Source organism: Mesoplodon mirus (assembly GCF_964341445.2).
Source record: "Mesoplodon mirus genome assembly, chromosome: 11".
In the NCBI taxonomy this organism is placed as follows: Eukaryota; Metazoa; Chordata; class Mammalia; order Artiodactyla; family Ziphiidae; genus Mesoplodon; species Mesoplodon mirus.
This window is the reverse complement of record NC_138987.1, coordinates 59993885-60065973: the sequence shown is the minus strand read 5'-3', so window position 1 is coordinate 60065973 and position 72089 is coordinate 59993885. Positions and strand designations below refer to the sequence as shown.

General features: G+C 41.5%; 1 protein-coding gene across 3 annotated transcripts; it reads left to right on the top strand.

Moving 5' to 3' along the window:
- Positions 1-35214: 35214 nt before the first annotated feature.
- TESPA1 (thymocyte expressed, positive selection associated 1) lies at positions 35215-68694 on the top strand (the record flags this gene model as incomplete). 3 transcript variants are annotated; one of them, XM_082636438.1, is made up of 10 exons in its annotated part: positions 35215-35377; positions 36291-36333; positions 42863-42912; positions 43713-43766; positions 44514-44550; positions 44824-44922; positions 49443-49651; positions 51444-52240; positions 53361-53454; positions 67833-68694. In XM_082636438.1, the coding sequence occupies 10 exons, from the start codon at positions 35215-35217 to the stop codon at positions 68036-68038; spliced, it is 1752 nt and encodes a 583-aa protein (XP_082492564.1). In that variant the 3' UTR covers positions 68039-68694. The 3 variants fall into 3 exon arrangements, with proteins under 3 accessions (XP_082492564.1, XP_082492565.1, XP_082492566.1); XM_082636439.1 differs by having other exon boundaries at positions 51444-52255; XM_082636440.1 differs by having other exon boundaries at positions 44809-44922; positions 51444-52255.
- Positions 68695-72089: the final 3395 nt, after the last annotated feature.

Below are 72089 nucleotides of genomic sequence, written 5' to 3'. Positions count from 1 at the left end.
TCCACTAGGCCAGTGCTCCAATCATGTCACCTCTCCTAAGCATCCATCAATTGAGTGGGTAGAAGTCAACGAGAAGAAACTAATTACTAACTGTAGTAATTATAGCTAGTCCCTATGGAACATTTAGCATGTGTTAGAGGCTAAGTGCTTTACATGTATTATTTTTATCATCACAACAGCTTTATGAGGTATTATTATTATTACTATTATCTCTGTTTTATAAATAAACTGATCAAATACATGAAGGTTAAATCACTTGCCCAAGGCCACACCGGAAGTGATGGCGTACTAAATGATAGTACTGGGATTTGGATACAAACAGTCCACTACACCATATTACCTTCCTGAAGCAGATAACTGATAGTTTACTGTACATCCAGAATCTATCCCCTGGATGCTCCAGGAGGGACACAAAGTAAAATGATTAACAGTGGCCTCTCTGCTGTCTCAGACTGAAGCACCTGGCAGAAAGACATTCTCATCTTGTTCCCCATTGTTCAGGACATGTTCAGAAGAATCATGTTTTGCCCACAATACACTTGCCTGAGATTCAGTTTCAGGAGAGACGTTTTAGCGCTACAGCTGATAATGCAATATGAGGAGATGGTCGCATCTTAGTCCCTAGAAGCTCCTACAATAGAAGGGATACTCCTCACTCATCTGGCCTTCTCTGAGCCCACTCTGTCCCAGATCTCCTGCTCTCAGACAGTATTTTATGAATTCAGAACAGAGAGAATAACCTGTCTTATGAAAATAAAACATAAAACCTTTGAGCCAACCAGAGTGTTGAAAGAAGACCATTGTGGAAGCTAGCTGTAGAAGCAGGCTGTATACTCACCAGCCAGGAACTCATCTTCCAGGTGGAATTTTCTCTTTCTCCCACTAATTTTAAGGGAAAATACCAAAAGAACACAGGAAACAGCCACATAGCCCAGTTCCCAAACTCTGGCATTCTGCTTCTACAGTAAATGGTTTTCAACCACAAAAGTCTGTCTGAACTTCTCAGACATTTTTCCCTTCCTCCTGCTCTCCTATTCTCTCCTCTAAAATGACCTTTATTTCTTGACACTTCAATTCCTGGTATGAGCTAGGAAGGCAGGGAATCAGGTAACACAGAGAATACATAACTACAGAAGCCCTTTGGGGGTTCAAAGATGAGTATTTTAATATATCAGAATTATAGTGTGGGGAAAGGGCAGGAATAAAGGAGGAAACACATTTGCAAAGTGTCTGCACCATACCGTTGTTGCATCAGTAGTCTGCATATATTATCTCCTTTAGAAATACTTATAGCCAGCATTTTCTGAATGTTCACCTTGAATTGAGAGTTTTACCTACATTACTTCATTTAATTGCCACAACTCTTTGGCATGGGAGCTATTGTTATCACTTTTTTTTAACAGATGAGGAAAATGAGATCCCTTAATTCATGCCTTCAATAAGTATTTGACTGCTACTTACATGCAACAGACACTGGGGATATATCAGCGAACAAAACAGAAAGGACAAGTAGCTTGCCCAAGATCACACAGCCAGGAAATGAATGCTGTACTTTGAAAGTCTGCTTATTGCTATGTCCCTTTTGTTTATTTTTATTATGATTTTATCCTTTTAATCCTTAAACACCAGGAGCATGATTTGAATGAAAATGGAATAAGTTAACACTCCACCTCCTCCAAGGAGTCATTTTGGTTAGATAAAGGGAAGTAACAGTCCTAGGTAGTTACCACAAAAGAGGGATTCTTTGTGACAAGTTGAACAGTTTCTACATCCCACCCTTGCCCTCCCCTCAGACACATACATGTGCACACACACACTCACACAGAGGCAAAACACAACTATAGGGTTACATGCCAATTTATTCCTATCCAGGGTGACCATAAATTCTAGTTTGCTAGTACAGTCGCCATTTGCACCTGATGAAGAACAATTAATACCAGTTAATTATTTTTAGCACTCTTTTCACATTTAAAAATATCCCAGCTTTAATGTACACTGTTTGGTCACCCTACACACACTCTACATTGAAGCTCCGAACTTGCTCATTCCTGGACTTGAGGACCTTAATTCTCCCTGTTCATTTTAGTTTATTCCACCATCAAAGAGGTAAAGACTCCCACACCTTCCCCAGGCTCAAAAGGATCATGATGAGGGGAGTTGGAGGGGTGTGGAGATATTGGCGGGTGGGGGCTTCATAAATAAAAGATGATGAAAATGAGAATTGAGAAAGGTGAGGTGAGAGAGGAGAGGTTAAAAAGCAGACAAAGACGAAACCTCTCTCTACCCCATCCAGTGACCCCATGAAAAAATATCCCCAGGCTCAGCCACTTGATAGCCAGTCCCAACTCCTCCCACCTTCACCCAGATGAATCTAGGAGTTAGAAGCCCAAATCCAGCTTTAAGGGTGGGAGCTGTTTATTCCCCTAGGCTAGAAGGGATTTAACATCTTTAAAGGCTAAATTAAGACTCTGAATACTTTCTGTGGGTACCAGCTGAGGCCAGGCTAAAACCAACCACTGTGCTATCCTCTAGGAACCTCCCACAATAATTCATGGGGAGAGTTGCCACCTATTATTTAGGATGCTGATGGAGTCTTTCTCTAGATATTGCTTCCCCTCCCCCCCCACCCCAGTTACCCATTGGTGGTCTTGAAAATTTAGTCTTACGTAAATTTGAGAATAATTGAAATGCCCATCCGAGTTCTCTGAGGTCTTGGGATAGTCTGGCTGTATGACCCTCCCTGTCCATATCTTACCCCTTATTCCCCAACTGTTCCAGATAAACAGTGGCCTCCCAAGACTTGGCTTCCTTTTCCTTTTTCTCTCCCTAACCAGCTCTGCTCCCTCTTCTTCAGGCTCTGAGAGGGTCTCCATTTCACTCTCTCAGCCCCCCTCTCTACTGTGTGCCCTCTTCCCCCTCCCATCTTTCCCCTTCTTTAGTGCACATGTTCCTCAATTTGATTTACTTCTGTACATTGTGTAGCTTTGCAACGGTTGGTCCTTAGAGAGCCCTCAAAGGGAGCACTCCATCTGTCAGCCTTTCACCATCCTCTCCCTGGCTTCCAGCCATCACCCCCCTCCCCTCCCCCCTCCCCTTCCCAGGGGCAATTTCTAAGGGAGCTGTGGAAGATTTAGGCAAACTTCCCTTACCCCACCTCTTCCCATCTCAGGCCTCACTTGAGGGTTTTCTTTTCCCTGCTTTCCCCCAGCCTCACTCAACCTGATTCCCATCATCCCCTCAAGGAAAGCCTTTGAAGTCACAGAAATCAGTGAGAAAGTATGGTCCAGTGAAGTTGCTTTGGGCCCTCTCTCCTGTTGGGAGGCCTGATGCTAATATAATTAAGGCTTGCTGATCTAACACTATCTTGGGTTATCTGTAAATTCAGGATTAGGAACATTGACAGTAGGGAACAATGGTGTGGAAAATTCCAAACTGCAGATAATCCAAAATTATATCCCATTCAACAAATATCTCTTTGTTCAAGTCCTATAAGGTGCTGGAGACACAAACGTGAACGAAATAGGGACACTCCAGGGACTCCAGGGATTCATAGTCTAACGGAGGCTCTTCACACATATGGGTAACTTTAATCAAGGAAAAAGATGTTGAGTGCAAAATGGGCTCTAGGCCTCTAGATGGTGTCTTGTGGCTCAGGGGAATGCTTCCAGTAGGAGGTGGAAGTGGAGCTGTGCCTTTAGGCGGACAGACAGACATGGCTTTCATTTGTGTTCGCATTAACACAGCACCAAATGGGAACTGGGCATTTATGTGCATTTTTCTCTAAAGCGCCACATAAACTATTTTATATACTGTGTATAAGTAAACGCACAGGGGTTTATTTGTTAAGTGAAACCCTAAGATGTTTTGTTTTGTTTTGTTTTGTTTGTGATTGCTGAGGAAAATCAGCAGATTTACTTATTTTACCCTTTTTTTTTTTTTTTTTGCGGTACGCGGGCCTCTCACTGTTGTGGCCTCTCCTGCTGCGGAGCACAGGCTCTGGACGCGCAGGCCCAGCGGCGGTGGCTCACGGGCCCAGCCGCTCCGCGGCATGTGGAATCTTCCCGGACCGGGGCACGAACCCGTGTCCCCTGCATGGGCAGGCAGACTCTCAACCACTGCGCCACCAGGGAAGCCCCTATTTTACCATTTTTGATGAGGGTTGATAATTCAATAACTTGTTCCTGGTAAATGTGTTGCATGATGGTACTAGCTTTTAAAATTCTGATGGTTTGGAGCCATAGGGAATAAAGAGCAAGCTCATATATACAGAGAGCTCTAAATATCTGCCTTATTTTTTTTCTCCCTTGGCAGAAAATCTAAACTATTTTGTGCATGGGGAAAAAAAGAGATAAAATACCCATAAGGGAGAGTGAACTTGAATGAGGTTGCCCACTGAGATGGCTTGACCGACGTGACTGGAGCTTATCTGGAAAGAACCACAACAAAATCAAAAAGCCACATTCGTGTTAAGATGCGACTACAATTCTTTGATCCCATAATTTTACCTCAAATGATCTATCTAAAGGAAACAATCTCAAATCAGAAATATCTCTGTGTATAAGTAAATTCATCCCTGTGCTATTTATATAAGTTAAAACAGGAAATAACTCAGTTGGGCTCAGCAGAATAACTAATTCAATTTAGGTAAATTTGTGAAATAAAACTTCACAGCTTTTACCCGGTGTTTACAGCAGATTTTGAAGACATAGAAAAATGGCAGAAAGTAAATAAAAAGAACATAATATACAAAATTTTCTACACAATGTGATCTCAGTTACCTGCAACGTATGCTAAGAACTGAAGACTTTCTACACCCATATGGCTTACTGTAAACATTAACCTGACTTCCCTGTTCAGGAAGCTCTTGCCCAGGAGGGAAACAGTTTCAAATACTTTACTGTTTATTTCAGGAATTCTGCTCAAAAAAAGAAAAAACTTTTAAATGTACATTGAATGATAGTATCAAATGACTGTTTACCATCCAAGACTTCAAAATTCTCACTTCATAATCCTTGCCTTGCTTTCTTTCTCAATCCTAAACTATTATATCATTCTTCATCTAATCATCTGCACACCTCACACTGAAACTTCCTTCTTAAACTACATCTCCACATTATATGTCGACACCCACGCCCGTCCCTCTATAAAAACAAAACAAAACAAAAAAACTTTCTTAAGACTCTGACAAGATAGTGATCTCCCTTGCCACGGAAAGCAAAAAATTAAGCTTTGCCTTATAAACAGGCTATTTTGATAGAATTTTGGTGGAATCCAGCATTTTCACATATTCTAAGAAAAAAAGTCAGGAAAGAATTACAACAGATTTTGGTTATCCCTTAGGCAGTAAGCTGTGTTTGATTTTTATTTTCTTTATTTTTTGTAGTAAAAATGTTATGTTTTACCAGTTTAAGATAAGTTATTAGTCAATTGTATAATTTTAATAAAGTCCCTTCAGGTTTCTTGAGATACATTCCACATTATTAGGGCACAGAGAACACGTAATCATTTTGAAAGCAATCCAACATTGTGGTTCAAAACACAGACTTTGAAATCCCAATGGTTTGTAACTTCCATCTATAATTTACTTTTCTGAGTCTATACTAACTCAACTGATACTAATGTCCTGCATCTAACTCTATATGATTATACTCTAAAGCCATCTTTGCAATAAGTGATGATGCCCAAGTATGTACCTTCAGCCTAGACCACCCCCTGGATGCCAGACCCATATATCCGACTGCCAGCTTGATATCACCAAGAGATGACTCAGACATCTCAAGCTTAACTTGTCTGAAGCTGAATGCTTATCTCTCCCTAAATCTTCTCCTCCAGGCTTCCACATCTCAGTTGCCACTGGAAAAAAAAAAAAAAACAAAACCCCTCCCTCTGGGGACTCTGGCCAAAGAACTTAAAGTCATTCCTGTGTAGTCTCTTTCTCTTACTTTTCCAATTAATCAACAAGGTTTTGTTGGTCCAACCTTCCAAGTGTATTCAGAATCCCACCAGTTCTTTAAATTGGTAAAATTGGAAAACTTTTTGGCAGAATTTACTAAAGTCAAACCCTCTGACTGAGCAATTCCTCATTTAGGTAAAAACCCAACAGAAATGCCAACGTAGTGTGCACTAAAGGACAGGTATACAAATGTTCACAGCAGCATTATTCATAATATCTCCATGGTAAAGCAACCCAAATGTCTACCTACGACAGAGTAAAATAAAATGAATAAATGAAGTACTAAACAGTACTGCTACATGTAAAACATGGATGCTTGTCACAAGTATAATGAATGAAAGATTCCAGACACACAAGCGTGTATACTGTGTGATTCTGTTCATATGAAGTTCAAATAGAGTCAAATTCATCTCATGAAAGAAGTCAGTAGTAGTTACTTTTGGGGAGATAATACTTGGGAAGGGGCACAGAGAGATGCTTCCGAGGTGCTGGTAATGTTTTATATCTTGATCTGGGTGGGTACTACACAAGTAAGTTCACTTTGTTAAAAAAATCATTAAGTTCTACATTTAACTATGTGTGCATTTTTCTGTATATATGATACACCACCAATAAAAAGCCTTACAAAAAAAAAACAACAAGAATCCCACCAGTTCTGCTGCTACTCTGGTCTGAGTCATCATCATCTCTTTCTGGGTTATTGTCATAGTCTCCTGACTGGTCCCCCTGTTCACATCCCTGATCCCTGATAGTCTGTTCTCAGCATAGCAGTGAAGTGAGAATTATCTCCAGTATTTGCGCAAAAGCGTCTAACAGCTTCACACTTTCCTCATAAAGTCCTTCCAGTGACTTACACATCCTTCCCTCCTCCCTGTCCTATTACCTCTCTGACCTGACCTTGGATCCTCTTTACCTTGCACACTCTCCTCCAGGATCCCTGGCTTCTTTGCTTTTCCTCAAATACCCTGATCTTCCCATGCTCCCTCCTTCATCTCCTACAACCCTTATTCATATCGAAATTATATTCAGATTAGATTATTCTGCCTCCCAACAAATAATTTTCACTCTCTGTTAAAAACCCATTCATTTTTCTAGTGCATGCCACCTCCTTAATGATTTTCTTTCCAAGACTGAATCAGCCTGTCCTTCCAGTAAGTGAGAGAAGCCTTTTTTTTTTAATCTCTATCGTAGCACTATTGTCATATGCTGCATTATCGCAATCCATGCTGTTTGTTCATTTCTCCTGCACAATGTGTGTTCTTCTCATGTTGACACTTATCTTACTTTCAATATCTTCTCTGTAGCACAAAACGTAGTACATTTATTACATGTGTTGGGCAGAACTATGAGCGTTTATCTCAAGAATCCCGCATTATTGGCAGGATGACCTGACATCATTTCATAAACTTTCACTAAGCACCTAGGATGGTCAGACACTGTTGCAGGCGCTAAGGATCTAGTGGAGAATTGGACTGACAAGTTTCTTTCCAATTACATGTTATTATTATTATTTATTTATTTATTTATTTTTTTGCGGTACGAGGGCCTCTCACTGCTGTGGCCTCTCCCGTTGCGGAGCACAGGCTCCGGACGCGCAGGCTCAGCGGCCATGGCTCACGGGCCCAGCCGCTCCGCGGCATGTGGGATCTTCCCGGACTGGGGCACGAACCCGTGTCCCCTGCATCGGCAGGCGGACTCTCAACCACTGCGCCACCAGGGAAGCCCCCAATTACATGATATTATTGTTTACATAAAAATGAGAAAATTGTTTAAAAATTAGAAAATTTAATTTCACAAGTGTTCTCAGGAATAATCTCCTGAAGTTTAAAGTCAGGATGTTCTACCTTGGTTTCAACCTGTCCTAGATTCCTCCTGCTATGACAGAAACCCTATTTTTCTCTTCCAGTGAGAGGTTCTTGTTGAAGATTCTTTACTCAAAACAAATATCTTTGTTCCAGGCCTCAAGGAGCTTATGCCTTTAAAATGCTTATAACACTGTACAAGCAATTGAATTAAATATGTTGTAAAGTGTATATGTTCATGGCAAGGGGAAAGAGTGAAGTGAGGTGTTAAAGAATGCACCCAGGGAGTTCGTTTAGAATGCAAAAAGGGGAAAGAAGAATGGCTCAAAATAGGGAAAAAGAGGTGGTGAAGTTAGTCCTTCCCTCTCTGTCTTTATCCAGAACCACTCTATCTAGTCCCCCTTGCTTATCTGGGGTGTTTTCCTCTCTTCTGAACCAAATTAGTCTAAGATGTAGGTATCTTTCTGGTGCCCAAGGTGTGTTCCACAGCAGGTGTGTGCGTGTGTGTGTATGTGTAAGAGACAGACAGGGACAGAGACAGAAAGAGACAGAGAGAGATAGAAGGACTTTGGTCTGAAAGAGCTCCTATCACTGTTCCCTGGGGTTATGGTGACTGGGAACAGAAGCTCCTTGAAGGGCAGGAACACCTTAGATAAATTTATAAAAGAAAAACAGAAACAGTATTCAGTAAAATAAAACTCATTCACCAGTATGCATCATGCTTAATTGTTAGCAATACCTCCTTTTCATTCTCAAAAGTGTCTCAATTTGGACTATACACATATGATTGTCCTACTTTTTGTAGAACATTAGAGGAATAACAGAAAAAGAACAGAGAGAGGCAATATTTGCTTTCAGAGGGGTCCCAAACAAACATAGGCAAAACATGTCAACGAAGTTTAATTAAGAAAAAAAACACTGGCTGGAAGCCAAAGGACTTGGGTTTCAGTTCTGAATTTGTCAATAACTCACCCCGTGACCTCTAGCAAATCACAGCACCTTTCTGGGCCTCATCTGTGAGTGAAGGGCTATGAACTTTATGATCACTCTTCTTCCATTTCTGATTTAACTTGCTAAGATCACATTGAAAGGACACTGAATAAAGACAAATATCATATGATATCACTTATATGTGGAATCTAAAAATATGATACACACGAACTTATTTACAAAACAGAAATAGACTCACAGACATAGAAAACAAACTTATGGTTACCAAAGGGGAAAGGGGGGCAGGGATAAATTAGGAGTTTGGGATTAAAATATACATACTACTATATATAAAATAGATAAACAACAAGGACCTACTGTATAGCACAGGGAACTATGTTCAATATCTTATAATAACCTATAATGGAAAGAAATCTGAAAAAGAATATATATATGTATATATATATTTCTTCAGTTATATATATATAACGGAATCACTTTGCTGTATACCTGAAACATTGTAAATCAACCGTACTTCAATTAAAAAAAATATGAGCTGCATTATGAAGCCAGGCTTCCTAAAAGAGGTGATGTGGCAGGTTTAATAGCCAGGACTGAGATTAACCTCCTTCTAGACTCTCTCCTCCTCCACACATCTTGCTGTTGGATAACTCATCCTTTGGCTGGGGGATATGTGGCGGGGGGAAGTGGCTGAGAAGATCAGTGGAGAGATAAAAAGGGCCCTGACAAAGCTGCTGGTCTAGTAAACTGCAGAGGCCTGCAGCATTTTCAGTTAGGAAGAAACTAATTATGTGTTCCTCTCCCATATTCTGAAGGCAGTGCCAGTTTATTGAACACTTACCAATTTGTACTGTTTTGCGGTTTCTCGTGTTGTTGTGCTGTAATATTCATTAGCACTTTGTAAGATAGTCTCTTGTGGAAATGTATCTGAATTGCTTTTAGTTCATTTGTAAGCAAACTGTGGGTGTCTGCTCTGATGCAGATTCTGGGAAAATGGTTGCAAAGAACTCTTGTGAATCATCTATGCTCTTCAGGAAATGAGAAAGAAAATCATCATGTCCCTAGCCTTTCACGCCATTTTCTAATTTAATGTTTGTGACGATACATTTTATGTGTCAACTTGACTGGGTTAAGGGATGCCCAGATAACCTGTAAAACATTTCTGGGCGTGTCTGTGAGGGTGTTTCTGGGAGATATTAGCATTTGGATCAGTAGACCGAGTAAAGAAGATCGTCCTCACGAATGCAGGTGGACGTCATCCTATGTGCTGAGCACCTGAATAGAACAAAAAGGTGCAGGATGGGCCACTTTGCTCTCTCTGCCTGAGCTGAGACATCCATCTTCTCCTGCCCTCAGTTATCGGTGCTCCTGGTTCCTGGGCCTTTAGACTGGGACTCAGATTCATACCATCAGCCTCCTGGTCCTCAGGCCTTCAGACTTGGACTGAATTATACTATCTTCCTTCTTGGTCTCCAGTGTGCAGTCAGTAGATCATGGGACTTCTCAGCCTCCAAAATCAAGTGAGCCAATCCCTGTAATAAATAAATATATATAATTGGTTTTGTTTCTCCAGAGAACCTTGACTGATACGATATTTCCCCAAAAAAGTGGAAAGAAACATGATTTCGTCTTTTGCAGATGAGGACTGAGCAGTTAAGAAGAAAGTGAATAACTAAACAATGTACACGTCTGTAAAGTGCCACGGAGGGACTCTTACCCACACTTACCTGACTGCAAGGTTCATAATCTTTTGATCACCCAGTGTGGTTGGGGAGATAGATAAGGCCCATGTGTGAGGAAAAGTATGAAAGGCAGTCTATAAAATATGCATAAGCCCGTACAAGTCACATGCTGAGGAAATGGCAGGATCCTCAAGGGCCACGGAATTTCTGACACAGACCATCTCATTCTGATACAGTCAATTGCTTATTCTGAAGAAGAGTCTTAAACATAAGTGTCTGGCAGTCCAACCGTTGCCTTGGCCCAAGGTGGACATGCAACTCGCTGACAGCTCAGACTTGTCCTTTGACAAACACTACAAGTACCAGTATGTCACATTACCCAGAGAACCTTCCAAACAAATACCCACTACCCACCTGATGTCTGAAGTGGAGAAGAGTGGAGGAGACTTGGTATCCGAAGAGTTCAGGCTGGGGTCATTACATGACTCATGAGGGAGGACCACCTGTTCTCCTCTTCAGACCACCCCTCCACAAGATCAACAGAAAAGAAGTATATCTAGGGATCGGCAGATAAATCTTTCTCAAATTAATGTACATGTGTATATAAGATAGTCTTCAGTGAATGCTTGAAAGATGTACAAATTATTCATCCATACCTGTGTGTGAGCTATATTCTTCACAGCAACAGGGCTCAGTTAAATGCAAGTAGGTTGCTGTAAGGTGTTTAAGATAAATTTTCTTCTAGTCAGTTTTTCTCTTCACATAAGTTTGACTTGATATAAAGCCTGTTTGACTTTACCTGTTACTTTTGTTAAATAAAGTTTTTACATTGCATTTATTTAAGGGTCTTCTTGGCCCACTGTCCCTTTTTGATGATGGTGGTTCATTCCCCCTAAAGTTATAATTAAGGCTTTATCTAAAAACTATGGCTCAACAGTGGAGTTGATTGCACCAATGGCCAGAGGAGACCTTGTATAGATTATGTATGAAGGACATCAGTCCCCTCTAAAGGGCCTGGGGCACAACCCCAGTGGGGGACTTCCCTGGTGGCACAGTGGTTAAGAATCCGCCTGCCAATGCAGGGGACACGGGTTCGAGCTCTGGTCCGGGAAGATCCCACATGCCGCAGAACCACTAAGCCCATGCGCCACAACTATGAGCCTGCGCTCTAGAGCCCGTGAGCCACAACTACTGGGCCCTCGTGCCACAACTACCGAAGCCCGTGCGCCTAGAGCCCGTGCTCTGCAACAAGAGAAGCCACCGCAATGAGAAGCCCGCGCACCACAACGAAGAGTAGCCCCCACTCGCCACAACTAGAGAAAGCCTGCGTGCAGCAACAAAGACTCAACGCAGCCAAAAAAAAAAGAAACACAAAAAACAAAAACCAAAACCCAGTGGGAAGCTTCATTTCAGATGTTGGTGAAGAGACCTAATCAGATCCTTTCTTGGGAAATGCAGACTTAGGGACACGCAGACAGTGAGTTAGGAGAGCTCAACTTGTTTCCTTAATTATCCCTTTCTCCCTCTCTGGGCATCACAGTCCTGGCATTCCTGGACTCAGAATAATTGAGCTGCTGCTACCATGTGCTCTCCTGCTGCTTTACTTCCCCACATAGCCTTAGAGTAAACCTGGACTACTAAAGGAGATTTCTGTGAGTCTTCCCTTATTACCTGCCAAGGACCAGTAAATGGCATGAGTCTAGGTATATTACATGGCCAACAGGGCCTGCTCAAAGTCTTCATGCCCTAAACATACCTTACTATCTATCCATTCACTCAGCCCATCTAAGTTCAGCATGCACTGTGTTGCACCAGCTGTTGTGCAGAGAACTGGGAACATAGAGATGACTAAGACAGAGTCTGTTTCCTTTGGGATTTGTATCTCATTGGGAAGTCCAGAGATGATACCCATGCCCACTCTACTGAAGGAGGGCCATAGGAGTCCTTTTCAGCCACAGAGAAAGAGCCATCTGCCACTTTCCTTTTCCTGTATCACACTAACAGCCAAGGGCCCCATTTTTCTGTGGTCAGAGCGGTAAGTCACAAGTCCTTAAGTAAAACACAGCATCTCATTGACACTAGGAAAAAGTCTACACATCTTAGTGCCTGTCACTATCTGATGCAAGCACTTCCCATGTCCATAATTACTACTTTATTTCTGAATATTCTATTCTATAGCTGCAGGAAACTCTTCACACTTCCCTGGTCTGTTCATGCCCCTTCTATACTTTTATGCCCCTTCTAACGTTATTTCCTCTGTAAGAACATCTTCCCCTAAATCACCCTTTTGGCTCACTCTTACTTGATTTTCTGGAATCAAAACTTAGTTCAATCACACCTCTAGGAAACTTCGTGATATACCTAGGAAGAGTTGGGTACCTGATGCAAGTTGAATTGTATTCCCTCCAGAAAAGATGTGTTGACATCTTAACCCCTAGTACCTTAGAATGCTATCTTATTAGGAAATTAGGGTCACTGAAGATGTAATTGGTTAAGTTAAAATGAAGTCATACTGGAGGAGGGTGGGACCCCATCCTGTATGACTGGTGTCCTTATAAGAAGACAGCCATGTGAAGACAGAGATACACAGGGAGTATGCCATGTGAACACAGAGGATTGGAGTGATGCATATACTGGCTCAGGAATGCCAAAGATTGCTAGCAACGCACCAGAAGGTAGGAGGAGAAAAAGAAGGATTTCCCGCCACTGGCTTCAAGGGAGCATGGCTTGGCTAACACCTTGATTCTGGACTTCTAGCCTCCAGAACTGTGAGACAATAAATTTCTGCTGTGTTAAGTGGCCCAGCTTTCAGTACTTGGCCGCAGCAGCCCTAGGAAATGAATACGGTGTTCTTCCTCTGTGCTCTCACCACACTCTCCTTTTAAGTATCTGTGTGTCAGTCTATCTTCCTCTAGACTAAATTTCTCAAGGGGAAGTGCTGTCTTATTCACTGATGCTGGATCATTTCTAGAATAGTGCTTGATATAGAAAAGAGCCTGGGAAAATGAGTGCTAAATGAACAAATGAAGGAAGGAAGAGGTACAGGAGATTGGTGACTATATGGGAAAGTATCCACGAGCCAGTCGGAGGTTTTTGTTTTGTTTTTTTCTGGTTTTATTTTATTTTTAACAAATCTACCGCCAGAATTTTTGCCTTCAGTTCTTTGGAAGTCATAGCTTCCTTCTTAAATGTGCCTCCAAAGGAGATAGTCCTGTATAAGAATAGGACATTTTTTGGTAGGAGGTATTATTACAAGCAAACTTGAAGAGGAAAGTTGATAACAAAGGAAGGGACCCTAACCGAGGGAGCTCAGGTCTTGGAGAGGCAGAGTTGTTCTCCCTGAGCTAAGAAGACATGAATTAGGGGCCCCCAAAGATCTAGAAATAAAACATTATTATACTTCTCAAGACTCATCCTTCTGGCTAATTTTCTTGTCTTATTCCTTATGCTTCTAGATCATGAATCTCTGTGCCTTTCTTGCCTCTATATCTCTGATCTCTTCTCTCAGAATTCCTGTCCTAACTGTAATGGTTTTCTTTTTTTTTTTTTTTAATAGATTTATTTATTTTTATTTATTTATTTTTGGCTGCGTTGGGTCTTCGTTGCTGTGCACAGGCTTTCTCTAGTTGCAGTGAGCGGGGGCTACTCTTCGTTGCGGTGTGCATACTTCTCATTGTAGTGCCTTCTCTTGTTGCAGAGCACAGGCTCTAGGCATGCGGGCTTCAGAAGTTGTGGTACGTGGGCTTCAGTAGCTGTGGCGCATGGGCTTGCTCCAGGGCATGTGGGATTGTCCTGGACCAGGCCTCGAACCCATGTCCCCTGCATTGGCAGGCGGATTCTTAACCACTGCGCCACCAGAGAAGTCCTTTAATGGTTTTCTGAACAACTTTTCAGAACTTCACGCAAGGGTCACCTCTTCAGTAATGCCTTTGCTGATCCCTATCCCAAGCCTCTGTGCCAGCACTGCATGAGGCACAGATTTCTCAAAGGATCTATCTACCTGCACATCTATACCTAGTTAGACCAATCATGAGTCCCTGCTCTTCTTCAAAGCAGGAGTTACGCCTTTCCATACTTTCACATCCATCTCATTATGGGGCGTATACTAAGTGCACAACAAATGTTAATGGAATGAAGAAATGAAGGGCTGGCAAATCTTGTCTCCAGGCAATTTGGAATACTTATTATGTTCCAACCACGAAGACAAAAGTTGGTGGATAAGCTGTAAAACAGTATTCTGTTAAGGAAAGTAGCCTTCTTTTCCACTTGAGACAGAGGTAGAAGAAGTCAGCAACAATCATTGCAGGATAAGTGGCAATGAATATTTGGAGAAGAGACTTCGGAGTTCGGAAGAGGGGAAGGACTCATAAAGGCAGGAGTAGAATCTCATTCTTGAGAAATAGTTCTGTGCCATTCTTTCATCGTTGGCCTGATGTTGGTGGCCAGGCACAGCTGAGCTAGCCGGCAGGAGGATGGATGGGATTTAGGAAGGTCCTTTGAGTAAAACTCTCTTCTCTCTTTCTCATCTAATCTAATTCCAGGGGCCCAGATTGGATGGGGAAGACAAAACCACCCAGGCAAGAAGAGTCAAATATCCTCAGCAAATATTGGCAGCGCTCATTTACCCCTCATTGGCTCCATACCCTAAAGGTGGGGGAAGAGAATTCCGGACTGAAAATATAATTAGTCAGCCTGCTGGTTTGGGCTCTAATTTAATCTGGGCAGCTGTGCCAGGAGCCTGTATTAGCATGACACTGGGAGGCGGAGAATATAATTACTGAGCAATAGAGTAGGGGAGGAGAAGTGAGATGGTGTCCAGTTTGTGCCTGTGTTAGAGGATGGGGGGTGCAGGGTGATGTCAGTGGAAAGTGAGGATTCCCCTGGGAGAAGGAACGAGGAAAGAGACTTCTGTCCGTGGATGGACGGTGACTTTAATTTGGCTTTTGAGAAATTATGTGTGGGGAGCGCAGAATGTGTGCACGTGTGTTGGTGTGTTTTTTTGGGGGGGGGTGGTGAGCTTGGTAGCTAGCAGCTCGTCCACTCTGCATGACAAAGGTGAGCTTGAGAGTTGATGGATGGGCCTTGTTAGCTAGTGTGGAGGGGAAGGGGACAGGGGACGGGAGTGTTGGAGCAGGTTGTGGTTGAATTCTGGACTGATATTCTCAGATACCTTTTCAGTGGGTCTGTCTAAATGGGGAAAGCAGAAGGATTTTAAATTTGTACACTCATTATCTCCTCCTTGTCTTAGGCAAAAGAAATGTGATTGAAAAAAATACTTCGTAGGCAATTTCATTTAGACCAAAAAGCTACCAGCTACTCATTTTACTTTGAGGATGCCTACTTTGTGCAGAGCTCTGGGTTAAGCAGCTTATACTTTAATGTCTTAAATTGTCCTTTGAAAGCTCAACAAGGTATTTGGTGTTATAATTCCCACAACAATGGAGGAAACTGAGGCTCAGAGATGTTAATTACAATACTCACAGTCAGACAGCTAATAAGTGTTAAAGGTACAATTTAAATCCAGGCCTGTCTGACTCAAAACACTATGCTATTAACCAGCAACCCAAAATAGGTGTTATCCTCTCCATATATATTTGGGGAAACTGAGGCTCGGAGTAGTGACATAATTTGCATTAGCTCAAAACGTGAGTTAGTATCACAACTGGAAACAGATCTTGGATCTCACACTATGCAGCCTTTTTGCATAAAGGGCATATAAAAGAAAGAAGATATTATTTACCAGGAAAAGAACTGGATATCTTGAAAGATGTAGAAATAAAGGAATGGTTTTCCTCACCCTCAGCCCAACGTTCTTTTCATCATAAGTAAAAAGTGTGATAACAAACAGCTAAATTCTTTGCTCACTTACTATGTACTGGGTGATATACTAAGCTTTATATACCCTCTCATTTCACTCCCACTGCACCAGAGATGTGCACTATTATTGTCCCATGTTACATGAGAAGACTAAGGCCTCAAGGCTATGCAGCTCATCCAAACTCACATCGCTGGTTAATGATGGCAGGGCAGGGATTCAAATCCTGACAGCCCACCACTCGCTTCATCACTGTCTTCCTGTGGAACACACTCTTCCTTCCAGCATCACCCCACCCTTCCCTTGTGTCCAAGCTGGATCTGACAGGTTTATCTACCCCCATAAAGTGACATAAAACTTCAAAACTCCACAGAAATCTTCCTTTATTTCAATCCTAAGCCAGTTCCCACTCACATTTCAGCCTGTTATTTGGAGGAGTGGGAAGACATATAGATATTTATTGGGGATCTTTTTCTTTACTCTCAGAGTTAACTTTTCCTGTGGCTTTTAACTTTTCCCCTCCCCTGCAACGTCCTGCACATTTGTCCTCTGTTCTATATCCTAGGGGCCTCTTGTCTTTTAAGCAAAAAACAGAGGAGAAACCTGGTTCTTCCTTTGCTGTTTTACTTCGAGGTTCCATCACTCCTTGGCTCTCTTGTTCCCAGGCAAAGATCTCCCCTGGGGGCCTTGAGAGCGACTGGGAGTAAGCAGGGAGAGAAGTCAGCTCTTGCCTCCCGAGGGAGGGAAGGAGGGAGGGAGGGAGGGAGGAAGGACAGAGGGAAGCTATGCTCCAGGGACTCTGGACAACCGATTAGCTGGAGGAGATGGCCCTGCCTGCCTGCCCAGTCCTGCTTGCTCAGCTGCTCAGCATCGGCCCTGCCCCCGAGAGAAGAGTGGTTCTTCTCTAGGGTCCCTGCCAATCTCGTGGGCTCTGGCAAAGGAGCCAAGAAGGGCTCAGATGTGTCCTGCATCCCAAAGCCCACAGGCACCACTGGGCAGCTTCACAGCCCATGTCCAGGAAGCCAGAAGAGGCATCTTGATTTCACAGGTCTCCCTACCCCTGAAATCCTCCATCCCTACAGCTTTTACGCCCTATGTTTTCCCCCCTCAGCCACCCATATCCTCTCCCCCCTCCTCAGAAGAAGGAGGGACAAGCTATAATTAGAAGAATCTTCTGACTGAAAGTCAAAAAGGTTAATTTTGTCACTAGCTGTGTGGGCAATATCTTCCTCTATAAAATAAGACAAATGGCATCTGCTCTTTATTGCCCACCATGCTGGGAGGAAAATGCATATTAAGAAGCTGGTTATATCAGTTACTGAGACAATGACAAGGGTTGCTCTTAGTATGGCCATGGCAATGAGTGGAGCAGAAGTGATACAGGTTTCATAATCAGAGCAGGGGTGAAATCCTGGCCTTATACGGAGACTGCTGGAACTCATTTTCTTCATCTGTACGTTAGGAATAATAATGCCAGCCTTGAAGGGTTGCTGTGAGATTTAAGTGAGTGGATGCGTAGTGAAACATCTAGAAGAGAGGTAGGTGGATAGCGAGAGCTTAAGAAATGTTTGTCCTCTCCCAGATTCGAATGGCCCCCAGATCCAACCCAGAGCTGTAGGCTCCTGCAGTTATCACTGTGCTGGTCGTGCCTTGCACAGGGGTGTCTGCCCAAGCGAGCAAATACAGCCAAGGTGGGGGCTCTGAGATCGGGCAGCGTTGACCTGGAAGAAGGGTATTTTTCCCCCTCTAATCTATCAGGGTTGTCATGTGCTAGACTCAAGGTTAAAAGATTTCTTGAAGCAGGTTAGAACTCCAATACCAGAGTTCTAGGCAGAAGAAGGTCAATATACAGGAGTTAAAGATAGTAAAATCACTCTCTCTCTCTCTCTCTCACACACACACACACACACACACACACGCACACACACCACACACAAACACATAATGCACAGCTTCCAGAATGATATTTCTAAACATGGTTCTAATTATATCCTACCCTACTCCATATATTTTTGATACATTTTTGACTCTCCACCATTAAGAAAATATAATACTAAAACTAGTAAGTGAAAGTTGAAAGTTTGATAAGGAATAGGATGTTTACTTACTTTCAAAATATTTAAAAGCACTTATTAATTAAATAGAAAAATTATAACTTTACAATAAAAGACAAAACAAAAGGAGAATACTGCCTCGTGTTACCAATAATGGGAAAATGTATGCCATGTGCTTCCCGATGGGATGCACTGAGAAGGATGTTACATCACTTACCTCATCCTGACCCATGAAAGCTGTCTAACCCAAAGTTAATCACATGCAACTGCAAAAAAACCAACTTGGGGGTCGCTCTACAGGGTAGAAGGACTATACTCTTCCCAAATGTCAAGGTCATGAGAGACAAATGGAAGTTGAAGAGCAGTTCCAAACAAAAGGAGATGAAAGAGACGTGAAATCTATGTGCCGTGTGTGATTCTGCACATTATGGGGGAAGAAATGAAATTTGAATAAGATCTATATTAGATAATAGTATTGTATCACTGTCAAATTTCCTGATTTTGATCATTGTAGTAGACGTGTAAAAATCAGTAGCTTTGGGCTTCCATGGTGGCGCAGTGGTTGAGAGTCCACCTGCTGATGCGGGGGACACAGGTTTGTGCCCCGGTCTGGGAGGATCCCACATGCTGCAGAGCGGCTGGGCCCATGAGCCGTGGCCGCTGAGCCTGTGCGTCTGGAGCCTGTGCTCCACAACAGGAGAGGCCACAACAGCGAGAGGCCTGCGTACCACAAAAAAAAATCAGTAGCTTTGTTTTTAGGTAAAGGGTAAAGGGGCATAACATCTGAAAATTATTCTCACATGGTTCAGAAAAAACAAAAGAGACTGTGTGATAAAGAAAAATATATCAGTCAGGGTGACAGATGTCCTGGAGTTCTCTTTATTCTTCTTACAATTCTTCCATACGTTCGAAATTATTACAAAAGAAAAATTTACAAAATAAAACAAAGTTCAAACCCTGAACCATGACATCCAAGGATTTCTTAGATCTAGCCTCAAACTGTCTTAACAATCTTATGTTCCTCTCGTTCTTCGTCATACAACTCACCTTGCGCTACTTGAGTTTTACCAAACATAACCTGTATTTTCCACCTTGGTACTTAATGCTCACTCAGGTTTGCCAGCATAACCTTCATTTATTTCCTCAACCTTTTGAAATCCTATTGAACTTTGACCCAAATAAAAATTTACCCAATCTGAAGAAGAGGCCCTCATTTACCCACTTTAGCCCCTAAATCCATCCAGTCTCCTGGGTTAATTCAGCATTTTGGCTTAGGTCAACCTCCTGAGCTGTGGGCTAGTTGCTGATGCCACCTAGTAACCACAACCGGAACTCAGAGAATTGGTATAGGCTGCCACCTGGTGGTCTTTAGGGAAAAAATTATTTGAAGAATTCATCTGTGAGTACAGAGATTTGCGGGATGGGAAACTTGAGGACACACAGATTCTGCTTAAAGTCTCATTTAATTCATCTGTGGGTTATCAGATCCACTCTACAGAAGTGGATTTTGAAGACTAGAGTTAATATACATTCACTGTTTTTCCCAGAGTATTTACTCAACAAATGGTAACTAGTATTATTAGAAACAGAAACTATTATACTGGAAAGAACCTTAAAGACCATCTATTTGTATCTGATCATTTTGTAGTGAAGAATCCTGAAATCCAGGAGAGATGCAGAGCAAAACCTAAAGGACAGGCTTTTGGACTCCTCACTCTTTTACCAAATGTAGGTCAAAAGAAACAAGTTCATCCTGAGCGCAGCAAAAATGATAGTATGTGTTGTAGAACACTTGGGTTTAAATCTCATTCACACTCACCCTCTCGTTTACTCCTACCTTCTAAGGTGGGCCTGGCCAGCTGCTAGGTCCAAGCTGGTAAGGGCAGGAGGGGCTCCAGAGGAGGGAACTGCTCCTCCAGGGAAGGAGGTGGGCACTTGTGACAAGGGACCAGGTGCCTGCGAGAAAGATGAGATGTTTCCTCCAAGAGGTCGGTTAGAGCAACTCGCCTTTCAAAACTGGGGTGGTTACGCTCCAGTTTTACTTTCTCTTGTGTGTGAATCACTTCCTTTCAGATTCTCTCTCTGTGCTTCTCCCTGATTCGGCCTCTCTTCTTTCTTCTCCTCACTTCTTCCTCTTTCTTTCTCTCTAACCCTAACAAAGAGAACTCTGCTTGGAGCCGAGACTTCTGCCCAGACCAAGGGCTGGGCTGGATGCTACACGATCTCCCTCTCTGCAGCTCTCCCTCTGATCAGAGGCTGACGGTTATTCCACTTCCTCTGATTAACTGACACACGCGGATGAAGCATTCTGACATCTTTGCAGTAATCCTGGTGTGTTGTTCTACCCCCATCACTGGTGCTGCCCCACACCCTCCCGTGCCTGCCTGTCCACTCCGCCCACCGGGTCTCTGGCCCACTGTGTCTGGGAAGAGCAGTCTCGCTTTGGGGAAATGGCCTCAGGGCTTCAGAGCTTCCCTTCCGTAGAGATGAGCAAAGGACCTAGGCTTAGAAAAGAGTCCCCCACTTCCTCCAATCTGCTTAACTCTTGCCCCGTTCTCACCGGAACCCAAGTTCTTGTGTTCTGCCTCTAAACCCTAACCCCACACTCCAACCCTACATTTTTTCCCTTATACTAAATCTACAGCAGCCTCCAAATTCTACCTGCTGCTGTGGCTTTTCATCCCTATCCTTTTAAGGTTTTGGAGTGTTGGGCCTAAAGACCCCAGCTTAAAATGTTTCCCAAATCCGTGAGGTCACTAGCCTGCTGGCAATTGCTCCATAGTTTCTTGAAGGTTCAACCCACCTTAAAGGCTCTTTCACCCAAATATTTTGATTGCATTTCAGTCATCCCCCTCGTTCTTTTTCCTACCACCAGTTTTACCATTAGCTATGAGTGTTGACTTTGTACCAGGTTCCTTGTAGAGAGGAACCCTCCTAGAAGCCCTCTTTTCTTCTAGGTAGGGAGACCAAACTGAAAATTATTCCACATTTCTCATTTCTTTCTTTTTTTTTTTTTTTGCGGTACGTGGGCTTCTCACTGCTGCGGCCTCTCCCGTTGCGGAGCACAGGCTCCGGATGCTCAGGCTCAGCGGCCATGGCTCACGGGCCCAGCCGCTCCGCGGCACATGGGATCCTCCCAGACCGGGGCACGAACCCGTATCCCCCGCATCGGCAGGAGGACTCTCAACCACTGCGCCACCAGGGAGGCCCCACATTTCTCATTTCTTAAGTCCACAGGGTTGTCCTGGCCCCCAAAGTCCTCTGACTCCCATCCTGTGAAATCCCCAGATCACTTCTCCTCCACTGCACTTACACTCACATCTGCGGACCCCAGGCTCTGTCCTCCTCAAAGGGGTTATAAAACACTGAACTCACTACGTGAATCACACTTGAGACCCCAATGAGGCCTTTAAATTAAACAACGTGCTTCTAAATTAAACAGGCTTGATCAGATGAAAGCTAGGACATAGGCTTACCAGATAGTCAAACAATCTGTGTTCGCATCATCTGAGTATGACAAAAGACAGGAACGTCATTATTTAATCTAAGGAAGGCAGAACTGAAATGGATGTAGTGGAGGACAACTTCCCCATAAGTAATTTTCTTAGGATGCTCCTCCAAAAAAACAAAAAGACTAAGACATTTGGGAAACAGAAACTCCTAAGAGAGTCACAATTCATATCATCTTATTAAAAGCTTCGAGAAGTTGTACCTTAAAGAATCAAGTTTTTCTTTTGTTAACCATGTATTTTCCCAAATTATTTGATCACACAAGAGAGTAAGCCCTCTAGGAGATAGCATTTCATATTGTCTCTCTTTGTATCCCCCTGGATCTAGCTTATCTCTGGAACTTAGAAGGTATCCAATTAAATACAATTTAAATAGAATTATCATTTCAGATCTCTACAGGAATACCTTCTGCAGAGGCCTGTGACATATTGCTCTTTAGTTCTGCTGGACTTACAACTAGGGAAGAGATAGCAAAACAGAACTAAGAACTTTCCTGCAATTAAGTTGAGTGATTCAGGGGAACGGGTGCGATAGAAAAGTTAGCAAATCCCATTTCTTGGAATCCTGTACTCACAGAGCACAGAAGCAGAGAAAAGGACAAGATGATCTCGGAGGACATTTTCTGGTGTGGAGAAAGTTCAGAAAACTTTCAACTCCTTTACGAGTTGAACCCTCACCTTCTCCCCTAGGGTTCCATCTACGCCCTCTCCCCACTTTTGAGCCTTTGGCACAGGAAGGAGACAAACTCACTCAAACTCCCACGTTGGTAGTTTGAAGAGACAGATTCAGTAGAAAATGGCTGTTTGCAAACCCGAGGGTGTGAAAAAGAGAAAGCTGAGAACTGAAATGGAAGCATGTCGCTTGCATCTGGGCCTGGGCAGAGAGGCCCACCTGTTCGGCCCAGAGCAGCGGCTGTGAACAGCAGCTTCTCCATCCTGGGACAGCCTCGCCAGGCAGCTGTCCTGGCTCTGCCCCAGGTCTGGCTGGGCAGCCTGCCAACTGGCTGTCAATTCTATAGCTTCAGAACTCATGCCCAGCCCCAGCTCATCTGTTTGATGACACCTCAGTGCTCAGAAACTGTTCTTACTTGTCAGTGTTATCAGGTTACATGTCTGGAGGATAATATCATTCAAAAGCAATTTTTACTTAGCTTTGCAAAGGCCAACAGGTTTTTTTTTCCCCTAACGCATTCTCTTTTATCTTCCTAGTGATTTCTTACCAAAGATCCGTCACTTAATATTTTCGTTTTCTGTAATAAACCACACGTGTACATGAAAGAAGAGAAAAACAGTGTATGTACGTATTATAGGTTTCTAGAGCCAAGAGAATCTTAGAAAATATTCCTCTATTTGTCAGAAGAGGAAACTGATAGCCAGGGAAGTTAAGTAATTGTCATATAGCTAGTGTTAAAGCCAGATGGCTTTTTTACTCCCAGTTCAGTGTTTTTACTAAATTTCATAAAGCACGGAGGGAGGCCACCCTAAAATGACAATCTGGCCATGTGATAAAGTGTTGAACTGACGAATCGCATGGGCAGCAGAGAGCTAACTCAACATCTCAGATGGTTTAAGGGTTTTTATTTTTAACCAGGAAAAAAAAATGAACAAAATCTCCTAAAACCTCCTGAAATCCTGAACTGCATCTACAATTCAGGACAAAAAGGACAATTGGTCAAGGTTTCAGGAAGCCTGTGGAATATATGATCAGAGGACTTTACAGTGTCAACTGAGGCTCTTAACATTTTTAAAGGACAGAGGAAGAGTAGCTGAGAGAGAAATACTGTACAACTGAGGAAGAAGACAAACATAGAAGAATATTCTGGCCTTCTTTGTCCTCCTGGGAATCATATAGCCTTCATCCTAATCTTTCAGCAACAGCTTATAAAGAAGCAAACATTTCTTTAACAAACAAAATCTCTAGAAACTTCCTTGTGAAATGGCTTCTTTAATCAGTAAGGTCACTTTGATGGATACAGGGATATAGCATTTCAATTTATAGATAAATTGAAAACGTCGTATTAAAGAGCCTTAAGCAAATAGCTGCAATTTGTTGAGCATTTGCCATGAGTTAAGCCCTGGACTATATACTCTACATTCCCTTTTTCCTATAGCTTTGCAACCAGTCCTTTAAGATTATCTTCATTTTGCAGATAGGAAGTTGAGGCCTGGAGGTGTTAATTAATGTGTCCAGGACTACAGAGTCACCTAGCACCAGGGTGTGACTCCAGAGCCAGATCTTCTAACCATGAAACCACCCATGTTTATCAAAATGTTGGCATTATGGCCAGGACAGTCATTCCTGTTGCTGAACATTCCTGTGCCTTCAGAGGTGTTCATCATCTTTGGTCCTCAGGCACTAAATACCAGGAGCAGCTTCCTATCACTCTAAAAATTAAAATGCGCTATAGAGGTGGTACTTTCCCTGTCCCCAGCATGTTGAAAATTACTGTTAAGGAAATTAATGAATTTCAGAAACTTAAGGTTAAAAATAATTTTAAGAGTTCCATTAGTTAGTTTTTGTAGTTAATTTGTACAGTAAGAAATAATGTTAAAGAGACCAAGGGAGTGCTAGCATTGGCTTTTTTACTTGTTGATTTTGAGTTAATTCTCAGAAAAGCATATGTTTAGCACCTACTATGTACTGGGAAAATATGTTAGACATTTTTATCCCTACATATAAATGAATGTATTGTGTGTGTCTCTGTGTATTAGGGAGAGAGAGACATCAAGAATTATTATTTTAATACTACTTATCTTTGAAGAAAATAATGTTTAGAGAACTTAATTTGCTGAGCAGAAATTTTATTTAGACTTCTCCACGATACTATAACTATATTGTGAATATCCAGTGAAGTTGTCCTATTGGCAGTTGGAAATGGAATTGGGAACATGGTAAAAAGAGATCCAGCTGTAGTTATAGCCATAAATTTTTTGGGAAAAAAAGAATGAATATGCTAAAGTCAGTCACTTTTAGCACATCAGAGGTGTGTCTTGTACAATAAATATTATGATAAATATTTATAAGTAAATGACACAGGGAAGGAAACAGAATTAGGACCAGGAAAGAAAGATGGGAAATAACTTGAATGGTGCAACATCAAAGAAGAAAAAATATTAGGAAATATTGGAGAGATAAGGAGCGGTATTGTCAAGGATGCTGAATGCTGGTCAGAGATGAAAGTGATAAAGGAATGGGAAAAAATTCTAGAGTCTAGTAAGTCTTCTTGGAACTGAAAGCCAATAAATTGAAGACATCTCCAGCATGTGACAGATTTTGGAAAACCTTCGGAAGACAATCATTTATTTAAAAGAAGAAATACTTTGAATTGGTTTGAGCATGAAAACAAAACATTAAGAAGTCAACACAGAGAAACAGTTGCTTACAATGGTGCAGTATTTGAAAACAAGCTTCTGGGGAATTTACCAGAGTGTGAAAGAGTTACGAAAACAGATCCACTCTGGCTTAGAGCCCTCTCAAGTGTGTGATGGGGCTGTGAGCATCTTCTCTGAGATAAATGTGAGATAATTTTTGGGAGAGAGCCTTACCACTTTTAGACACCTCTCCTCCTGGAGACAGAAGCTTTATGTGCGGCAGTGGGGTTATTTGAGGCAGTTATATGGTTAGAAGACTTTCCTACACACACATCCTTAAATGAGCTGTACCTTCCTCGGAACAGGAAAAGATCTCCTGTTGTCTTGCAAAGACCACAGCAACTCTGTGATGGAACAGGCTCCCTAGTGGTGAGCTCCGGGGACCGCAGATATTTTCTTCTACAGTCAGTCTGCCGAGCTAAAGAGTAGAGGATGTGGCCAGGATAGGAGGAGGGGACTGTACATATGTGAGTGTATGTGTGTGTGTGTTTTCTCATTTCCGCTTCCCCTTTCAAGCTGGCAACAGCATTTTAATGAAGACAAAGATACAATATGCAATATGATACCTTCTCCCTGTCCTCACCTCCATCCCAGCTGGGAAGGGCTGTGCCCAGCTCTGAGAACTGCTTTGCCTCAAACTCAGCTCTTTACCAGCGAACAGGTGAGTACAACTTCCACCTCAATTTTAAGACTGTACTGATTTAGGATGGTGCCGGGAGATAGGAGGAAACAAGTCAGAGAAAAAATCAGGCTGCGAAGAAAATGGAAATGTCAGGAGAAAAGCTCCCACATCCCTGACTTCAACCTTAAAAAGTACATCACTGTGCCTCTTGGAACAAGGTTTCTTTTTTTTTTTTTTCCTTCCTATTATCAGAGAGGTACTCTTGCTAGGGTCACAGAACATGGGCTCCTTTGACGGCCTGAATTAATATTTAGGAATTTTTCATCTTTCTCACCTGAGAAGTTCCTCTCTGTGTCTTGCTGTCCTCACTTTTGCTTCGTTTCAATCTGATTCTAACTTGGAAAAGTTCTCAAGGAGAAAAGTTTCTTAGCTTCATCTGGGTCCCATTCCAGCATCCATAACTCTGACTCTCGGGAATACCTAGCCAGAATTAATTTTGCTTTTTGTGGGTATGACCACTTTCTTCAAAAGCTGTAGAAGAAAGTTGCTGAGGAGATAACTATAGCAACATATACTAGGGTGAAAGGGGAGGGAGAATTTATACAACTGGACGACATCGAGCCAAATTTACTGGAAGGCTTAAGATCAATAACAACCTGTCAGGTTTGGTGTTCAAGCGTACATCTCAGAGATGGATCGATGAATATATTGACCACTCAATGACCTATGTAATCCTGAGGAGGGATGGGGTCTGCTCCTCCAACACACCTGGTCTCAGTGGTAGCCAGGCTGAGCATGTCACCACCTGCATGAGTTTGGGGGAGGGTAGAGGAGTGGAAAGATCCTCTATGCTGGGGTTTTCCCATGCCCTGCTTGCTACTGAACCCACCAGTGGGTGGAGGAGCAGAGGTGTGTCCCCAGTGTAGAACAAGGACAAGATGAAAGAGCCCCCCAGAACTGATAAGACCCCAAGTGTTTGGAAGAGATCCCCAGTGACTCTGTCTACCACAAATAGCCCTAAATAGAGAGGCAAGGGAACTTTCTAGACAGTACACAGCAGTGCCCAGGATAGGAGGTTGGAGGTTGCAGACTTTCGACCTGTGTGTCAAATCTTCAGTTATTAGACTTGAGTGATTAGAGCTAAAGATCTGGTCTAATTTTCATGTAACTTGAAACATTATTAGGAATAAGGTAAGACAGGTTTATTATCTATCTCTACTGAGAATATCAGAGATAACAAGCTAAAGCTATCACAAGAGAGATAGAAAGAGATCTTACAAATGATTTTTTCTTCACGTGCATCCCAAGGAGTTTAGGAACTCTTTACCACCATACAAAAGACACTTTCTCATAACTCCTTTGCTCTACTGAAACTTAGATGGAGTCCTGTGATTAAGCATAATGTAGTAGCCATGGAGACCTAATACCATCATTTGGTTAATGATTCATATTCTGTTAGAAAATGGAGAAGAAGTTTGGTCCCAGCCGAGGTCATGATTCACACAGTAAGAGGAAATGATCAGACATCTATCTCCACTTGATAACTGCCAACTGTTCTGTTTACAGCCTAAAGGACAAGACAAAGGTGGGTATTCCAGTACCCACAGTACTGTGTGCCTGGCCCACACACGGACCTACTGCAAAAAGGCTTAAACACAGATTCTGAGAAGAAGAAAAGAGGGTGTAGATATTGTGATAGAAAAAGAGGGAAGAATAAACATAAGTATCTGAGGGACAGAGCTTCATTACCAAGGAAATGAGACTGAAGAATTAAAGATAGGAATTCACAGAACTAAATCAATGATCGAGAAGTCTGCTTATTCTCACTCCTGTTTCTAGACTGAACTACCTGTAAACCAGTCCAGGCAAACTGATGTCTCTTATTCTTGATGCCTTGATGATAGCCCATCCAGATGAAAGAATCTAGTGTCTCCCAACACGGACAGCACGTGATCCCTTTTTTCCAAATATACAACTTTAATATTTCCTGTAGGACTTTACAAGGCTCCCATAAAACTCATCCACATCATGGAGGTAGAAGTAAGTAAGAAAGAGGAGAGAAAAAGAGGCTGTAGATGGTCTTTTTTCAGGATTTATTCAGCTAAACTTATTTGTGGGAGAGAGGGGATGAAAAGAGAGAGGAAACGAGTTACAAAAGTGAATGGGCATTTTTCTTGGTATTATTTATCAAATAGCATCCCTCTTTTCTCCTCAAATCAGTTGAACTGCTCCCTTAGACCACAGGAAGTCTCAGGATGCAAAAATGCTGCACTCAGGGTAATTTTTGTTCTGATGATCTTCCAAATGGCAGTGACATGGGAGAGGGTTAGAGATTAGCAAGACATTGCCTATCTGTGAAAGAGTGTGAGAGCCTGTTGCAGGGGTTGGGGGTATGGAGAATGGGGGGCAGTCAACCTGGCCTGAGGTGGAGTTTGTCCTGGTTGAAAACCGAGAAATTGGCTGTCCTGGGATTTCCCACAACCCCTTGCAAGAGTGGTGATGTCTATCTTGGCTGTGACTGCAGAAAAGATGCATAAGTTGTGGAAGGTCTTACAGGCCCCATCATGGAAACTCCGTTTCCTTTTTCTCTCCTCCCACTCTTGTTTTCACTCGCAGTCCCAATTCACAGGCACTGCTGGGGTGTAGGCACAGTACAGCCAGAAGAGAAGAGAGGTCTGTCTGATACACGTCCCGGGAGGAGGCCCAGCGTGCTCAAGAGAAACCTAAGGCTGGGTCTTGGAAACCAGGAGTGAGGAGGAAGGCTGTGTGATATAAAGGAAGAAAGCACACACCTGGGACTCAGAACTTGTGTGTGTCCTGTTGATAACAGTTAATATTCTGTGTGACTTCAGATAAACCTCTCTCTCTCTTTCTGTTTCTCTGTCTCTCTCTGTGTGTCAGTTTCCTTCACTGCAAAATGAGTAATCAGGATTAGATGATCTCTCTGATCACTTTGGGCATTAAGTAAGAACAGAGGACTTATTTACTGCTTAGCTTTTATCTCTTCTTAACAGCATCATCCTTCTTTCACCGTCTGGATTTGACGCACACTTCTGTACCCTGCTGCCCACTCCTTCTCCTTCCTTTTTTCCTTATTCCTGAAAATGTTCCAACTTTAGTGAATGGCTTAGACTGAGGGGAAATTAATAACAATAATAACTATATTTATTAAGCACCTCCTTTATACATCAGGGACTTAGTATGCATTATCTGATTTTTGATTTTTAAACCCCAATAACCCAACAAGTTTGGTACACTATCTGTTTTACATATGAAGAAACTCAGGTTTAGAGGGGATAAGGAATTTCACGGAGGACACATATGCAGTAAGTAGACAGAACTGTGATTTCAGACAAGCTTTACTCTGATTGCACAGCCCCACACTCTTTCTACAGTTTTCCTCCTCAAGAGTTGGCCATCCTTCCTAGACTCCTTCAAAATATCCCCATGGTAAGACATCTGTAACTAGGGCTGATATTTGGCAGGTACAGATTGGTAGGCCCATATGGTTGCTAAGATATTAAAATATGTTCATATCAAATTATGATAAATATTCATCATTCCAAGACCACTGAGTGCCCATCACTAACCCAGCTACCCCAGCTCTTCCCACAAGCCTCCCCAGATGGCACCAAAAACTCAGTGCCAAGCTAGCCACGCACTTGTAGGACCCAGTCACAGGACTGTGACTGGTATCACCTCTGAGTTGCCTGTGCTGCTCCATAACCATTGATAAATGTTCTGAATGCCACAACAGTCTAAAAGTAATGTGAAATTCCAGGAAGACTGTCTCCTCTGAGCTAGAACCTAGTTGGGCCCTGGCTGCTAAACCACTCTAAGCCTGATGAAGGCAAAACTGCTTCATAACCATCTAGTTGGAGTCAAGAAGGAAAACTACACTAATAACCAAACAAAGCAACTCTTCCTTTACTAAGATTGTCACAAAGTCAAACATAAATCACTTTTGGTTTATCTGCCTCTTCTATACTAGACTATAAAATGGAGAGTTCATCTAGCATGTGAAATAGAGAATCCACTAACATAGTTTCTCCTTCCTTTATCCTAAAATACATTTATCAGTGACACCTGCATGGTGATCTTAGGTTATTCTCTTACTTTATTATTAGTGGAAAGATGATACAACTAGAGTCAGACTAATGTGAGTTTAAATCTCAGCACCACAAGATCCTAAATATATGACCTTGGACTAGTCACATATCTCTCTGAGCTTCAGATAACAATAATTAGCTCCAAGGAGATTGTTGGGATTAAGTGAAGTAGTTTATGGGACAGTTTTATGGATAAATATAAGGAACTCTGTACATCTCAGTTATTACGAGTACCTATTGCTTTGACTTGCCCATGTTTATATAAAGTGAATCTCTGACTACATTCCTTAGAAAAGAGACTGGAAGTAAGTGATGTTCTCAGTGTAGTAATAATCACATACCCATAAAGGTTTTCTTTGCTAGTAAAGTTACTGCTTCTGCTGATGATTTTAGTTGGAAGATATTCCTTTCAAAGCTCTGGAACAACTCCCTGGTCTTTTTTTTTTAATAAATTTATTTTATTTACTTATTTTTGGCTGCCTTGGGTCTTTGTTGCTGTGTGCGGACTTTCTCTAGTTGCAGCGAGCAGGGGCTACTCTTCTTTACAGTGCGCGGGCTTCTCATTGCGGTGGCTTCTCTTGTTACAGAGCACGGGCTGCAGGCGCTCGGGCTTCAGTAGTTGTGGCTCGCAGGCTCAGTAGTTGTGGCTTGTGGACTCTAGAGTGCAGGCTCCATACTTGTGGCGCACGGGTTTAGTTGCTCCGCGGCATGTGGGATCTTCCCTGACCAGGGCTCAAACGTGTGTACCTTTCATTGGCAGGCGGATTCTTAACCACCACGCCACCAGGGAAGTCCCCAGCTCCCTAGTCTTAAACCATTAATGGTGGTTCCTCTTGTCTAACTTCAATCATGGCTGCTGCAATTTCTGCTTTGAACTATAACATCCTCAGAAAAAGAGACTTCTCTCCTACTGTACTTGGTTGTAGTCAGATTCCAGAGCACTCAACAGATTGTGGAGAAATATTTTGGGAGTAAATCCCTAGAAAAATGTAGGAAAGAAGAAAAGACAGAGGACTGAAAATGATAGCAGAGGGGGAAAGGAGGCCTTGGGGTGGTCCAGGCAAGTAGAAACAGAACCAGCGTGGCATTCGTGTTGTTGTTTCTTTGGGGGTAGGGGGGTGCTTAGTGGGAATGTCAGAGAAAATATATCAGCAGGCATCAGACTTTCATCCCCACAGAAGATAGACTAAATATAATATTATAATCTAAACCAGCATCAAGAAAAATGGTACTCAGATTCCAGAAGGAACTTTTGACCAGGGAATAAAAACTTACAATGAAAAATTCTTTTTTTTTTTTTTTTTTTTTTGCGGTACGCAGGCCTCTCACTGCTGTGGCCTCTCGCATTGCGGAGCACAGGCTCCAGACGCACAGGCTCAGCGGCCATGGCTCACGGGCCCAGCCGCTCCGCAGCATGTGGGATCTTCCCGGACCGGGGCACGAACCCGCGTCCCCTGCATCGGCAGGCGTACTCTCAACCACTGCGCCACCAGGGAAGCCCCTGGAAAATATTTTTTTTAGGATAAGAGAAGTTGATAGTTTCAGCTTATAAGTTCAGCCAGATTTGTGTGGCCCTATGTTCTATCAACAAAGGGGTGGCGTGACTATGCCCCAAACCTTTTTCCTCTTCATTAGAAGGCATCCAAAATATATACATTAAATTTGAGACCATGTGGAAAGTCGGGAGCCCCTGGCCTATGATACACACTAGAGGGGGATAATATTTCAGCAGCAGCGTGACTCTTGGTCCTCTGCAGGTACAGTATCTACTGAGCCCCTTCTGTTGCAATGTACCATGCACTGCCCTGAGGTAGGATTTAGGGGTCAGGTTACAAGCAATGGTGAATAACGGCCAGAAAGGTAAGCCACTTACGTCTTGTTGAATGTGGTCTAGGCGCATGTGCTGGGTGCTAGTGGTGGGCAAGAGAAAGGAGATGACTTGAGGAGCCCTTCAAAATGTAGATAGAATGTGTTTGGGCAGAGAGGAAGGTGGCTGAAACTGGGTAAGCTAAAGCAAAGAAGCAGAAAAGTTCAAGAAGTGCTGGGGGTCCTTGAGCTCTCCTGACTGAATCACACTCCTCGGGCTCCTTCTCAGCCCCCCTCATCCAGGCTCACCACTTTCCTGGGTCACTGAATGTTTTAAGTCCAAGAACCTCATAAGTCAGTGTTAATTTGAAAGAGAATTTGTTAAATGGCAAGTAACTCCAGAGGCCACTGGACCGTTTCCTAATTCTTACAGGAAAAACTACACAAATGCATCTTTTGTACAGGTATTATTCCTACAAATATCTCAGTCTCAATTGGAATAAATTCATAAACATTGGTATTAGAGGCGAACTTTTACAACACTGAGTCCCACCAATTCATTTTCTAGAGGATGAAGTCAATGCCCAAATAGAAAACCTAACTGACGTGCCAGAAGTCAGTTAATTGGACAGAAAATCCAGAAGAACGCCCAAGACTCCTGACTCCCATCAGTGCTCTTTTCACTGCACCAAACTCCATTGTACATCCAGGTGTGTGTTTTTGTATGACTTGTTTGGAGGAAATATCTCCATGCCCTCTCTCTATCACAAGGACCCTCCATGCTTTCAAAGGTGCCATCTTGACAGCTGTGTGCATCCATCCTTCAATTCTTTCTAACGCTCTCATTGCCGATGTGCTTGTCTGATAATCATGTGCCACTTCCTCCGGATTTCCACAAAGAATACCCAGTTTCTCATCTCCAAGCAGCACAGCTTCCCTCTGTTAACACTAACCAGACAATTCTATTTCTCCCAGCCTCCAAATACTGCTGTACTTACGGTGTTCCCACATACTGCCCTGTGAACAGGTCTCTATAACCCACGTGTGGCAGAGATTGGGGAAAGTCAGTTAGGTTCTCTTTTAGGCAGCAGGGACATAGCAGTGAACAACCCAGACAAAAATCTCTGTCCTTGTGGAGCTTCTATTTTAATCAGAAGAATAAACAATAAATTGGATTAACAAATAAAACATAAAGTATGTTAGTGATAAGAACAATGAAGAAGAAAATCAAGCAGGGAAGGAGCTCAGTGGAAGTGCCTATCATCTGGAGGCTGTGGAAACCAGGCCTGGCTTCACGGAGAAATTGGTTAAGAGTTGGGCTTTCAGGTTGAGCATGCCAAAGGCTGAGAGGGAAGAAGAGGGAGGGGAAAAACATGGGGAAAGCCTAGGGTTGAATGGGGGATAAGCATTTTCAGGGGGCAGAGGGGAAATGAGCCTGTATGAGTCTGATGTATTTTCAAAGATGTAGGAGGAGTGTGGGATAGATGCGCATCACAGAGGATGCTGAAACCAAAGTAGAGGCCTCCATCACTCATCTCAATTAGTGAGATTCTGACACTGTGCTAGGCTATAACATCCCCATTGAGAAACTGAGACCAGAGAAAGGGATTGAATTGGCCAAGGCTATACCATTAGTCAGTGGCAGAATAAAGTGTGGGAGTTGAAGGTTCCTTCCTTCTTTCCTTCTTTTTCTCCTTCCTCCCCTCCTTCCTTTCCTCCTTCCTTCCCTTCTTCCTGCCTTCTTCCCTCCCTTCCTTCCTGAATTCCTTTTAAATTCCCCTGATCACCAAATTAGTTCTTCTTGTGACCTGAAGATTTCTTGTGATTTAGGTGAGATTCATTTGCTCTGGAAATTAAAGACAATAGGCAAGTCAGCCTTTGATATTTTCTTCCCGGGACTGACTGACACCAACCTATTAAATATTTTGGATGGAGGTGCAGGACTAGGTAAATGCGCACTAACAAGGCTTTTTAGACTCCCTAAGTTCTTTATAGTGGCAGTTTCGTCCTCATTTTATAACCTCATAACAGCTCTGGCCAAAGGACAACAAATTCTCTCTGCTACCCCTCTTGGTGGCTTCACTATGCACCACAGACTTCATTCAGTTGTTTAATTTCCCCTCAAAGGCACAGGCAGTGGAGAAAGGGCCGGGTGTCCGGGGTTAATAAAGTTTCATAGGGCCAACTGTTGTCTCTCCTTGGGGGGAGAGACATGCCTTAGGCTGGACCTGAAGTCAAAGAATTCAGATCAGACAGCAGTAATTATGACTGTTTTTCTCTGGATGTGTTTTGTCTGTAACAAGCAGAAACATCCAAAACAATTTTATTGCCCTAGGAATGCATTTTATGTTCAGGACTTTCTTTTCAAAAATAGGTATTTTAGTGCCTAAATTGTTGAATGCTTCACTGATGATTCTGTTTTTAAGTGTTTGAGAAGCAGAAGTCTCTGGAAACTGGCACTCTTCTTATTTATTTCCCCCTTTTATTTTTCCTTACTCCAGCAGTTAAAGGTGTAGCCATGAGGATGAAGCGTTTATGGCGGCTCCAGTGACAAGGGCTGGTCCCACCTCCACCTGTTCACTGTGGGGATTGTGAGTGCAGCTGGTGGGGAAGAGGCAGGAGGACAGAGTATAAGCCAATGACTGTACATTAATTAGCCTCAAGTCTTTTTAAGCTCTATTTGGACAATCGAATGATTCATCCTCTGTCTTCCTCTTTGAATAAGTGGCTCGTGCCATCAGAATGTATCTCTTGGAAGAATACAGAGGTGTTGATAGGCAGTGTTAAATGAAACATTAGCACACTGATGAACTGGACAATTAACTCAGAGCCATGGAGAAACCCAAGCTGACAAATTAGAAAGTGATGATCCTGAAAGTGGTAACTGCTAATTGCTTCAGGCAATGTCTCCTTGTTGTTTTTATTGTGGGATTCTCCCCACCCTCATCCCTACCGCCCCCAGAGAAGTCCTATGCTCAATAGGAAACAAAACAAAACAAGCCCAGAATGACTAGTTAGACTGACATCCTGGTTGTGAGACCTTAGGAAATACGTTTAACCTTTGAGATCTGAGACTTCATATATCTTTATTAGGATCAAATAAAGTGAAATTTACACATTGCAAATTTAAAGATATTTTAATTACAATGGAAGATTCTGGGAGACAAAATTCTTAAGAACTAAAGAAAATGTTTTCTAATACAGCATTTCACCTGTCATGAGCAGTAGCAGCTCTTCAAGTCAGAAGCGCTTTCTCAGTGTCCCTTAAATCATATGATATTTCCAGTTTCCAAACTTGGAAGACCTGGTGTTTAGATTGATCAGAGCATTCCTTTCGTTGGAAGTTGGAGGAGGAACCAGACATCTCCTCCCTCCTCCGGAACGGGCAGAGGGTTACGCTCCTTTCTGCAGAGCTGGGAAGATGTGGGGACGGCCCTGGGAGTGGTGATTACTGACCAGAGGATGAGGCAGCGTCACTGTGTTCCAACTCTCAGGACAGCATCCCTGTGGCGGGAGGCCCTGAAGTCTGAACCAGCGCCATGGAGGGCTCTGTGCTGAGCCCCACGTCCTGGGAGAGGCGAAGGGCCTGGCTCCGACAGAGCCGGCACTGGCAGACCCAGCTCCTGGAAGAGGAGGCTGCCGCAGCCCTGCAGGATGTCCCAGATCCCGAGCCTTCTGGCCTGGATGATGTTTTCCAGGAAGGTAAGAGGCCATTAGACATCAAACGTTCTCTTGTGATATGGAAAATATGCCAGATGCCCAGGTCTGCAGTGCGGGCAGCGGGTCCTGGGTTTAGGCTAGGCCCCCCCACCACGAGGCTTATTTTGACTTGGTTAAAATGAGTTTAAGGGAAGATGAGTAAAGTAATATGAGGCATGAATTACATGAGAAAGAAACAGCGTAAGATTGGGAAAAAGGAAGAGGCACACTTTTGCCTTGTCCTGAGCAGCTATCTGGGAGGATCCAAGGCCAGGGTTCTCTATGAATGTTTGGAGTGTTTCTGTGTTGTCTGTGTAACAAGGTTACACGCAATCTGGGTGCCTGGACTCTGGCTGCAACTCAGCTGTGTGACGTGACCTTTGGCAAGTCGCTTTCCGCTCTAGGACATGCTTGTCTAATTGAAGTATTAGTACCTGAGATAGTAATAGTACCTTTTCCACATGCCTCACAGAGCTTCTTTTAGGTTCCAATGACGCTGCAGACATAAGAGTAAAAAGTAAAAAATAAATTAAAAAATAAATCTTATGTAAGTGAACCTACCCTCGCTTATTTGGTAGGAAACAAAAAGCGCAAACGCAAAATTGTGCTTTTTATTTTTTTGTTTTTTTCTTTTCCTTTTTTTTTTTTAAAGAGAAGGATCTATTTCTGTTCCCAAACCTTGGGGTATTTTCCAAGTTTCTGGGAGAAAGGGGGCACAGAGGCAGAGAGAGAAGAAATATCCACTATTTTTATACATGGGTATATTCCTCTTTTATCTTAAAGAAAAGTTTTATGGGAAGAAAAAGGAGTCATGAGGTGGCTTATATAATGATAAGTTTGTGGAATGGGGTGAATTTCAGGGAGGAAGTCTGATTTCCTTCAGTTTCCACGGTGATCTGATGTCTGGCTTTTCTAGGAAATCCAATCAACAAGATTGAAGACTGGCTGCAGGATTGTGGGTAAGTGCTGGCGAGGCAGCTGGACTGAGCGTGGTTGATGGCTGGGTGTGCTAACAGGCTCTGACTCTTGAGAACTCAGAGCACAGGGACATGAATTTTAATCGGGTGTAATGATTAGAAGTGAGGTTGAAATAAGGGAGAGGGGATTGTAAAGATTTGGGGTGAGTGTGGGGATTGGGGCTATGAATCAAGTGCATCTCTGGGCTGAGACTAAGTTAGGGTGAGGATCTGGAAGTACAGGCTGGACCTGGTCTAAAACTAAGAAGGATGGAAATGGATAGCCACAGGGAAGAGCTGGGCTAAATTCCAGATTCCTGCTCCATTGCTTTTCCCTTCAGACTGGAGTTTTACACTGCGTAACAAAAGAGGAGTTAGAAACCTAATTGTTCTTATGGTCAGAGTATTTCTTCATTATGAATCATTATGTTGTTTATTTCTATTGAAGAACACAGGAAGAGGGGCTAAGGGTTTACCCCAGTCTTTCAAAGCAGTGACGAATTGGAGCAGGTACTTCAAGGCAAAATGTAGTTATCTCTTTCCTGAGAAACATTTAAAAATTTGAAACCCCACACCCCCTCTGCCTGTACCATTTTAGGTTCAGTCTACCCAGACACAGAGGGAAAGCTTCTGTGACCTATTTAAGTGTGATCATTTGTGTGATAATGAATTCTCAGAACTTATAACTCCTGCCTACTCTTTATTTCCTCTTCAGAAATGTTTCAAGCTGTATATAGCCTTTCATCTAATAAACCCATCTGAATAAACCCATCCTGGCTTACTTGGTAGGAAATAAATAGCACTGTATAATCCAAGGTTGTTTATTTTAACTCTGCCCTGGGAGGTAAGGCCAGGAAGAATTTATTTTGTGTTTTTGTTGTTTACAAAACATGTTGTCTTTATTGTCATAATCTGGTTCGGAATTTCAAAGTTAATTAAAGGTAATCAAAATATAGGGAAGTAAATGGATGGTGGTAATGTTTGCAGGTTTGGGTGTGTGAGAACTGTCCCAGGACTTAAAATGCTTCTCCAGATACGTACAGGAGAACCAGTGGGCTCAGTTACTGTCTTTATCCCATTAACTATTCTTCAGTCTTATCAATTCAAGTCAATAATTATTACTGACCGTGTGTTTGCTGTCTGATTGTCTAAATGGCCTAGAGGGGTGCCAAGTAGTTTAAAATATGCTCCTTGACCACAAACATACTACATTATAGTTGAAAAGAATAAATTCCCAGAAATACAAGATTGTAAATTCCAGAAATCACCTTTCCCTACCTATGTTCTACCAAGATAAACCCTGAACCAAAATTTATGATGAAAAAGTCATCTGGTGAGTGAAAAGCCTCCAAGATTCGAGCCTAATTCCTGTGCTAACCATCTGTATAACCAGCTGTAAGCAAACAACTGAAATTCTATCTCAGACTCCTCTTCTGTAAAGTGGAGAGCTAGAATAATAAAGTTCCAAAAGATTCTTGTGAGATTTAAATGCTATATGTGTACAAGTGCTTTATACTCTGTAGTAATATGTGAGTGGTGAGTGTCAGGGAGGAAAGAATTTTCCTCTACCCTTCTTTCTAGGTTCTTCTTTAATTCTTTAATCTGAGAATTAAATTGACATGAGACAGATTAACAGGAGAAAATCAAACAAAAGTTTAATAACATGTATACATGGGAGACACCCCGGAGAACTGAGTAACTCACCAAAATGGTGAAACCCTCACCTTAAATACCATCCTCAGCTAAAGACAAAAGATGATACTGGGGATAGTGGTTTGGGACTTCAAAGGGGAGGAAGGCAATTCACATGGAGATGAAAAAGCAAATGTTTGGTAAACAAACATTTACTGGACTATGTAAAGACAATGGGATACTGAGCAGACTCTGATTTCCTACACACCTAGTTCATATTCTCTAGTGAGGTCTCTATTCCTGTTACAGTCCCTCTATCCAAATTCTTTAGGCAGCTAAGGGAGAAGGTCAAAGTTTCTTCCTGAGTCTTTTGAGCCTTGGTTGTTTTCAGCTTGAAATAATCCACATGCCAAAGAGACATTTCAGGGTGGCAAATTTTGCTCCCCTGCATGAAGTTTATAAAGATGAGCTTTATGCTACTTTAAAATTTCACAAAATAAGTCCATCTATCTATTTACCTGGCATCTATCTGTATCCTTTTATTTATCAGAAAAGTGTGTACAGATATGATACATATCAACTTTAGGACAGTGATTACCTCTAGGAAGGAAGAAAGTTAGGAAGGAATGGGAGTAAAACTTCTCCTGAAAATATCTAACTATCTGAGGGCCAGTTCTGTCAGTTTTCCCAGAGCACAAAAGTGCCTTCTCCTGATCTTCGCCCTGAAATTCCTTCAAGGTGTATTGTAGGTCAGCGATTGCAGTGGCTAATGACTTGATTTTTGTAGAACTGGATGGTGGGCAACATTCTTCACTTTACAATCCCTTCCCTTTCAGTCTTAATTTCAACCAAGCTTTGAGAGGCATTTCATGACCGGTTTGTCCCATGGCACTAGGAATGCTTATTCCCAGGTCAGGTGAGGATTTCTTTGATTGGCCACTCAATGTACTATTACTGGACTAGGCCTTGTTAACAGTGGCCAAAAGCCTCTGGACCACCTGTCTTACTGGTCTGTTATGGTCCAGGAAATTGTTTCCTCTTGCTGTTTCTTCCTATATCTAGACTTACACTATCACTCTCATTGATCTTATAGAACTACATATTTGATCAATCATTTCAAGTCACCTAATCATCATTAATTTGATCTGAGGCTCAGTCGCACATATGGTAATGCAAGAAAAAATAATCTTGTAAAATAAGATTACAAGTAATATAGCTAGTAACATTAATAGGTCATAAGTAAGTATTGAAGCTAAGAACTTCTATTAGGTGCTGCCCTGTGTCTCCCCAGGTCATCTGACCAGTCTGTTCTGCACCAGTCACTATCTTTAAGGGAAATGACATATTGGAATTGTACATAAAGTTCCCCAAAGATGTCTGCACGTACAAGGCGAGAGGTGGGTCATCACGACCCCATACATAGGATTGAGAAAGAAATATTATCATATAGGGCATTACATGGCTGGTGCCAGAAGAAGAAAAATTGATCTCTACAGTTGAGCAGATATTTCTGCCATTGCAGAGGTCTGGTTAATGCATAATGGAGGCGCACAATGCGCACCAGAGGGGAGGAAGGAGGCCAAAATGGGCAGAAAAAGAATTTGTTTAAATTTTTGTCTTGCCTTAAAATGAATTTTTATTTCATCAGTCTCTGCAGGCAGAATCTATGGAAATTGCTGGAAGGAGCTAAAAATAGCCACATGCTTCTTCTCACAGTCCAATCCTCCTCCCTACTCTTTGTATATGAATTGGGTATACAGGAAGAGCAGTAGCTTGGCTCTTCTATGTCAGACTTGAAATGATGCTAAGGGACCTTTCAGTGCAAATGTGGAGAGGAGCAGCTATGGATCTAGTCTCTAGTCATTGATTTTACGTTCTAAGCAATAACTCACGAAAGGCCTGGGTCTTGGATGAGGGACATGACATTTCAAACCACCATGCTCAGAGGAGCTGAGCATGGATCAACAGATCCAGGCCTGTGTCCATACTTCTGTGGTGTATTCCACATACACATAGAAAAGCATACCATCACAAGGGTCAGCCTGAGCTGGTCCTCATATAGAGACTATGGACATGCCTGCTAGGGCACAGCTAGAAAATAGAAATGAAGGATGTACACCCAACAAATATTGTGTTACTAAATTTTGCTTTGGGCAAATAAGGAATTTTATCAGTGGTATTTTTTAATGTAAATTTTATTGAAGTATAGCATACATATCAGTAGCATTTTTCTTTTTAATATAAATTGTCGTGCAACTCAATGGATGTAAATTTCAGCTATGCTAGATGAATAAATTCTAGCGACCTGCTGTACAACATAGTGCCTATAGCTAACAATATGGTATTGTGCACTTCAAAATTTCTTACGAGGGTAAATCTCATATTAAGTGTTCTTACTTCAAAAAAAAAATCAAAGGGAAACAAGGATATTCTGGGAGTTGTTGGATGTGTCTGTTAGTTCGATTGGTGATGGATGGTATCACAAGTGTTTACATATGTCCAAGTTCATCAAGTTGCACACATTAAATATGTGCAGTCCCTTGTTTATCAATTATACCTAAATAAAGCTGTATATAAATATACATATAAATGTATACATATAAATATACATATGTTTACATATAAATATAAAATAATAGCAACATAAATTGCATTGAAGTATAAAGTATTTACTGAAAAATAAACGAGTCTTAAATATATGGTTCAATGAATTTTCTCAAAGGGAATATAGTGATGAAATCTGAAATAGAACATCACCAGCGCTCCAGAAGCTCCTTCTGTCCCCTTCTGTTCACTGCCCTGCTTCCAAGGGTAACCAATACCCTGACTTGTAGCATCAAAGATAAATTTTGTACTTTTTAAACTTTATATAAATAGAATCATACAATATGCACTGTTTTATGTGTCTTTTTTTTGTTCAGCATTATGTCTGTGACGTTCATCCATGTGTTTGCACCCAGCAATAGCTCATTCTTTTCCATTGTTGTGTAGCATTGTCTATTGATCATGCAATTTATCCATTTTACAATAACTAGAGATTTGGGGGTCTGCCAATTCTGAGTTATTATAAACATTATTTCTTTTGGTGAACGTATACAGGCATTTCCATTGATTGCATACCTAGAAGTGTAACAGTAGTGTGTTTTATTGTAGTTATAGTAATTGTAGGCTTTAGTAGTTGCATTACTGTGTAGCTACAGCACAAGCATTAAAGGCAACAGTAGATCTCAGCATTCTAGTGGTTGACTATATTGTTATAATGTTTTTTAATAGTAATAGGAAATATTAATTTATACTAATATTTGTAATGTTATATATACTAACACATTTGTAGTATTATAATATATATCTTTATGTAATTATATATTAGGAAGAGAAGTATGTATTTGTATTTCTAGTTGTGTTTATTAGAGTTACCCATTCTTAATTACCTTGAGTATCATTCCACACTTTATAGCATATATTGATGTACGGTTTTTCTCATGAGGACATGTAAAAATCCAGATTTTAGACAATATTGTTGATTTTTTCACTGTTGAAAGGAAAGTACCAGCAAAAGATGTCTATATATGTAGGGATTTATTTTGTAAAATTAAACACAGCTCGTTCTACAGATGTTGAGTCTGTAAGCCCATTTTCATTAATATACATTTCGTGAACTGATACTCCAGTAGCCTGAGAGGTGCCTAGATCTCTGGAGACTGATAAAGAAAGCCCATTTAAGACCAGCTCCAATGGATGCTCTCCAGTCTGTTTCCCTGTTAACTCACTGGAACAACTCTTCTCTATTCCAGCCTCCATTTGAGATTACATTCAAAGCATCATGCGCAACTTCCATTTTTAAAACTTTCAGGAAAGCCAACTATAAAACTCACAACACGTCAGTGTTTGAAGTGAACTTAGATAATGATAATATCTAGGCAACTAAATCCCCTTACTTAATATTTGGGAACATAGCAGCAGCCAGGAGCCAGGACTGGAATCCAGGTGCTCTGGTCCTGTTCAAAGCTTTTTCACAGACAACTTCAATCACCCGTTTGAGACAGATAATTTCTTCCTCATTTAAGTTGTTTCTCACTACCACGTATGCTGAGTTCCAACTGTTCTTCCTGTGGAGACAGTAAATGTTTGATAAGCCCATATCTCAAAATGTAGAAATGTAATCTCTAACCAAGATGCAGTTCCTGCTGCTTCCTGAAAGACGTGATATTCATCAAGAACGGGGCTCAAAGAAAAGGAAGGAGGTGTAGGTAGATAAGATGACCTCCTAAAAGTTTTTTCAATATTTGAAAGTTAGTTTCAATATTTGTATTTCTGATGGAAAGTTAATGGCACCCAGACCCCTGCTTCTGTAAATATATTTCTCCAGTTTTGCTTCCGTATCTTTCCTATTTCCTAGTTACTGAAGAATCCTTGCTAAACTGACTTGGGACACAGTTATCAGCACAACGGCAGCACAATCTAAAATACAGCACCATGGCAGTTTATGAAGTTTCATGTATATACATATATATGTGTGTGTATCATACTGATAATTTCCTTGGGATGTAAAATTATTTTATGTAAGAAATTGTGTTGTGTGTCTGTGTGTTGACAAGATCTCTAACAACTCTCAAATCCATTATTCCTGCTTTAACTAATTCTATTTATTATTAATTAGGATGAAAATGAATAAATGTGATGAACAAACAAATAAATAAATAAATAAAATACAGCACCTTCTGACTACCTCTGTGGATTTGTCAGTCAAATCATCACTCTCCATTTTCTTCAACATAAGAGTAATTTAAATACTACTGACTCTTATTGGAAAATTACGTGAACTTGTGGGAAATATTTGAAGAAAAGCCCTTTCGAAAATGTAGCAATTTAAACCTATGAGTTTCTTTTTGGTTTTTAGATACTTTGAAGAAGGGTTTTTTGAGGAAGCAGGACAGCCAATCCACAACGGTAAGTAGAGGCTCTGTTCTTTCTCCTCTTGTTCCTCTACCTTAGACAGCGACACGGCTGTGTGTGTGTGTGTGTGTGTGTGTGTGTGTGCGTGCACATGTGTATGCGTGCGTAAGATGCTATCTTTTCACTGCCTACAGAACACCTATTAGTGGTCATAAGACAGTCCAGGAGGCCCAGAGGATAGAGTAAGTGTTGGGTCAGAGCCCCCAGGCTGACTAGTCCTCAAAGGTTATCTTCTGTTAGTGGCTGCTCAGCTGACAACCACTGCTATGGAAAACGAGCTTTATAAAATATGTGTGGATGTAGAGAACAAATGTATGGACACCAAGGGGGAAAAGTGACGGGGGTGTGGTGGTGGGATGAATTGGGAGATTGGGATTGACATATATACACTAATATGTATTAAATGTATAATTAATAAGAACTTGCTGTATAAAAAAATAAATAAAATAAAATTCAAAAATTCAAAATAAAATAAAATATGTGTGTCTATATATGCATGTTTATGTGTGAGTGCATACCCCCATGTGTCAATTCTTTGGCAGAGGATTGTGTACATGACTATGTGATACAGGGGACAGGTTAATTATAGGTGAGTTTTTACGTGATTTTTTAAATCAAAATATGAATGTGATTTCTGAGTTAGTATATGTATGGCTGGGGTAGTTTTTCAAACATGTGGATGTATGTTGTAATTGTGTGGTTGTAGATGTGTATACTAATGTGTGATTGTGTGTGTGCGTGTGTGTGTGAGTCCAAGTCTGATTTTCTGCAGCCTTTGCCTTATTATTTGACAGGGTGCCCCAGCCATGGAACCAGCTTTGAAGATGACTTGACCCTCGGAGCAGAAGGTAAGTGGCACAGCTCTCTGAGGCTGGGATTGAGGAAGAGGCTATCTACTGGATGAATTAAGGATAGAATGGAAGGGGAGAACTGCAGAAAGAAGCAGCCCATCCCTGGGATCTTATCTGCAGGGAAAGAGCAATCTCATATGATCTAATGGAAAACTCAGCAAGTGTCACATGCCCAGAAATACTTCCTCACCAGCCTGTCAAGACATCTACTGGTGCATCACTGGAGCTTTCCTTCGGCCCCTGAATATATAAATCACCATAAAAGTGGCCGCCCAGACATCTTTGAGATGGTTTTCTGTATAGGGAGCCCCAGGCAGCCTGAGTACTGGGTGTTATAAGAGAGAGACTCCATTGGAGGAAAATAAGGGCTGGGATAAAGGATGGAGGTACTGCAACCTACCAGTGTCTTCTGGGACCTGTAGAGATTCACGTGGTGAGGCAGGAACACTAGCCTGGGGGCCTGAATGACTCTGTCCTCCTCAGGACAGAGAAACTCTTGTCTGGACACCAGGCATGGTTCAGAAGTTCAGAGGCTCGGGGCCGGTTTTTCTCTGCTATATTTGTCCAGGTCTGTGTTTGATAATCTTCAGATACTTATATAAAGAACAGAATTCATGGGATTCAGGGGCCTATAGTAGCGGCAGAGGGGAACAGAGGGGGCTGAGTTTTAAGTTCGGAGGGACAGCTTAGGTGATTTGCATTTTCCCTTCTAACTTTTTCTTTGCCTTTCTGTTCCTTGTCCAGCCACACTGTTGGCCACCAACAGCAAACTCTTCTCCAGGTAAGTGTTTGCTTGACCCAGGCTGAACAATGTCTCCTTCAGGACATACTGAACTGGGGTGAGTGTCAGAGTCCAAGAAATTAAAAACAAAGAGCTGAAGATTCACAATAGAGGGTGAGATTTCCAACTAGCAATGAGACCATAGATTGAGTTTTTACAGTAGATGATTCAAAGGTGCCCAGCAGGGAGTGACAATGCCCAGTAGGGCATGTCTAGGAACCAGGGTGCAGACTGCTCACAAGATTAGTATGACTTCAGCATTGATCCCTGCAGGAGTTTCCTGGAGACAGCCCGGCCTGGGCAGCTACTGGATCTTGGCTGCAGTTTGGCTTCCAGCAGCATGACTGGTGGGACCAACAAGACTAGTTCAAGGTAGGTGCCAAGTTTGGCAGGGGTGTAAGGGCGGGGAAGATGAGAGGTAGAAGCGAATGGAACTAAGAACCATTGCCAGTTTTTTTCTGGGTTATACTACTAGAGCTTTTATGTAGTCACATACTTGACAAGCATAACAATATTTGCTTCAAGGATAGTAAGGATGCAGAGGAATCTACTGCTCAGAGCTCAATGCTGTGTATAAAATACAGGTGTCTCCTCCCCTGAACTTTGTACCCCAGGAGGTGTAGTATTGGTACCATCACAGTTCCTGGACTTATAAGCACTCAGTAAGCAATCAATAAATGTATTAATTGATTGATTGGTTGATTGAGGCAGTAAAATATTGATTCATTCAGATAATTTTGTACCCCCAAATGCAGGCCAGGCAATGACTGTCTGGGATTTGAAGATGAAGCAGACAAAGAGTTTGCCCCCAGGAGCCCACCAAGCCTATAGGGTGAAAAAAATACACACACAAATAACTTGAAAACAAGATGGAAAGTGATGAAAACTAGTGTGCTATAATAAAAATTGTTTGGAATTTGGAGTCAGAGTTTGAATTTGAGACCTTATTAGCTATTAACTATCTTTAGTGGTTTGTCTTTACTGAACCTTAGCCCTGGCAACACCCCAGTTCAGTTAATACAGAATCTCTGGAGATGAGACTCAGATATCTGCATTAAATTTTTTTTCGAAGTATATTTGATTTACAACGCTTCAGGTGTACAGCAAAGTGATTCAGATATATATATAATATATGTGTGTATATATATATTATTTTTCAGATTCTTTCCCATTATAGGTTATTGCAGGATATTGAGTATAGTTCCCTGTGCTGTATAGTAGGTCCTTATTGTTTACTGTTTTATATATCGTAGTGTATATGTGTTAATTGCAAGCTCCTAATTTATCTCTCCCCATCCTCTGCTATCGCCTTTGGTAACCTTAAGTTTGTTTTCTATGTCTGTGAGTCTATTTCTGTTTTGTAAATAAGTTCATTGGAATCATTTTTTTAGATTCCACATATAAGTGATATCATATGATAGTTATCTGTCTCTGTCTGACTTGCTTCACTTAGTATGATAATTTCTAGATTTATCCATGTTGCTGCAAATGGCATTAGTTCATTCTTTTTTTATGGCTAAGTGATATTCCATTGTATATATATACCACTTCTTCTTTATCCATTCATCTGTTGATGGACATTTAAGTTGCTTCCATGTCTTGGCTGTTGTAAATAGTGCTGCTATGAACAATGGGGTGAATGTATCTTTCAAATTAGAGTTTTCATCTTTTCTGGATATGTGTCCAGGAGTAGGATTGCTGGATCATATGGTAACTCTGTTTTTAGTTTTTTTGAGGAATCTCCATACTGTTCTGCATAGTGACTGCCCAATTTACATTCCCACCAACAGTGTAGGAGGGTTCCCTTTTTTCCAGACCCTCTCCAGTATTTATTATTTGTAGACTTTTTTTAAAATTTATTTTTGGCTGTGTTGGGTCTTCGTTGCTGCACGTGGGCTTTCTCTAGTTGCGGCGAGCGGGGCTACTCTTCATTGCAGTGCGCAGGCTTCTCATTGCAGTGGCTTCCCTTGTTGTGGAGCACAGGCTCTAGGCATATGGACTTCAGTAGTTGCAGCATGCGGGCTCAGTAGTTGTGGCTCATGGGCTCTAGAGTGCAGGCTCGGTAGTTTTGGCGCACGGGCTTAGTTGCTCCACAGCATGTGGGATCTTCCCCTACCAGGGATCAAATGCATGTACCCTTCATTGGCAGGTGGATTCTTAACCACCGCGCCACCAGGGAAGCCCTGTAGACATTTTGATGATGGCCATTCTGACTGGTGTGAGGTGATACCTCATTGTAGTTTTGATTTTCAATTCTCTAATAATTAGCAATGTTGAACATCTTTTCATGTGCCTACTGGCCATCTGTATGTTTTCTTTGGGAAAATGTCTGTTGAGGTCTTCTGCCCATTTCCTAATTACGTTCTTTGTTTTTTGATATTGAGATGTATGAGCTATTTATACATTTTGGATATCAACCCATTATCAGTCATATCATTTGAAAATATTTTCTCCCATTTAGTAAGTTGTCTTTTCATTCTATCAGTGATTTCCTTTGCTGTGCAGAAGGCTTTACGTTTAATTAAGTGTCATTTGTCCATTTTAGCTTTTGTTTCCTTTGCCTTATGAGAGAGATCCAAAAAAATATTGCTACAATTTATGTCAAAGAGCATTCTGCTTGTGTTTTCTTCTAGGGGTTTTATGACTTCTGTTCTTATGGAACAGTGTTTACCCATTTTGAGTTTATTTTTTTATACAGAGTGAGAAAATTTTCTCATTCTTTTACATGTGGCTGTCCAATTTCCCAGCACCACTTCTTAAAGAGACAGTCTTTTCCCCATTGTACACTCTTGCTTCCTTTATCATGCACTGTAAGTGCACGGTTTTTTTTTCTGGGCTCTCTGTTCTGTTCCATTGATCTATATAACTGCTTTTGTGCCAGTACCAAACTGTTCTGATGACTATAGCTTTATAACCGGGTCTGAAGTGGACACAAGTCACCTCTTCCCCCCGAGGTGTGCTGGCAGCTATCACCTTAGTGGAAGCTGTGGCTGGAGATGGAAGGGCTAGAGCCAGAGCCTGGTGTCAGCCAGGGCTTCTCCTGTGCTCAGTGGCTCACAGCACCCTAGCCGGGGCAAGATTGTGTCCTAAGTTGTTGGAGCAGAATTCCTGAGGGTCAGGTCTGAGCTGGTTCCACTCCCTCTGAGTGTGTGCTCCACTGCATCCCACCATTGGTACCTTCGCCCCAGAGGGGAGCAAGGCTGGAGCAAGAAGGGCCAGGGCAGGTGCCCATTGCAAGCAAGGGCCCACTGGGGAGCGGTCCTGGCACACGAGTCAGAGTTCCAGACCTCTCTCCATCTGCCTCTGCTGGGAGCGCCAGTAATGGCTGCCATCGCCCGGTTCAGATGTAGCGCCAGGTCCAAGCCAGCTCCATCACCCACAGCTACACACTCTTCTCAGTAATGGCAGCCTTCACTCTAGTGGAGAGCTGCACCATGGAGAAAGAGGGACTAGAGTGGGTGCCCCGTGTGGGTCGCAGGAAGCTGGCCAGAGCCAAGGCATTTTCAATCTGCTTCCTCCTCCTTGTCTCAGGGAGTCAGCGAGCGAGTGCGCTCCCTTCGCGAGCAGAGTCTAGGGTTCCTGCAGCCCTCCTGTTGGTCCTACTGGTTTTCAAGCCAGCTAATGGGACTCCTCTGCCCAGCATCAGACCCTAGGGCTGGGGTGCCCAATTTGTGGTGTGAACCGCCCACTCCCCAGGGAGGATCTCAGAGCCCATGTAATCCCCCTCTTCCTCTGTGTCCCCTTGCAGGGATGCAGGTCCTGACCTGACTGTTTCTCTTCTCTTCCTACCCAATTCCGTGTAGACCTTGCTTTACAGCCTTGGCTGTGTAAGAGTGTATCAGTCTCCAATGTGTTTTCAGCGAGAGTTGCTCCTCATGGAGATGTATTTTTGTTCTGTTCGTTGGGGTGGGTGAACTCAGCATCTTCCTTCTCTGCCACCTTGATCTCCCCCCCTCCTCGGTGATCTAGTCTTATGCCCACAATTCAGATAAGGAAACTTAGGATCATGAAGATAAAATTGGCAGTTAGGAGGAATGCACGAGAATAGATCCAGGGATTCCAATTATCCAGCTATTAACTTGAATAAGATGGTCTCAATTTGGATCAAAAAGCCCAGCATCCTTTCTGAAGAGAGTAACAGTGATTAGTCAAAGCCTCAAATAATTCACAGCTCCCCTACCCACATTGTTGTTTGGAACACATAGTTGGTGAGCTCTAGTGTCACCCAGCTTGGTGCTACCAAGCTTTGGATGTAGACATATGTTGGTGCCATACCGAGAGAGAGACAGAGACAGAGAGACAGACAGAGACAGAGAGAAAGTGTTTGGTCTGTAATGCAGGACTTCTATCCTGAAATTGTGCTGTAAAGGGGCCTAGTTCTCAAAATCAGGTTTTGAGCATACCTGTATAGATAAAATTTTATCCTCAGGGTGAGAATAAAATGAGTTTTATTTTCCTTACACACTCATTGCCTGGTTGTCCCACACAGCCACTGGCACAAGCTGGGTAGCAAGTTACAAAGCGCTTGGCAAAAGCCAGCTGTATCATAGTATGTGCAAGTGGGAACTGACAGGTTAATAACACAACCGCAAGGTTTCTTTGCATCTAGACTGCTTTTGATTTTTCAGATCCCTCTCATAGCAAATTTTCATTCATCTGTAATCACTGTAGTCATGACAGAATCTCGTTCAATTTTTAAACCAGGGCGAGATTGTAATTCCCATGTTTCAGACAGAGAGTTTAGACTCAGAGAAGTGAAAGCTTTTTCAGTCACAGTGGTAGAGGGAGAAATGGCCAGAAAGGTATCTCAGTCTCCTGACACTTTTATTAGATACTCTGGATTACCCTGTGTCTCAGAGCTTTGCTTATTTACCCAAACCCCCTCTTTGCAGCATCTCAGAGATTCTGGACAAGGTACAAGAAGATGCAGAAGATGTCCTTTTCAGTCTGGGCTTTGGCCAGGAGGACCACAAAGACACTTCTCGAATTCCTGCCCGATTTTTCACCACCCCATCTCAGGCCAAAGGCATTGATTTCCAGCTCTTCCTGAAGTCCCAGGTGCGGAGGATTGAGATGGAAGACCCGTGCCTCATGCTGGCCAGTGAGTGTTACCACAGATATATGCTCAACTTCTCTCCCAGCCTCCAGTCATTCACAACAGGGATCAGTGGCTCTAAATACTACTTTCTCTTGGTCAGCTTCACTCGACCTTTTGTCTCTTGTGTCTATTTCTTCCTATGCTGTCTTCAGTGAAGATAGAGAACTTTGACTTCTGCTTCTCTCTCTTGAAGAAATTGTCTTCAAGAGGCCTCATATCACTATTACTTTCTTTAGGTCTTCTCTCTTTTAGCTGAATCAAATAGGAACAATGTCTTTAAATCTTGTCCCCATTTTCTGTTTCTCAGTTGGAATTATTGAATGTTCCCCATTTATAGCCACTACATTAAAATCATTTTCATTTAGGGCAGTGGTTCTGTTAATTATGTTAAATTGTGCAGGAGTTAATAAAATATTCATAGGCTTTTCTTCCAGAGAAGGAAGGGCTCAGGAATATTTATTTTAAGTAAGCACGCCGATGATTCTTATGAATAATCCTTAGACCACATCTAGGGAAACAATGATTTAAGTTGTCCCAATTCCATACTAAGGAAAGATATGAGAGGGCTCCTCTACCTGGATGAGGGATAAAAGACTATTTTATTCTATATGTTACAGTATATTTCAAATTATATTCTTTTACAGGTCCCCAACATAGTGTTTCTGATAGTGCTGTTTCAGATTCTTTTAACAAATTCAACTTAAAAACTTGGTAAAACTACGCTTCTGAGCTCCACCTGCTGGAACAAGGATTTTTTTTTTTTTTTTTTTTTTTTTTGCTGTACGCGGGCCTCTCACTGCTGTGGCCTCTCCCGTTGCGGAGCACAGGCTCCGGACACACAGGCTCCGCGGCCATGGCTCGCGGGCCCAGCCGCTCCGCGGCATGTGGGATCTTCCGGGATCGGGGCACGAACCCGTGTCCCCTGCATCGGCAGGCGGACTCTCAACCACTGCGCCACCAGGGAAGCCCTGGAACAAGGATTTTGAGTTGGAGTCTTTGCACAAGCACTTTAGATGATTCTTATGCACACTAAAGATTGAGGATGATTTGTTGAATTTATTTTATGTGCCAAGTACATAATTAGTTGTTAAATTCTGGAAGAACAGCAGCTAGGCAAGAGAAACATGATTCTTGCCTTTAGGACACTTACAGTTTAATGGATATATGGTTTATCACAGTGCTTTTCCAACATGGGTGTATGTATGAATTACTGAAGGATATTGCTAAAATGTGTAGGATACAGTCTGAGAGTCTGTATTTACAATAACTTCCCAATTAATGCCAATGCTACTGGACTACTGGCCACACTTTGAGAAGCAAAGTCTAGCAGAAATGATACAGTCCATCTAAATTTCTCTACCCCTGTCCATTGCCTAGTAATTGCTATCCCTCAAATTTGCTGCTATCAAAGAAGACTTCTATAACCCTAAAGTTTTCTTACTAAGAAAATAATGTTAGTTTTGCCCTTTTTAGTCATGTTTGTCATCTAAGGCAAACACAGTGATAGAGACCATTGTATACTGACAGCAGAAAGGTTATGCTAAATCAAGATACAGAAAAGTTTTTCATCCCATATAGAATTAATTTTTGGACTATTTGGGATAGGGAGTCAAAAAGTCAAGAAGGTCAAGAAAGAGAATCCTGGGTGTCAGAAATCTAAATGGGAGAAAGGCTGGTAGAGAAAATGGCACCTTCTTTCTGAATTTTGAGTTTTAGGAAGGCTACTGAAGGGAAAGATTCAAGAAGTAATTTGCTGATGACCCCTAGACTCACCATCTTCAACCCTTGCACTCAGGCAGGTTTAAGCAAGTGCAAACACTGGCCGTCACCGCCGATGCCTTCTTCTGTCTCTACTCCTACGTATCTAAGACCCCTGTCCAAAAGTTCACACCATCCCACATGTTCTGGAATTGCAACCCAACTGATGTGCCATCCATCAAGATTCTGGCCCCAGAACCTGAACCTCACTCACCCAGAGAGCGCCTCCGGAAAGCCATCTCCAAAATGTGCCTGTACACATGCCCACGAGATAGGCTATCACCACCCGACCACACCCCCAAAAGGAACAGTTTAGACCAGGTGGTGTGGGAAGTGATGGACAGAGTGCGAGGAGAGAAGTTGGTCCTCCAGCAAGACCCTGGGTTTGGGCCAGTCCCACAGGGAGATCCTATGCCCCCTATCAGGGGTACAAAGCTGCCTACTTCTTCCTGTCCATGTGCCCTCTGCTTTAAAGAGGAAACACAGCAGGGGATGTCCACATTGCAAGAACCACCAGAAACTCTGGATTCTAACCCCTGTTGCACACATTCTCTGCCCAGAGGAGATCTACAGTGGAGCACAGACCCTGCACAGGTAAAAAGACAGCTGTGGGGTCTACAAGCCACCAGTAAGGAAGCCCATTCATCCAAGGATGAGACCTTTTGGAAAAGAAAGAGCAGAGCAAGAAAGAGTCTGTTTCAGAAGAATCCCATGGGCAGGAAGGTTAAATCACTGGACCTGTCCGTCATCCAACAGAGATGGAAACAGGGCCAAGAGAGAACAGAACTGCACCAATCTCTAACCCAGCAGCTGCAGGACACTTTGGACTTGGAGGTGAGTGGGTTGAAAGTGAGGGAGAGGCTGGCAGAGAAAGGCTCTGGATTCCTTCCCTTGGGTAAAGGAAATCCAGGCTCCTTTTCCTCACCAGATATATCAATTCTTGATTACATTCAGAAACCTTTGGGAATGGGTTAATATAAAAGGAGGGAGAAAAAGAAATGAGCCTGGTTTCTTAAGAGTGCCCAGGTTTCTAGCACTATTTTTCTAATTCCTTATCTAATCTGATCTTCACTGAAGTTTCTCATCAAGCACACCTGCCCCTGTCATTTGTGGGATCCACACAAGGGTACAGATAGAGGTTATGCACTAGGCTAAACACGATTAAATAAAATCTTCTCTTCTACCTTGACAAGTATGTAACCACAAAGTCCTAGAAGTTCAGGTTCAAATCTAGAATTCTCACTCTTAGGACTTCAGTGCTAGAACATGGCAGGGTGGGCAGACATCCTCCCCATCCTGTCCCCTTCTCTTCCCATGGCCAGATCTGCCCTGCACCATAAGGGATTTTGCACATACATATGTGAACACCCCAGCCTGCATATACAAATGCCACAAACTCCCTACCCACACATATAACCACCATTAGTCATCACTCAGGCCTGGGAGTGCATACACTAGGAGAAAGGCTGGTCTTTGAGAGAACAGACACCAGGCAAAGCCAATGCATTTCCCTGAAACAGGCTTGGGGCCATTTGAATAGCATTTGGGGGGATTCTGGGTATCCAGAGCATGTTCTAGAAGAGGTAGTACAAGATCAAAGTGGACACATCCTCTAGGTCCACCAACTCTTCATCCCATGAGCTCCCTAAAGGTTGGAATTCTTCTTGCCTGGGTCTATAGACAGTACTGCCTTCCAGTGCTAGAGTCTCGAGGAAAAGCCCTCAAATCCTTGCCACAAAGAGAAGCCATGATGATTTGCAGTGTCATTTGCATGTATGTCACCTCTCATTGAATGTAGAGCTGTTCCTGCCTTCCTCACTACCAGGCTCCTACCACAAGAGAAGAGACCAAGTCTCTCAAGTACATTCAGCCTCTTTCCCTTACAGCTATCTGCCATTCTGCACTTTTCTCCAACACTGGCACTGACTGAGTTCTGCCGGGATCTTGGTTACAGGTGCAAAGCAACAGTGAGGAGGAGGAGAGCCACTGGCCCAGCAGATCCAGAAACCACCACCTCTACCAGACTTTTGCTGGCAAGGACTCAGGAAGTAAGTGAAGTGGATCTCTCTCTCTCTCTCTCTCTCTCTCGTGTGTGTGTGTGTGTGTGTGGTTCTCAAACCTTGCTGCACATTGGAAGCACATAGGAAGATTTTTTAAAATACTCACAGTGAATTGTCCCACATCCTGCCTTCTGATTTAATTGGTATGGCGTGGAGCCCAGGGACTGATTTTTTTTTTGTTTTTAAGCTCCTAGTGTAATTCTATTATGGCTGGATAAATACTTTTCTAGATGAGTGGTTCTCAAACTTTAGCATCAAAATCACCTGGAGGGCTTGTGACACTACAGATGGCTGGGTCCCAACTCCCAGAGTTTCTGATTGAATAGATCTGGACAGCGCCTAGGAATTTGCATTTCTAACAAATTCTCAAGTGATGTCAATGCTGTTGGTCTGGTGATCACAGTCTGAGAACTGTTATTCGGGGGGGGAAATTCTGTATAACCTTAATATTCAAAATGTAGTCTGCAGATCAGCAGTATTAGCATCGTTTGGGATTTTGTTAGAAATGTGGAATCCCAGCCCTTCCCCACCCCTGACCTAAGGGATCAAATTTTATTAAGATCCTTAGGTTATTTACTTGCACATTGAAGTTTGAGAAGCATTGTAGTTTGCAACAGGTGAAGACCAACCAGATGAAGACCAACCATGGAGATTTATACCCCAGCACCTGCTTTTAGCTACTTTCTAATCAGCCCAGATCATAGGACTTAGGCAAGAGTCCTCAGTGTATCTCACATGTATGTTCCTTTAGGCTCTGAGTTCCATTCTGCAGCTAGGCTCTGATGTACTGATGTAGGCTCTCCTTCTCTCCTCAAAGAAGGACAATGAATCTCACGTAGGTAGTTATTGCAGCTAAAATGTCTTTCCTCTAGATATGAATTTTGAGTATTAACTCTTTCAGAGCTTTCCTTTATTTTTTGAAAATTTTGACTAAAGATTTATTATTTAAACTAAGCAGAAATTAATCTCCTGGTATTTCAACTGCCTATCCGCTAGGACCACAGGGAATATGGCATCAGAGATAATGATTTTTCCAAGATAGGAAGAATTGAAATATTTCTTGAATTAAGTAAATGAATCATCTTGCTTAGGGTTCCCTCCATTTTTAATGTCTTAGTACTATTTACTGCACTTCCTAGTCCAATAGCTTTTTGTTTAACACCAAAATTTCATTGTTACTGGTCCAGAATCACAAAGGTCTTTATGATTCTAACTCCTTTAATTCTAATTATCTGTGGTTTTAGGGCCCTAATCACTCTACTTTCTCTCTTACTCATAACTTTCATCTCCAGATATATAGCTTGTATGTATCAGTCACTCACAAAAGAGGTAAATGTCAGAAGACAGCAATCTACTATATGTAGTTGAAAAATTTTAAGATATGGAGTCAAATGACCTACTTCCTACTAGCTCAATAATCTTGCCCAAATCACTTAACTTTGTTTGTTCCTATGAAACGTTACAGAGAGTTTGTGTAGGTAATGTACCATGCTGGAATAACTGTTATGATGTTGCTGTTGCTGCTGCTGATTTTAGAAAAGGTAATCATGGGCAAAATATTTAGATCAGTGAATCCCAATCTTACAAGCTTTTTAAAAAATTGCTATTTCCTGGACTCCACCTAATAAAATTAAATACAAATCTCTTAGGTTTGGACTTGGGCATTATTGTTTATTCTTCTTTAAAAGTTTCCTAGTGTTAGCAGTTACCTATTTTTGCATAATAAACCACCCAAAATGTAGTGACTTAAAGGAAAACTTATTTATTATTTCTTGCTATTTCGTGGGTTTACTGGGGGGATTATTCTGCTTGGTTCACCTGGGTTCACTTATGCAGCTGCTTTTGGCTCGTTGACTGGGCTGGACTAGAAGGTCTAAATGGGCTCACCCTATTGGCGCTAGCCTTGGTGCTGAATCTCTGTGCTACTGTCAGCCAGTCAGGCACTCTCTCCATGTGGTGAGTCATTCTTCAGTAGTCAAACTTGTCTTTCTTACGTGGATGTTTAGCAAAAACTGAAGTTGCAATGGCTCTTTTTAAGGATATGTTTTAAGTTGTACAATGCCCCCTCTACCACATGTTATTGCTCAAATCAAAGCACAAAGCCAACCTAGATTCAAAGGGAAGGAAAACAGACTTTACTTTTTTAATAGGAGTGGCAAAGTCACACTGTGAAAAGGCAATGTGGAGTGGGAGGGTTGCTATGGCCATCTTTATAAACAGTCTCTCACAGACAGTGATTCTGGCACCCCATGAGGGTTAAGAAAGACTAGTTTAATTAAAGGGCTTCATCGTCACATATTAAAGATGCCCTGAGGGTAAGCTCTCATTCTAAAGCTCATTGAAACTCAGCCACAGCATACAAAATTTGAAAAGGAAATTAACTGCTAAACTTACCAAATTCAAACAGAAAATGTGGAGTATATGCACCACAGCTAGGTTTCCCTGCCAAAAATTTTAATTTATTCTAAAATAGCAAAACAAAGCTTTGCTCAAGCGTTACTTGTCCAGCAGGTGTCAGCCTCGCACAAGAAAATGCCAATTTGTCCAGCAAAGCAGGCTGTGTAGGATCTATATGATTATACCTTTCTAGACAATTCACGCAATACCCAAAACATCAGTTCCTCTCACAAATGTCCCATCTTTGACTAAAGGTCAGTATACAGAAAGATTGGAATTGAGTTGCCAGGGAGGAAGTTTCTAGGAGTTAAACATTTCAAATAAGTAACTAGATGTACCTAGACTCCATTTTCTGCTAGGTGATGGGATTTCATTACAGCAGGAGTTACTGTGTTTAGAGATGCTATATTTCACTTATTCTAAGATGTACATTTTTCTGCACTTGAATATCTCTGAAATAGAATGGGTCTAACAGTTGGCAGTGTCAACCAATATACTTGTGTGTGTGGGTGTGTATATATATATATATATAAAATACATACACTTGTCTTCTTAATGGAATATAAAATTAATTATGTCTTACAAACTATGTTTTATCAGATTCAATGAAACACAGTAACTTTAGAAATTCAATGCACTTAGCCTCTCAGGTAAATAAGGAGGTGATTTTATAGATTTTCCTTTTATGATTCGCCTAGAAAAATGAGAGCTCTCTTCTTCACTGACACAGACTTCAGCTGAGGCAGGGGGTCACAGTGGTTCCCAAATCATTCCAATGTTCTATGAGTTTCTTTAATAATCTTCTCACAAAGCTATAAGCTATCTCTCTCAATCTACTTCTCTATCATCCTTTAAGAGATCACATGGAGTGGGAAGTAGCTATGAAAACAGCTCAGTACTGGCAAGATTAAAGACTGCATAAGAAACATGGGTAGGGAAATTCACTCACCACCATCAAAGGCAGAACTAGGTGGGACCGTTCCTCAGATCTACTGCCCCTTCCAGGATCTGTAATTATGTCCCAGGATCTCTGTATCTAGTCCCAGGTGTTAATCTACTACTTGTTATCAAGCATAGGAGAGGTGCAAGCATGGATAGAAAGTGGTAGCAGCACCCAGCCAGCAGCAGTGTCTAGTTGTGTGGTCCTCATATTTCACAATGACACTCACTTGAATAGGCAAATAAGGGTTGGAACCCGGCTCTACTGAGCTTACCTTCCATAATCTCAAGGGTCTTCTTCTTCTAAGAGGGAGTTTCTTTTTTTCCCCTTATTTATCTATATAAGATGAGCACCTTTCTGTAATTAGCACAAGGGCACATTTTCTGTTAAAAGATGTTCCCAGCTATCAGCTTTCATCCCTCCCACTCCATCTTTTAGTCTCTTCCAGAGAAGTCTTAATCTTCCTCCAAGTTCCTGGCAAAGAATGACACTCATCCCTCATAATTTGCACCTTGCTCAAGAATTTCAACTTCATGGCCCTTTTATTGGCGCCCTGTTGCTGAAATTTAAATCATTTGACCTTTACCACATTTATGAGAAGCACGGCTAAGGAGAATATTTTTATTTTTATTTTGTTGTTGTTGTATCTTTTACCAGATCTGAGGTAGCACAGCATAATATATATCCTGTTTGTGAAGTGATCATATCTAGAGGCGAGAGGTTTCATTTTATTGTCAACACTGCTAGCAGCGGTGGGAGAAGAGTCAGGAAGGATTAGGTGGGGCCGCTGATGCAGAGCACAGGATAGAGAAGAAAACTAGTCTGAGATAATCCCAAATGGTGGGTAACTCAACACACTATCTGTTTGTACTTGGTGGAAACTCTGTGAGCCAAGTAGCTACAGACTTGCTCTTTGATGAAAGATTTTGCCATTATGTAATATTAACAGTAACAAATATATATAGTGCTTATTACATGTCATACACTATCCTTAGCACTTTGTGGGAATTAAATCATTTAATCTTGTGATATAAGTTGTTTTATTGTTCCCCATTTTATAGGTGATGACCCTGGGCACAGTTATTTTTATACCAAAATAAATTCTCAAGAGGAACTATCAGATAGGAAGTGTAGGGAGAGACAAGAAAAGGGAGAGGAAAGAGAGAGAGGACTATGAGAATGTGATAATTATTTTTCTGCCTCATTTACATTTCTTACCAAGGTTGTTTTGGGTCTGTGGGGGAAATATAATTAAAAACAAAATCTTCTGCCACCCCAGAATCCCTCTCCAGAAAGGTATAAGAGAAAGAAAAAGTTTTGTTTTTGAATAAGCATTAAACCAGAATATGATGTGCATTACAGGCAAAGGATGTGCTAAAGAGATTGCAGAGACAGAAAGGGATCTTACCCTCTTATATATCCAAGAAGATACAACCCATTACATACATGTTGTCAAAATCAACAGTAACTAGTCCTCAAGTAAGAGGACTTTACAGCACCAATTTTCACACATAGTTCATCCTAGATTCACCTGGTAACTGAGGTGGCCAACCATATTAGCTAATTGCCTTTAGCCAAAGGAATAATAAATGCCTCTCATATTTTTATGGCAATTCATGGTTTTGCAGTTGGAGCCAGGCATCTAAGTTAGACTGGAGACTGGGAGATGCGGGTTCTATGATCCTTGATACATTTCAAAGCAATGGCTTCTATGTCCTTGAGAGAGACATTTCTGGTTTGTAAAGGTTTCAAGGGGCTTATTTAGCCTTTAAAAAAGATTTACATAATTTCAAAAAAAAAAACAAAGAATTTACAGGTTTCCTAAAGAGACATGTTTTAACCTGCCAGGTGAGTGACCTGCCCCTGCGCACTACTACCCCATGGCCCTACCAAAGTGGCCAGGTGAGCACAGCCCACACAGGGAATGCTCCTTGAGTCAGCCTAGTTCTGATGGCCAATAGGATTGCCTTTCTGGGCTCCACAGGTCTGAAACAATTAGAGAGATAGTTCTTGGCAGGCTACCACCCCCAGGGCACTGCACAGACAGCAGACTGAAACAACCCCCAGTCTTCTCATGCAAAAGGCCTATTTACTTGTCCTGGAGTGTCAGTCTGAGAAGTAGAGTTCAAGTTAACCACACATCTAGATGCTACAGAAGTGTTCTCGGGGAACATTAGCCAGTACTTTCACTTGACTTCACTACAGCTCACCAGTACCTCCCAGAAAGGTGCTTATACACTCAACTGGAGCCCAGAATTTTGCAACATTCTCAAAGGGACACCTCCGGGTTCTTGGTCTTGATGCCAGCAGAGTCTACAATTTCAGTCCCACAGGACCGTATATATTTGCATATCTTAAAAGCTGCTGCCTGAAGGTCTAACTTTCAATCAGCCCAAAACTGAGATCCCTCCTCTAGGACACTCACAGGTCCTGGCACATTCTCAACAACTGAGAACTACCCAGAATAAATCAGGCTGCTTAGACAAACACAAATGTTTGAGAGACAACAAGCTAGGGAAAGGTTAAATGTTAAGGTTCATCTCCTACCCAAGGCCATTCCTTTAAGACTGGGAGACGTAGCTATTTCACATAGAAACAACACAGAGAGTCAAGCAAAAATGAGGAGTCAAAGAATATGTTTCAAATGAAAGAACAAGATAAAAACCCATGGAAAAGAAATAAAAATGCCTCAATGAAACGGAGACAAGTAATTTACCTGAGAAAGCGTTCAAAGTAATGGTCATTAAAGTGCTCACCAAACACAGGAGAAGAATGGATAAACACAGTGAGAACTTTAAGCAAAATTATAGATAATAAAAGAAAGTAGAAAACAAACATCACAGGTTTGAAGAATACAATAACTGAACTGAAATGTACACTAGCAGTGTTCAACAGCACACTAGATGAAGCAGAAGAAAGAATCAGTGATCTGGAAGACATGGCAGTGGAACTCACCCAACAGAGCAGCAAAAAGAACAAAGATATTTAAAAAGTGAAGATAGCTTAAAGGACCTATGAGGCAACATCAAGAGGAATAACATTTGAATTGTAGGGGTACCAGAAGGGAAAGAGAGAAAGAAAGGGGGCAGAAAACATATTTGAAGAAATAATGGCTGAAAATGTCCCTAACTTCGTGACGGAAACAGACATCTAGATCCAAGAAGCCCAGAGTGTTCCACACAAGGTGAACCCAAAGAGAGCCACACCAAGATTATAATGAAAATGTCAAAAGTTAAAGATAAAGAGAGAATCTTAAAAATAGCAAGAGAAAAACAACTTATTATGCAGAAGCTAACCCCCATAAGACTATCAGCCTATTTCTCAGCAAAAACTGCAGGCTGGGAGTGGCATGATATATTCAAAGTGCTGAAAGAAATAAAATTCCAACCAGTTAATACTCTACCCAGCAAAGTAATCATTTAAAATTGAAAAGAAGATAAAGAACTTTCCAGGCAAACAAAAGCTAAAGGAGTTCATCACCACTAAACCAGTCTTGCAGTAAATGTTAAAGAACCTTCATTAAGCTGAAAAAAGGGGGCACTAATTGTTAACAAGAGAACATATGAAAGTGAAAATCTCACTGGTAAAGGTAAATATATATTAAAGGTAGTGGATTAATAACGTATAAATCCAGTATGAAGGTTAAAATACAAAAGCAGTAAAAATAACTAGAACTAAAATAATTAGGTAAGAGTTACACAAAATAAAAAGATGTAAAATGTGACATCAAAAACACAAAATGTGAAACAACAAGGTCCTACTATATAGCAGAGGGAACTATATCCAATCTCCTGGGACAAACCATAATGGAAAAGAATATTTTAAAAGAACGTATAATGTTTAAAACTGAGTCACTTTGCTGTACAGCAGAGATTTGTACAACATTGCAAATCCACTATACTTCATTAAAAAACAAAAATAAATAAAAATAAAAAACACAAAATTTGGATGGGGGCATTAAAATACAGAGTTTTAGAATGCATTCAAACTTAACTTGCTATCAACTTAAATATATCAAAACTCTCAACAAAGTGGGCATAGAGGGAACATGACTCAGCATAATAAAGGCCATATATGACAAGCCCACAGCCAGCATCATACTCAATGGGGAAAAGCTGAAAGCTTTTCCTTTAAGATGAGGAGCAAGGAAAGGGTGACCACACTCACCACTTTTATTCAACATTGTGCTGGAAGTCCTAGCCAGAGCAATTAGTCAAGAAAAAGAAATAAAAGGCATCCAAATTGGAAAGAAAGAAGTAAAATTGTCACTATTTGCAGATGACATGATTTTATATATGGAAAACCCTAAAGCCTCCTCCAAAAAACTGTGAGAACTAATAAACAAATTCAGTAAAGGTGCAGGATAAAAAATTGATATACAAAAATCTGTTGCATTTTTAAACACTAACAATGAGCTATCAGAAAGAGAAATTAAGAAAACAACCCCATTTATAATTGCATCATAAAGTAAATTAAAATACCTAGAATAAATGTAACCTAGGAGATTAAAGACCTCTACACTGAAAACTATAAGACATTAATGAAAGAATTGAAGAAGACACAAATAAATGGAAAGATATTTTGTGCTCATGGAGTAGAAGAATTAATATTATTAAAACTTCCTTACTACCCAAAGCAATATACAGATTCAGTACAATCTCTTTCAAAATACCAAGGGTATTTTTCACATAAATCAAATACACAATCATAAAATTTATATGGAATCACAAAAGATCCTGAACAGCCAAAGCAATCTTGAGAAAGAAAAACAAAGCTGGAGGCGTCACACTCCCCCATTTCAAACTATACTACAAAACTATAGTAATAAAAACAATATGGCATTGGCATAAAAACAGACACATAGATTGATGCAACAGATAACAGAGCCCAGAAATAAACCCACCCATATATGGTTAACCAATTTATAACAAAGGAGGCAAGAAGAAACAGTAAAGAAAGAAGAGTCTCTTCAATAAATTATGTTGAGAAAACTAGACAACCACATGCAAAAGTATGAAACTGGACCACTATCTTACACCATACATAAAAATTAACTCAAAACGGATTAAGGACTTGAATGTAAAACCAGAAATCATAAAAATCCTAGGAAAAAAAAGCATAGGCAGTAGGCTTCTTAACATTGATCTTAGCAATATTTTTTTTTTGGTTCTGACTCCAGAAACAATGGAAACAAAGCAAAAGTAAACACATAAGACTATATCAAACTGAAAAGCTTCTGCACAGTGAAGGAAACCATCAACAAAATAAAAAGGCAACCAACTGAATGGGAGAAGATATTTTCAAATCATATACCCAATAAGCGGTTAATATCCGAAGTATGTAAGATCTCATATAACTCAATTAATAAGAAAAACAAACAATCTATTTAAAAAATAGGCAGGATCTGAATAGATGTTTTTCCAAGGAAGACATACAGATCAGGTCAATAGGCACATGAAAAGATGCTCAACATCACTAATGCAAGTCAAAACCACAATGTGATCTCACTCACACCTGTCAAAATGGTAAAAAAGACAACAAATATCAAGTGTTGGCAAGGATGTGGAAAAAAGAGAACCCTCATGAATGGCTGATGGGAGTGTAAATTGGTGCAGCTGCTATGCAACACAGTATGGCAGTTCTTCAAAAAAGTTCTTCAAAAAATTAAAATTAGAACTACCAGTAAATGCTTTGCTGAGTGTTTATCCAAATAAAATGAAAACACAAATTTGAAAAGATACATGCACCCTTGTGTTCATTGCAGCACTATTTACAATAGCCAAGATATGGAAACAACGTGTGTCCATCAATGGATAAAAGGATAAAGAAGAGGTGGTATATGTATACAGTGGAATACTACTCAGTCATTAAAAAAAAGAAATCTTACCATTTTCAACAACATACATGGACCTCAAGAGTATAAAGACGCAGACCTACTAGAGAATGGACTTGAGGACAAGGGAAGGGGGAAGGGTAAGCTGGGACAAAGTGAGAGAGTGGTATTGACATATATACACTACCAAATGTAAAATAGATAGCTAGTGGGAAGAAGTCACAGCACAGGGAGATCAGCCCGGTGGTTTGTGACCAGCTAGAAGGGTGGGATAGGGAGAGTGGGAGGGAGGGAGACGCAAGAGGGAAGAGATATGGGGATATATGTATATGTCACTTTGTTATAGAGCAGAAACTAACACACCATTGTGCAATTATACTCCAATAAAAACGTTAAAAAAAGAGTATTATGCTAAAGGAAATCAGTCTGACAGAGAAGACAAATACCATATGATTGCACTTCTATGTGGAATGTAAAAACAAAGCAAACAAACAAAACAAAACTCATTATACAGAGAACAGATGGGGGTTGCCAGAGGGGTAAAGTGTTGGAGGGTAAGTGAAATGGGTTATGGGGATCAAGAGGTACAAACTTTCAGTTATAAAATAAATAAGCTATGGGGATATAGTATACAGCCTGGATACAGTAGTCAATAATATTGTATTGCAAATTTGAAAGTTGCTAAGAAAGTAAATCTTAAGAGTTCTCATCACCCCTCCCCACACACAAAAGAACCATGCTTTGGGCTTCCCTGGTGGCGCAGTGGTTGGGAGTCCGCCTACCGATGCAGGGGACATGGGTTATTGCCCCGGTCCGGGAGGATCCCACATGCTGCGGGGCAGCTGGGCCCGTGGGCCATGGCCGCTGAGCCTGTGCATCTGGAACCTGTGCTCCGCGGCGGGGGAGGCCACGGCAGTGGAGGCCCGCGTACGGCAAAAAACAAAAAACAAACAACAACAACAAAAAAAAACCATGCTTTAAGAAAAGGGGGGTGGAGGCAAAGCCTATTTCTCAACAAGGAAATTTAACTTCTTATTTTGAATTTGTATTTGCCATTACACTTTGCATCTTCGTTTCTCTTCCTTTGCTTTCCCTTTATCTGTACTGCCTCATTCTTCTTTGGAACTGTGGAAGGCAGAAGAGTAATTTCTATATGCATAACATAATGTTCATTTTCTGAGTTATACATTTCAAATATTCCAATGGATTACCAAGGCTGTATCCAAGGCAGTCACGCCACATGGCTTCATGTGTCAACATTCACATAGACTGTAGTGTAAGCATTGCTCCTGGAGATGTACAGAGCAGAGGCCCTGGCTCCATCCACACTACCTCACCTAGCCCTTCATGTGAATGGCCTTTAGTGATTATATAACCTTTTTGGAGATATTATCTCACATAAACCTTATAATCACATAGCAAAAACCGTTTTATGCTTGATAAGGCTCAGAGCAGGAAAATTACTTAGCAAGATTTGTAGTTAGTTAGTTAATATCAGAATCAGAACTAGAACTTAGGTCTCCTGACTCCAAACCAGTGCTCTTTTCATCAGTGCACACTGCCCAGAGCGTGCAGGAGATCAGACTGTAGCTGTGGATCAGAGCAAGCCTCACTACCTTTACTTGAATCTGACCTTCATTAACTTGTACCCTAACCCTTTGAGTTAAGCACCAATAACCTCACTACCTTTGTCAACACTGAATTTTGCCTGCCTTCTTATAAACTCACTGGCAAGATGAGTGTTATGCAGGTTAAGCAGGAACACTCACAGGCCACTTGGAGCTCATAGTTTAGTGAAAGGCATGATAGGAAAATCCACAGTTACTTTGATTTAATTTCATCAAATGCCATAGGGACATAGAAAAATGAACTTCCCAGAGGATGACATGTCCAGGTGAATCTGGACAGACGAGTAAAGGTTGAACAGGGGAAAGTTATGGGGGGCAGGTAGAAGAAGAAACAAGACGTTGATATCCTAGGCAGAGAGAAAACATGTTCAAGGGCAAAGAGGAATGGAATGTCATAATACTGTGTCTTCAGAAGCTACACCTTCTGCCTTGTGGTCGAAAGGGAATATGTGGGAGAAGATCAAAATTAAGAATAGGAAAGATAAATAGAAATCAGTTTATGAAACAAAGTCTTCTGTGTTATTTTCAGTGTTTTGATTTAGTCTAGGAAGATAGGAAACTACTTAAAAATTTATGAAGGAAGTGACATGATTAGATTTATCTTTTAGAAAGATCATTCTAGCAGAGGTATAGGAGATGGATTAAATAGGGAGCCAGTGGAGTAAGGAAAATCATCTCAGAGTCTACCACAAAAGATTGAGGAGAAATGTAATGACCAGAAATAAGACAAGAGTGCTGGGAATTGAGAGGAAGAAGAGTGAGATTTTGAGATATTTAATATGTACAATGGCTAAGCCTAAGACCAACCATATTTGTGTTTGTGGGAGAGGGAAGGGATGAGAAAAACAAAGGAACACAGAGAAATTTGCAGGTTTCATCTTAGGTAACTAAGTGAATATTAATACCCTTTTATTAAGAACAAAATACAGTAGAAGCAACAAGTTGGAAGGCAAATATTTTATAGTATAAGTTTAAAAAGGCAAAATACTGCTTCAAGAAGGAAGGTGTAGTGTTCAGTACCATATGTCACAAAATATCCATTAGGAAAGACAATGCAACTATACCTTTGGATTTTCCACTAGAAAATGATTAGGAAACTTGGTAACAGTATTTTTATTTGTGTGACAGGGCTTTACAATATTAATGTGAAAATGAATAGGAAATTATGCAAACAAAGTAGGTAAAGGGGTCAAGAGACTCTAAGGAGTGTTTTGTTTTGTTTTCTAGGATTTGGAAGTTTTAAGCATGTATATTTGCTGAAGGAAAAGAATCAATAGGGTGGAGAAGGCCATGGTTCAGGAGGGAAGGGAAATGAGGATGTGAAGTCAACAGAGAGCTGGAATGAGTTGAGATCCAAAGCACTTTTGGAGGGTTTAGCCAGGAACTGAGGTACAGATCTTTAAGTTTAGAGGAAAGGAAAAAGGACAGGTGTGAATACAGTTACATTGGTTGTCTGGAGAGGAGGTCAAGAAATATATGCTTACTGGTTTCTCTCTTTTTCCTGTTGGGTCATCATTAAAAGCATGAGGCAGGAAATTTGAGGAGGATCATAAAGATTTGAGATCACCACTATGGAGAAAGGACAAGAATAATTATTAATAGAAATATGTATTAATAGTCGAATTGGTGAATAGCGTTAGGGCTCAGCTCAAGGTGCAGAACATGGATTGGGAATAGTTTTGTCATTTTCTCCAGCAGTGCTCAGCAGTCTATACAAAAGAATAAGAATAAAAGCATAGGTATACTTTTATAAGTCTAAACATTAAGAAGTGAACTTTTTCAGGAATCTCATTTCATGGTGAGAAGAGCAGAAAGCCTAAGTCATATGACTCTTTGATGCCATTGCTGCTGCTGCTAATAACTTTAAATATTACTTATAGTAGTGAGAAACATTTCCCCAGGTAGGGTATAAAAGTTTCTACCAATCCAGTACACAAAGTTGTCTCAAAGATGCATGATGTGACAAACAACCCAATCAAAAAATGAGCTGAAGACTTTAATAGACATTTCTCCAAAGAAGACATACAGGTGGCCAACAGGTGCATGAAAAGATGCTCAACATCACTAATTATGAGAGAAATGCAAATCAAAACTACAATGAGGTATCGCCTCACACTAGTCGGAATGACCATCATTAAAAAACCCACAAACCATAAATGCTGGAGAGGGTGTGGAGAAAAGGGAACCCTCCTACACTGTTGGTGGGAATGTAAATTGGTGTGGGCACTATGGAGAACAGTATGGAGGTTCTTTTTTTTTTCTGCTTTATAACAAATTTAATCAGTTATACATATACATATGTTCCCATATCCCCTCCCTTTTGCGTCTCCCTCCCACCCTCCCTATCCCACCCCTCCAGGCGGTCACAAAGCACTGAGCTGATCTCCCTGTGCTACGCAGCTGCTTCCCACTAGCTATCTACCTTACGTTTGGTAGTGTATATATGTCCATGCCGCTCTTTTGCTTTGTCACAGCTTACCCTTCCCCCTCCCCATATCCTCAAGTCCATTCTCTAGTAGGTCTGTGTCTTTATTCCTGTCTTACCCCTATGTTCTTCATGACATTTTTTCCCCTTAAATTCCATATATATGTGTCAGCATACAGTATTTGTCTTTCTCTTTCTGACTTACTTCACTCTGTATAACAGACTCTAGGTCCATCCACCTCATTACAAATAGCTCAATTTCGTTTCTTTTTATGGCTGAGTAATATTCCATTGTATATATGTGCCACATCTTCTTTATCCATTCATCCGATGATGGACACTTAGGTTGTTTCCATCTCCGGGCTATTGTGAATAGGGCTGCTATGAACATTTTGGTACATGACTCTTTTTGAATTATGGTTTTCTCAGGGTATATGCCCAGGAGTGGGATTGCCTTTTAAAAACTAAAAATAATGTTACCATATACTCCAGCAATCCCACTCCTGGGCATATATACAGAGAACACTCTAATTCAAAAAGATACGTGCACACCAATGTTCATAGCAGCACTATTTACGATAGCCAAGACATGAAAGCAACCTAAATGTCCACAGACAGATGAATAGATAAAGAAGATATGGTATATATACATAATGAAATATTACTCAGCCATAAAAAATAATGAAATAATGCAATCTGCAGCAACATGGATGGACCTAGAGATTATCATACTAAGTGAAGTAAGTCAGACAGAGAAAGACAAATATCATATGATATCACTTATATGTGGAATCTAAAAAATGATACAAATGAACTTATTTACAAAATAGAAACAAACTCACAGACATAGAAAGCGAACTTATGGTTACCAAAGGGGATAGTGGGAGAGGGGGAAAGATAAATTAGGAGTTTGGGATTAACAGATACACACAACTATATATAAAACAGATAAACAACAAGGTCTTATTGTATGGCACAGGGAATTGTATTCAATATCTTGTAATAACCTATAATGAAAAAGAATATTTGTATGTATAACTGAATCACTTTGCTGTACACCTGAAACTAACACAACATTGTACATCAACTATACTTCAGTTTTTTAAAAATGCATGATGTGTTTCTTTTAAATTTCCACTGCAGGCTTTTACCACCACCACAGCGCATGCTCTGACAGCAGCGGCTTCATAGAAGAGACTAACTCCCACCTCCTCTTGCAGGAGGCTGTATGGCCTCCAATATCCAGCTCCTGCTCTCTGGCCGTACAAACTCCTGACCTCAGTAGGAGAAAAGTAGCATGGTACCCCGGACAGAAGACCAGAGTAAGAGACTTGGAATCTCCATCCTGATGCTATCAGGAACAGCATGCACAGAGACAGACCTTAGGCAGTCACTTCATTTCTCTTTGGTTTTTCTCCTCTGTGGGTATTAGAATACATGATCTACATGATAGGGACAGTGGTAACCTGGACAAATACTTAATTTTCTCTCAAGCTTTGACACTGCCTAGGACAGTTAGAAGATTTAAGGATCATCAAATTTGAGGAACAAGTGTTGCTACTGGAATACTCTCAAAGGGCTCAAGCTAAATGAGGAAGCACAAATCCCACTTTCAGGCCCTGAAACCTTGGTGCAGCCTACAGTAGGATTCCCTCTGAGCCTCTATTCATCCCTCTGTGCTCCCAATTAAATTCCAGGAAATCTTCTACCATACCGGTATCCTTTTTTTCTTCTTGAGGACTCATCCAAGGAGATACACTTGGAGCCTCCCCACTAAAACCATTTTCTCCCTGTATCCTAAATTTTCGCTCTTCATAGGAAAAGAGATGAGTGGGATTCAGAGTCCCTCCTCTTGGCCATTGCAAGAAATTCACAGTATTTTCTGCTGGCAGAAAACAATACAAATAAAATTATGTTTTTAAACCTTGGCATTTGTTTAAAAAGAATAAACAGTTGTGGTTTGTGTCAGAAGGAAAATGTTTTGTCAATAAACAGAGCTTGAACACTGACAGGACTCTACCAGGCCATATGTGGTATAGAGCATTTTAGATACATTCCTTCTTGAAGAAGATTTTAGTAGGGTGGGAGAGGTCACATACACACACGTGCACGTGCTTACAATAATGTATTACTTGGTTGCCTAATACACTGCAAGATAGTGTATGGTAGACAATTAGAATATTGCCTACCATACCAGTAAACAAAGGATGTCACAGTCATCAGTGACTGCAGCCCTTCAACGTGAGTCGGTGAGCCCTGAGGAAACTCAGGATGTGAAAACACAGGATACTGGCCCCAGATAGCTGAGGTGCATATCAAAGGAATGATTTCAGTGAGCCCATACTCCTGCATCTTCTCATACATAGAAAAGCCGAAATTCCTTAACTTGACATATCTGGTTTTCTTTAATTAACAGTAATCTTTTGATGTTTCCGACTACCTGCCCTTTGTTACAAAACTCCTGTGTATCCTAGCTCCCCTCCCTGGCCTCCTCAGAGCGGTACTCTCAGGGTTACTTGAGATTCTGCCTCCCAGGCTTGAAGTCCTAGAAATTCCCACCAAATAAAACATAACTCTCAGGGCTTCCCTGGTGCCACAGTGGTGAAGAATCCGCCTGCCAATGCAGGAGACATGGGTTCGAGCCCTAGTCCCGGAAGATTCCCACATGCCGCGGAGCAACTAAGCCCATACACCACAACTACTGAGGCTGTGTGCCACAACTACTGAAGCCCGTGTGCCTAGAGCCCATGCTCCACAACACGAGAAGCCACCGCAATGAGAAGCCCATGCACTGCAACAAAGAGTAGCCCCCACTCACTGAAACTAAAGAAAAGCCCAGGTGCAGCAACGAAGACCCAATGCAGCCAGAAGTAAATAAATAAATTTATTTTTAAAAAACCTCTCAACTTCTAGGTTGTGAATAATTTTTTAGTCGACAATAGCAAAGATCAGGAGAAAGGGATTAGGCAGAAAGGATAACCATGAGTGTTAAAGAAAAAAAATCATACCAGATATTATGAGCAAACAGAACTCTTTTATTTTGATACTATTGCCAGTCATAGAGCATAGACCAGTCTGGTTGCCTAGCTAGGTGGAAACAAAGGGCTGGAGAGTTTTTAAGAGCTGTAGTGGCAGGCTTCTTAGACCATCTCTGTTTGCTAATTGTCCTTACCGAAAGGAAAAGTGAACTTTCTGGTATCTTCTTGACAGGAGGTAGTTTTGCAACTTGGAACTAGCCCTCCTCCCCCCACCCCTAAGTTAGGCTCCTACCCTCCCACAGAAACTGGGGAAACTTATCCATTCTTTTTTAGATTCTTTTGCCATATAGGCCATTACAGAGTATTGACTAGAGTTCCCTGTGCTATACAATAGGTCCTTATTAGTTATCTATTTTATATATAGTAGTATATATATGTCAATCCCAGTCTCCCAATTTATCCCTCCCATCCTTTCTCCTCTGTTGGGAAGCATAAGTTTGTTTTCTACATCTGTGACTCTATTTCTGTTTTGTAAATAAGTTCATGTGTATCATTTTTTTAGATTCTACATATAAGCAATATCATATGAAATTTGTCTTTCTCCGTCTGACTGACTTCACTCAGTATGACAATATCTAGGTCCATCCATGTTGCTGCAAATGGCATTATTTCATTCTTTTTTATGACTGAGAAATATTCCATTTGTGTGTGTGTGTGTGTATATACACACACAATGGAATATATATATATATATATATATATATATATATATATATATATACACATATATACATACCACATTTTCTTTATCCATCCCTCTGTTGATGGACATTTAGGTTGCTTCCATGTCCTGGCTATTGTAGATAGTGCTGCAATGAACACTGGGGTGCATGTGTCTTTTCGAATTATGGTTTTCTACAGATATATGCCCAGGAGTGGGACTGCCGGATCATATGATAGCTCTATTTTTAGTTTTTTAAGGAACCTCCATACTGTTCTCCGTAGTGGCTGTACCAATTTACATTCCCACCAACAGTGTAGGAGGGTTCCCTTTTCTCCACACCCTCTCCAGCATTTATTGTTTGTAGATTTTTTGATGATGGCCATTCCGACTGGTGTGAGGTGATACCTCATTGTGGTTTTGATTAGCATTTCTCTAATAGTTAGCAGTGATGAGCATCTTTTCATGTGCCTATTGGCCATCTATATGTCTTCTTTGGAGAAATGTCTATTTAGATCTTCTGCCCATTTTTTGATTGGGTTGTTTGTTTTTTGATATTGAGCTGCGTGAGTTGTTGGTATATTTTGGGGATTAATCCGTAACACCCTTTCAATGCTGATTTCTCTCTGCCACAACTACTCCCACCTCACCCCCGTTGCCCTCACTGCCATCCTGGGTCCCCTAGGAAACCCTGTGAAAGGAGAGGAGACAATCTGGAATGTAGGACACCCACAAGAAACAGGCTGCTCATACTTGCAGCCCCACAAGGCAAAGTGACAAGTGTCCATATACAAATTGCAGTTTCTAAGTGAATTCTAAGTATAGGCTGGGGAAAGACAGGGTCATTACAGGGAGCTGGTTCAAAGGAAAGTAATGTGGGTGGAAAAGGCTTTAGGAGATGGCTTTTCCGGACTACATGAAGGCCTCTGGAGGCTGCTGGGTGGAAGAGTGGGGAGAGGGACTATTGGAATGGGGATAGAGGGACCAGAGGTACTTAGCTGGTTTGGAGAGGGTATAAGCTTTCAGAGTTGCCAAAATCTGAGGATTGGGTGGGTATTTCAAGTTATCCCTTCCCAGGTATCTGGCTCTACTTAGATTCACAGCTCCAGAGTGCAACGAGGATATAAACCCTACTTGGGGCCCCAAACATGAAAGCCTATACCCTCATCATTCACTAGCCAGCTGTATGATTTAGCCATGGTGCTTAACCTCCCTAAGTTCTCAGCTGTAAAGTAAAGATACTGAGAACTGTCCTGTCTAGTATACTGGATTGGAATAAGCGAAGTAATGGTATAAAAGTGCTTTTAGCACAGCAATGTTTATTCTAGGAAGGATTCTAATGAGACAGAAAGCCCTGACTCACAGCATTAGAATGTCAGTAAAGTGAGGGGTAGGTTTAGAATCTAGACACTCACTAACTGTGTTACTTTATTCATGGCTATTGCAATATGGAGAGAAGCCAGAACTAAGGCTGAACTCAACACTGCTGAAGCAGGAGTGATAGTTTTTTGTTGTTGTTGTTGTTTTTGTGGTTTTTTTGGCAGTACACAGGCCTCTCACTGTTGTGGCCTCCCCCATCGTGGAACAGAGGCTCTGGACGCGCAGGCCCAGCGGCCATGGCTCACAGGTCCAGCCGCTCCGTGGAACGTGGGATCCTCCCGGACCGGGGCACAAACCCGCGTCCCCTGCATCAGCAGGCGG